This window comes from Amblyraja radiata, chromosome 6 (genome assembly GCF_010909765.2).
Source record: "Amblyraja radiata isolate CabotCenter1 chromosome 6, sAmbRad1.1.pri, whole genome shotgun sequence".
NCBI lineage: Eukaryota > Metazoa > Chordata > Chondrichthyes > Rajiformes > Rajidae > Amblyraja > Amblyraja radiata.
In genome coordinates, this window is record NC_045961.1 from 9,585,133 (window position 1) to 9,642,465 (window position 57,333).

Below are 57,333 nucleotides of genomic sequence, written 5' to 3' on the forward strand. Positions count from 1 at the left end.
CGGCGCTGTGAGGCAGCAACTGTACTGCTGCGCCACCGTGGTGTTTATGATGTCCATACCAGTGGGAGCAGGTTCTGCATCCCAACCCTATTTATGCCTCTCCTAATCACCTCCATCTCTATCATGTCACCCCTTGGGAGATGTCAGACACAGCGGCAGCACTTAGCGTTCTGCACCAGCGCACGTGCCTGCATCGAGAGAGGAAGCAGCTCGTTAGGTCAATTGGAGGCAATAATTTACCAACCCTCGCTCGTGTACTGGGGGCTGCAGCTTGGATATCTGTTTTGGGAATATCACTGGCTAACCTGCTTTTAGAAATTCCTCTCCTCCCTGCCTGTAATGTCAGTCATAGAGCTGTACAGTCCCTTCGGCCCACTTTATCCATGCTGACCATTAACTGGCCTAGTCCCATTTGCCTGCATTGGCCCATGTCCATGTAAACTTATGTGAACTGTTTCTGCCGTGTAATAAGTAGTCTGCTGTCATAGAGTGATACAGTGTAGAAACAGGCCCTTTGGCCCATCCTGCCCAACCTAGCCAACATGCCCCATCTACACCAGTCATAGAGTGATACAGTGTGGAAACAGGCCCTTCGGCCCATCCTGCCCAACCTAGCCAACATGCCCCATCTACACTATTCATAGAGTGATAGTGTAGAAACAGGCCCTTCGGCCCAACTAGCCCACACCGGCCAACATGCCCCATCTACACTAGTCATAGAGTGATACAGTGTGGAAACAGGCCCTTCGGCCCAACATGCCCCATCTACACCAGTCATAGAGTGATACAGTGTAGAAACAGGCCATTTGGCCCATCCTGCCCACCCTAGCCAACATGCCCCATCTGCATTAGTCCCACCTGCCTGCGCCTGGTCCATATCCCTCCAAATCTGTCCTATCCATCTACCTGTCTAACTGTTTCGTAAACGTCGGGATAGTTCCAGCCTCAACTACTTCCTCCGACAGCTCGTTCCATACACCCACCGCCCTTTGTGTAAAAAAGTTACCCCTCGGGTTCCTATTAAATCTTTTCCCCCCTCACCTTAAACCCGTGTCCTCTGGTCCTCGGGGCACAGGCTTCACTCTGTGACTCTCCCACATTCCCATTCCCAACGCCCCGAGTCGCACTGGGATGTGAAAGCCCCACCTGGCACCCTCTCCCTGTCCTCATCCGTCTCCCTCCCCCATTCTCTTCCTGACCTCTCTCCCATTCTCTCATCGTTTTTCTGTCACCGCCCCAGAAACCCTTTTTCCCCCCCAAGATAGAGGATTCTAAAACTAGAGACCACAGGCTTGAGGTGAGAGGGGGGAGATTTAAGAGGGAGCTCAGGGACAACGTTCTCCCTGAGAGGGTGGTCCGTATCTGGAACAAGCTGCCAGAGGAAGGTGTACAAGCGGGTGTGACTATTAAAAGATATCCTGACTTTAAAAAGTCATTTGGACACAGAGGGATATGGGTCAAATGCAAGCAAGTGGGACGCGCGCAGAATGCTAATTTGGTCGCCGTGGTTGAAGGTCATGTGATAGGAGCAGAATTAGGCCATTCGGCCCATCACGTCTACTCCACCATTCAATCATGGCTGATCTATGTGTTTAAGATGGAACTGCAGATGCTGGAAAATCGAAGGTACACACAAATGCTGGAGAAACTCAGCGGGTGCAGCAGCATCTATGGAGCGAAGGAAATAGGCAACGTTTCAGGCCGAAACCCTTCTTCAGACTGATGGGGGGTGGGGGGGAGGCGGGGAGAAGAAAGGAAAAAGGAGGAGGAGGAGCCCGAGGGCTGAGGGATGGGAGGAGACAGCAAGGGCTAACACAATTGGGAGAATTCAATGTTCATGCCCGCAGGATGCAGACTCCCCAGAATTCCACAGATTCACCACCCTCTGACTAAAGAAATCCCTCCTCATCCCCTTCCTAAACAAACATCCTTTAATTCTGAGGCTGTGCCCTCTAGTCCTAGACTCTCCCACTAGTGGAAACATCCTCTCTGGGTGGCGTGGGCGGGGTCTGGGCAACGCAGGGCATGGGTGGAGTGGGGGGGGGGGGGGGGGGGGGGTAGCACGTTTTGGCGTGGGACTGGGGGGTGGGGGGGGCTAGTACGTGTCGGCACAGTGCTGTACGATGGGGGCACAGGCTCAGGATCCAGTTAAACGTTGGCTCCTCAGAGAGCAGCGATGAATTAGAGGCTGCTCAACCCCCCCCCCCCACACCTCCCCACCCTACATTAACCCCCTCCACCACTCCCTACCCCACTCGTCTCCACCCCACCCCACCCCCACTCCTCCCGACCCACACCCCTCCATTCCATCCACTCTCCAGCCCATCCCAGCTTAACTCCAGCACACTCCATCTGCACATCTCTGCAACCTACTGTCCTCCAATTTCAGGTAACTAACCTATGAACAACACGTAACTAACCCTCCCCCCCACCCTTTCCCTCTGCCCCATCTGGATTGAAACCCATCTCCTCTTCCGCCTCAACACCCCCCCCCCCCCAACTATATTCCTTCCTCTGGCTTCACAATTCACACCTCTTCTCACACTTTTTCTCTTTCCATCTGTCCTTTATCCAACCGTCTACCTAGCAACCCCCCCCCCCCTCATCTGTATCCACCTATCACTTCCCAGGCTTTGTCCTGCCCCAATCAATCTGAAGAAGGTTCCCGATCCAAAACGTCACCTATCCATGTTCTCCACAGATGCTGCCTGACCCACTGAGTTACTCCAGCACTCTGTGAAACGTCACCTATCCATGTTCTCCACAGATGCTGCCTGACCCGCTGAGTTACTCCAGCACTCTGTGAAACTTCACCTATCCATGTTCTCCACAGATGCTGCCTGACCCGCTGAGTTACTCCAGCACTCTGTGAAACATCACCTATCCATGTTCTCCACAGATGCTGCCTGACCCGCTGAGTTACTCCAGCACTCATAAAAACATAGAAAATAGATGCAGGAGTAGGCCATTCGGCCCTTCGAGCCTGCACTGCCATTCAATATGATCATGGCTGATCATCCAACTCAGTATCCCATCCCTGCCTTCTCTCCATACCCCCTGATCCCTTTAGCCCCAAGGGCCACATCTAACTCCCTCTTAAATATAGCCAATGAACTGACCTCAACTACCTTCTGTGGCAGAGAATTCCAGAGATTCACCACTCTCTGTGTGAAAAATGTTTTTCTCATCTCGGTCCTACACTCTGTGAAACGTCACCTATCCATGTTCTCCACAGATGCTGCTGCCTGACCTACTTTTCTGTGTCTAGTTTTGTAATGCAGCTCCTGCAGTTCCCTGTGCCACCTCACCTTCTGTCTCTCCTCTTACACTTTCTCCGTCGAGCTGTCCCTGCTTCTCTGCCCGTGATTGCACCACTCGCCGAGACAGAACCCTCTCCCAACGTCCCTCCTTCACTAGTGAATGCCTGAAATGCACCTGGAGCCACAGACACAGACAGCACGGAAAAACTCAGAACCAGTGCTCACTGGTGTTCAGCAGCGTGAGGGGGGACCTCATTGAAACATCCACTCTATCCAGGCCTTTCACTATTCTGTGTAGAAAGGCATAATTCTTCACCTATCACCCATGAAGCTGCTCCTGAACCTGGATGTCACAGTTTTGAGGCGTTTGTACCTTCTTCCTGATGGCAGGGGTGAAATGAGAGCGTGGCCAGGGTGGTGTGGGTCTCTGATGATGCCGGCTGCCTTTTTCAGGCAGTACCTCCTGTAGATCCCTGCGATGGTGGGGAGGTCAGTACCTGTGATGGGGCGGGCAGTGTCCACCACTCTCTGTGAATTAAGTCTCCTTCGTTGCTGGGTCTTAGTGATACATGGTGGAAACAAGCCCTTTGGCCCACCCCAGCCAACATGTCCCAGCTACACTAGTCCCACCTGCCCGCGTTTGGCCCACCCCAGCCAACATGTCCCAGCTACACTAGTCCCACCTGCCCGCGTTTGGCCCATGTCCCTCCAGTTGCCCAACCAGGCTGTGATAAACCTGGGAGAGTCTATAATAAATCTGTCGGCAATCGGAAGGGGAGGGAGAGGGAGAGAGGAGGAGGGAGAGGGTGTGGGAGGGGGGAGGGGGTGGGAGGGGGGAGTGGAGGGAGGGAGATGGAGGGGGGAAGGGGAGGGAGGAGGAGGGGGAGTGGAGGGAGGGAGAGGGAGGGGGGAGTGGAGGAGGGGAGGAGGGAGAGCAAGGGGGAGTGGAGGGAGGGAGGGGGTGGAGGGAGGGGGGAGTGGAGGGAGGGGAAGGAAAGGGGGGGGAGTGGAGGGAGAGGGAGGGAGGGAGGGGGGAGCGCAGGGAGGGAGAGGGAGGGGGAATGGACGGAGGGAGGGAGAGGGAGGGGGAATGGAGGGAGGGAGGGGTGGAGTGGGGCAATGGCAACTGTCAGCTTAGCTTCAGCTCCACACTAGCACCTCTCCCACTAACTGGTGCAGGGAACGAGCTGGATAACTGGCCCCATCTTCCCACACTCCTCTGTTCAAGAATTCCTGCCACGGAACGTATGATTTACGCAAACAGCCATCACTGTAAATGTGTGAGTGAGTGGGAAGAATCAGAGAGGAATGACTGTATGTCACACATCAACACACACCCTGGATTCATTCTCCCACTGGAGTTGACGCGTACATGAAGGCGTATGTCGCTTTGTGATAAAACAATGATCTTCAGGAAATGCTGCCGCTGTGCGGGAGTGATTTATTTAGAGTCAGGGTTTGAGGAAAGAGGTTATCTGATTGCTGTGGACAGTGTGGGTTGGGTTAGGATGAGCAGAGATCCCCAGAGGTGCTGGCTGGGACCAGGAATGGGTTAAATGGTGCTCGGGGAGCTAGATGTTGGTTGTGGAGGGAGGGAGCGGGGAGGAGAGGGAATGCGAGCAGTTGTAGCTCTGGCAAAGGATGACGTGTGTGCTGAATAATACAATTGCTGCTCGCTCTGGCAGTGAGGGTGCTGGTGTGTGTGTGTGTGCTGGGCTGCCCTCCACGCTGGCTGCTCGCTCGTAGCTGGCCAGCAGGAGGAGGGAGGGAGGTAGCCGCTCTCACTGCCTGCCGTGAGCTGGCCCTGCTCCCGGCACCGTCACACCGTGCAGTTGTCAGTGCGAGCTGGCCTTCCTGAAGCAGCAGCTCAGCCCTGCCTCAGCTCAGCTCAGCTCGGCTCAGCTCCGTCAGCTGTGAGTTCTTCACACATGGGTGTGTCACTGTGTATGTGGCAATTACTCTATGTGTGTGTGTGTGTGTGTGTGCTCGGCTCTCAGTGTTCTGTGCTAATGTGTGAGGCAAATGACTTCTGTGCTTCATTGTGGGTGTGTCGCGGTGCAAGGTGACATCTCTGTGAGTTACTGTGCTTTTGTAGATGTGTGTGTGTGTTTGCAGGTGTGTGTGTTGGTGTTACTGTGTGTGTTTGTGCTACTGTGTGTGTGTTTATAGGCGTGTGTTTGTAGATGTGTTATTGTGTGTGTTTGCATTACCATGTGTGTGTCGGTGTTACTGTGTGTGTGTGTGTGTGTCAGTGTTGTGTGTGTGTGCGTTACTGTGTTGTGTGTTACTGTGTGTGTGTGTGTGTGTTACTGTGTGTGTGTGTTATTGTGTGTGTCGGTGTTGTGTGCGTGTGTTACTGTGTGTGTCGGTGTTGTGTGTGTGTGTGTGTTACTGTGTGTGTTACTGTGTGTGTGTGTGTGTGTTACTGTGTGTGTGTGTGTTACTGTGTGTGTGTCAGTGTTGTGTGTGTGTGTTACTGTGTGTGTGTGTTACTGTGTGTGTTACTGTGTGTGTCAGTGTTGTGTGTGTGTGCGTTACTGTGTGTGTGTCAGTGTTGTGTGTTACTGTGTGTGTGTGTTACTGTGTGTGTGTCAGTGTGTGTGTGTGTTACTGTGTGTGTGTGTTATTGTGTGTGTCAGTGTTGTGTGCGTGTGTTACTGTGTGTGTGTCAGTGTTGTGTGTGTGTGTTACTGTGTGTGTGTGTTACTGTGTGTGTTACTGTGTGTGTCGGTGTGTGTGTGTTACTGTATGTGTACCCACAAACACACAGTAATGCACACAAACAATAAAACACAAACACATAACACCAGCACACATAAACACACACATTGTGGGTGTGGTTTGTGTGTATATTTGCATGTGAGGAGCAAGGATATTATTTTACATGTATGTGTGTGTGTGTGGATAATTTTCTGCACATGTGTACGTGTTCATGTGCACATAAGGAGCAAGGGATTGTGTGTGTATGTGGGGGGATGTGTTTGTGTGAATATGCACGGGTGGTAGATATGTGTACCCGTGTGTATGTGCCGAGCAAGGGATTGTGTGATTTATTTGTGTATGCAAGTGTGTGCGCAGGTGAGTGTGTGTATGTGTGCATGCATGTGTGTGTGCGCGCGGGTGAGTGTGTGTGTGAGTATGTGCATGCATGCACGTGTGTGTGCATGTATGTGCATGAGTGCATGCATGTGCGTGTGCAGATGAGTGCATGCATGTGTGTGCAGATGAGTGCACGCGTGTGTGCGCAGGTGAGTGTGTGTATGTGTGCGTGCATGCATGTGTGTGCATGTGCATGCGTGTGTGTGCATGTGAGTGTGCGTGTGTGCATGTATGTGCGTGTGAGCCATGGCGATGCCAGAATTGCCCCGTACTGCTGAAGCTTACAACTGCTGGGCCCCTAATCTGGGGGTGAGGAATTTCAGGCTTTTGCTGGAATTCCTTCCTTCCATTTATTAAACTCTGGCCTGTCAAATAGGTTGCGGCTTCCTGGGAACTGGGACGCCTCCACTGTTTCCTGGGCTTTCCCAGATATTTGCCAAGTCATTGGTATTTTCGAGGGGGAGATCGACGGATTCTTCATCAGTACAGTCAAGGTTACGGGGAGAAGGCAGGAGAATGGGGTTGAGAGAGAAAGATAGATCAGCTATGATTGAATCTTCTTCTTCAGCCCTTTGCTCTTCAAGGGAGCATCTAGTCCATTGGCAAATGTCCTCCACCTCACTCGGTTGTTGGCAGTTCTTTCAAGATCTCCCCAGTTGAGCCCACTCTCACACTTCTGCCTGGACTTCTCTTCTCCAGCTGTTCCTGGGGCCACCTCTTTTCCTTTTTCCTTGGGGGTTCCATTTCCGGGCTTGCCAGGTGATGTTTGTGGCAGGTTTCCTGAGGGTGTGTCCAATCCAACTCCATTTTCTCCTTTGAATTTGTAAGCTCCTGGCTTGTTCTTTTCCACAGGTCCACATTGCTCACTTTGTCTCTCCACCACATGTATCCTCCTAAGGCAGGTGTTAATGAATGAATGGCAGAGTAAAAATGATGGGCTGAATGGCCTAATATTGCCTCTGTGACTTACGAACGTATGTATGATTGTTGGGAAACTCCGTGTGTGTGTATGTCTGTGTCTGTGTCTGTGTGTGTGTGGCTGTGTGCGTGCGTGTGCGTGTGCGTGTGTGTGTGTGTCTGTGTCTGTGTGTGTGTGGCTGTGTGCGTCTGTGTGTGTGCGTGTGTGTCTGTGTGCGTGCGTGTGTGTGGCTGTGTCTGTGTGTGTGTGTGTGTGTGTGTGTGTGCGTGCGTGCGTGCGTGTGTGTGCGTGCGTGTGTGTGGCTGTGTGTGTCTGTGTGTGTGTGTGTGCGTGCGTGTGTGTGTCTGTGTGCGTGCATGTGTGTGGGGGTCTGTGTGTGTCTGTGTGTGTCTGTCTGTGTGTGTGTGTGTGTGTGTGTGTGTGTGTGTGTGTGTGTGTGTGTGTGTGTGTGTGTGTGTGTCTCTGTGTGTGTGTGTGTGAGTCAGTTTTATGGTCAATCCTAGATGTGTCACTATTTACAGGGGATCTCGGGGAGAGTGTGTCAGTTACAGGGGGTCTCGGGGGAGTGTGTCACTGTGTACAGGAGTTTAGGACTGGCAAGTGGAGTGATTGTATTACGGTTTAGAGCGGACATTAACAGCCGTGTGCTGCTGTGAGTTTGTGAAGGGTTTGCGGGTCGATGTGGGAGGTCCGCGTTAAATCTAGGGAGGACCATAGCACCACGGTGACCTGTGATGACTTGCACATCTCACGCACTCTGCCCTGCTCCTGTTAACTCTTTCCTCTCCGTTGCTTCCAGCAGAGCAGCGAGACTGAGCAACATGGAGCCCAGGCACCGACAGACGGGATGATACCCGCTGCCGGGAGGAAGCTCGCCGGATAGAAGGAGTCACACCCCACCCCCCCCCCCTTCCCTGCTCCCACTGTTCCTCCCCTCCTCTCCCCCAACCCCCCCCCCCCCTCTCCACCCCCTCTGCCTCCCCCCACACCACACCCACTCGCCCCTTCCCTGCTCACAACCCCCCCCCCTCTCCCCAAACCCCCCCCTCCCCCCCCCACTCCCTCTGCCTCCCCCCACACTTCACTCCTACCCTCCCCCTCCCCCTCCCCTGCTCCCATTGTTCCCCCCTCCTCTCCCTCCCCCCCCCCCCCCTCCACCCCCTCTGCCTCCCCCCCACACTTCACGCCTGCCCTCCCCCGAGCCTGGCCAGTGCCTGCTGCGTGAGGTGAGAATGAGCTGGCTGAGCAAGCTGAATCCGAGACACACGGGGAGCAAGGCAAGCCGTGCCACAGGGCAGCCCACCCCAGTCACCGCTGACCCAGAGACCTGCCTCATGGTGTTCAAGAACCACTGGGCACAGGTAAGGCAGCTTCACGTATCACCGGGCTGGGCACAGTGCAGAGATTTACCAGGATGCCACAGTCAAGTCAAGTCACTTTTATTTCTATAGCACATTTAAAAAACACCTCTCGTTGGCCAAAGTGCTTTACATTGGTGGAGGCACTAACATTATACAACATTGGTTCATAGATTAAGTACATACATAAATACATACATATAGCCCTCCCTCAGAGGACGTCAAGAAAGGCTTGAGAGTAAAAATGAGTTTTAAGTCTGGGGTTTTAAGTCCCCCCCCCCTCCGGACACTCCTTCCCCCAGAAAAATTGCACTATTGTCACTGTATGTACATATATATATTTTACTGTTCCATTATTCTGTGGTTGCTCTTCTGGGTGAGATGCTAACTGCATTTTGTTGCCTCTGTAGTGTACACTGCACAATGACAATAAAGATTGAATCTGAATCTGAATCTGAATCTGATCCAGTCAAATCCTACCAATCAAGCCGCACACCAATACGGCAGGTAGAGCGAGGAGGAAAATATCAGAGTGCAGAATATAGAGTTTGAGTTAGTTTATTGGTACAGTCAAAAGCTTTTGTTGCGTGCTAACCAGTCAGTGGAAAAACAATACATGATTACAATCATGCAATCCATAGTGTACAGATACATGATAAAGGGAATAATGTCAATTATGTTTTGTGCAAGGAAAAGTCCGATCAAAGATAAATCAAAGGTCTCCAATGAGGTAGACAGTCCGGAGTTGCCTCCCGCTAGAAGGCGACTCCGGACTGTCAAAGCTGCCACAACCAGACATAAAAAAGCTTTTTTTCCACGAGTAGTAGCACTACTCAATAACTGAAGTCTGTAGCCTCCTTTTGCTCTGGTATTTTACTTAATTCACATGTTTAATCGATAATGTTTTATTATTAACGTTTATCGACTCATGTGTCATTCCTAAATGTCACTGTCACTTGCGGGGTGAGCATCAAGGCAAATTCCTTGTATGTGAATACTTGGCAAATAAACTTATTCATTCATTCATAGAAACATAGAAAATAGGTGCAGGAGTAGGCCATTCGGCCCTTCGAGCCTGCACCACCATTCAATATGATCATGGCTGATCATCCAACTCAGTATCCTGTACCTGCCTTCTCTCCATACCCCCTGATCCATTTAGCCACAAGGGCCACTTCTAACTCCCTCTTAAATATAGCCAATGAACTGGCCTCACCTACCTTCTGTGGTAGAGAATTCCAGAGATTCATTCATTCATAATAAGTCAGGACTGCTCTGTAGATGTTGGTAGGATGGTTCAGTTGCCTGATAACAGCTGTGAAGAAAGTGTTATAGCGTTATATTGCAGGAAGGAACTGCAAATGCTGGTGTAACTCAGCGGGATAGGCAGCATCTTGGAAGAGAAAGGACTAGGTGAGGTTTCTGGTCTGAAGAAGTGTCTCGACCTGAAACGTCACCCATTCCTTCTCTCCAGAGATGTTGTGGCGTTATATAATTCCACAATGAGGGAGGTTGAGAGATCGGGACTATCCCCATAGCTTAGGGGAGGATGTTCAGTGGTCTGATAACACATCGACACATAGAAACATAGAGATAAGGTGCAGGATTAGGTCATTCGGCCCTTCGAGCCAACACCACCATTCAATATGATCATGGCTGATCATCCACAATCAGTACCCCTTTCCTGTTTTTTCCACATATCCCTTGATTCCGTTAGCCCTAAGAGCTCTATCTAATTCTCTATTGAAAACATCCAGTGAATTGGCATCCACTGCCTTCTGTGGCAGAGAATTCCCCAGATTCACAAATCTCTGTGAAAAGGTTTTTCCTCATCTCAGTCCTCAATGGCCGACCCCTTATTCTTAAACTGTGACCCCTGGTTCTGTGATTCCCCCAACATCAGGAACATTTTTTCTGCATCTAGTCTGTCCAATCCCTTAAGAATTTCATTTGTTTTTTTAAGATCCCCTCTCACTTTTCTAAATTCCAGTGAATACAAGCCCGATCGACCCATTCTTTCATCATATGTCAGTCTCGCCATCCCGGGAATTAACCTGGGTGAACCTACGTTGCACTCCCTCAATAGCAAGAACATCCTTCCTCAAATTAGGAGACCAAAATTGCACACAATACTCCAGGTGCGGTCTCACCAGGGCCCTGTACAACTGCAGTAAGACCTCCTTCCTCCTGTCAAATCCTCTCCTTATGAAGGCCAACAGCTTTCTTCAATGCCTGCTGTACCTGCATGCTTACCTTGGGCTGACACGATGGGCCGAAGGGCCTGTTTCCATGCGGGATGACAATGCATCTCTATGCATGATCGTGTTGATTGGTGGAGCAGGCTCAGTGGGCCGAAGGACCTCTTCCCGCATCTACTGATGTTGCTGGTGTGGTGAGGCAGAGCGCTGGAATGTTGGCCTTGAACACAGCTGGATCACACACTGGACATGGGGTTATGTTGGGCCCAGGGAGGCTGGAGACAGGCCGGTTGCTGGGAAAAACATTCCATTCTGGGCTTGGCACTTCAGGAAGCTGAGTAACCACAGAGGAAGTGAGCAGCACACTCTCCAGGGTGACATCAGGGCTAATAGAGCCGCTAGTTTAGTTTGTGTAAGGAAGGACTGCAGACGCTGGTTTAAATCGAAGGTAGACACAAAATGCTGGAGTAAGTCAGCGGGTGAGGCAGCATCTCTGGAGAGAAGGAATAGGCGACGTTTTGTGTCTGCCTGTTAGTTTAGTTTACTTGTCCCTTTACCTCCCCCCTCGACTCGAATGGACCCAAGCAGTCGTTCCAGGTGCGACAGAGGTTTACCTGCATCTCCTCCAACCTCATCTATTGCATCCGCTGCTCTAGATGTCAGCAGATCTATATCGGTGAGACCAAGCGGAGGTTGGGCGATCGTTTCGCCGAACACCTCCGCTCGGTCCGCAAGAACCCACCTGACCTCCCGGTGGCTCAGCACTTCAACTCCCCCTCCCATTCCGAATCCGACCTCTCTGTCCGGGGTCTCCTCCATGGCCACAGCGAGCAACACCGGAAATTGGAGGAACAGCACCTCATATTCCGCTTGGGGAGTCTGCATCCTGGGGGCATGAACATTGAATTCTCCCAATTTTGTAAGTCCTTGCTGTCTCCTCCCCTTCCTCAGCCCTCCTGCTGTCTCCTCCCATCCCCCAGCCTTCGGGCTCCTCCTCCTTTTTCCTTTCTTCTCCCCGCCCCCAATCAGTCTGAAGAAGGGTTTCGGCCCAAAACAATGCCTTTTTCCTTCGCTCCATAGATGCTGCTGCACCTGCTGAGTTTCTCCAGCTTTTTTGTGTACCTTCGATTTTCCAGCATCTGCAGTTCCTTCTTAAACAACATGTCAGTTTAGTTTGTTTAGTTTAGAGATACAGCATAGCAACAGGCCCTTCGGCCCACTGGGTCCATGCCGACCATCAACAACCCGTTCACACCTGTCCTGGAGTGTGTGGGTGCGATGAGTGCTCTAAAGTGCTTCAGCAATTGAAAACCATCGCCATTCACGTTGGCTCTGCTGATTCAAGCGGAGAACCTGGTCAGGGGATTGGTGACGGCATTAAAGCTGGTGTTCCATGCCTGTTCACTCGTGTAGTTTAGATATACAGCATTGAAACAGACTCTTCGGCCCACAGAGTCCACGCCCACCACCCATCACCCATTCACACTCGCTCACTTTCACATCCACTCCCTGCACACTCAGGGTAATTTACAGAGGGCCGAATAACGTACAAATGAGAGGGGATCTTATTGAAACGTACAAGATTATTAAGGGATTGGACACGCTAGAGGCAGGAAACATGTTCCCGATGTTGGGCGAGTCCAGAACCAGGGGCCACAGTTTAAGAATAAGGGGTAAGCCATTTAGAACGGAGACGAGGAAACACTTACTCACACAGAGAGTGGTGAGTCTGTGGAATTCTCTGCCTCAGAGGGCGATGGAGGCCGGTTCTCTGGATACTTTCAAGAGAGAGCTAGATAGGGCTCTTAAAGATAGCGGAGTCAGGGGGTATGGGGAGAAGGCAGGAACGGGGTACTGATTGTGGATGACCAGCCATGATCACATTGAATGGCAGTGCTGGCTCGAAGGGCCGAATGGCCTACTCCTGCACCTATTGTCTATTGTCATCCTACCATAAAAAGAGAGCAATCCTGAGCTACTATCTACCTCATTGGAGACCATCTGACTATCTTTGATCGGACTTTACCGACTTTATCTCACACTAAACTTTATTCATGTTATTCCCTTTATCATGTATATCTATACTGTGGATAACTCAGTTATTCTCATGTATAATCTTTCTGCTGACTGGTTAGCACGCAACAAAAGCTTTTCACTGTACCTCGGTACACGTGACAATAAACTAAACTGTAACTGTAAAGAAACTGTCCCTGAATCTGGTTTTCACACCTTTTGTCTGATGGGAGAGGGGAGAAGAGGGAGTGACCGGGGTGAGACTGGTCCTTGATTACGCTGCTGGCCTTGCCGAGGCAGCGTGAGGTATAAATGGAGTCAATGGAAGGGAAGGTAGACACAAAATGCTGGAGTAACTCAGCAGGACAGGCAGCATCCATCTCTGGAGAGAAGGAATGGGTGACGTTTCGGGTCGAGACCCTTCTTCAGACTGGTTAGGGATAAGGGAAACAAGAAATATAGACGTTGATGCAGAGTGATAAAGAACAATGAATGAAAGATATGCAAAAAAGTCACGATGAAAAAGGAAACAGTGGTTGGTGTGCGTGATGTTTAAGAAAGAACTGCAGATGCTGGAAAAATCCAAGGTGGACAAAATTGCTGGAGAAACTCAGCAGGTGAGGCAGCATCCATGGAGCGAAGGAATAGGTGACGTTTCGGGTCGAGACCTGGAAGCATCTATGGAGCGAAGGAATAGGTGACGTTTCGGGTCGAGACCTGGAAGCATCTATGGAGCGAAGGAATAGGTGACGTTTTCGGGTCGAGACCTGGAAGCATCTATGGAGCGAAGGAATAGGTGACGTTTTCGGGTCGAGACCGCTCACATACACGACTCGTACAAGTGTGGGGAACCATTCACCACGGGAAATCCACCACTTGGACTTCAGTTCTGCAATTCTCCAGTGACATAGAAACATAGAAAATAGGTGCAGGAGTAGGCCATTCGGCCTTTCGAGCCTGCACCGCCATTCAATATGATCATGGCTGATCATCCAACTCAGTATCCTGTACCTGCCTTCTCTCCATACCCCCTGATCCCCTTAGCCACAAGGGCCACATCTAACTCCCTCTTAAATATAGCCAATGAACTGGCCTCAACTACCTTCTGTGGCAGAGAATTCCAGAGATTCGCCACTCACTGTGTGAAAAATGTTTTCCTCATCTCGGTCCTAAAAGATTACCCCCTTATCCTTAAACTGTGACCCCTTGTTCTGGACTTCCCCAACATCAGGAACAATCTTCCTGCATCTAGCCTGTCCAACCCCCTAAGAATTTTGTAAGTTTCTATAAGATCCCCCCTCAATCTTCTAAATTCTAGCGAGTACAAGCCGAGTCTATCCAGTCTTTCGTCATATGAAAGTCCTGACATCCCAGGAATCAGTCTGGTGAACCTTCTCTGTACTCCCTCTATGGCAAGAATGTCTTTCCTTCCCCTTCCGGGTCTCGACCCGAAACGTCACCTATTCCTTCGCTCCATAGATGCTGCTGCAACCGTTGAGTTTCTCCAGCACTTTTGTCTACCATTGGTTTGCGTGATGGTCTGGGCTGCGTCCACAATTCGCTGCGGTTTCTTGCGGCCTTGCTGCATGTGATGCATGTGTGATGCTTTACGCTGCAGGTGAGCCGCATCCTGGAGCGGCGCGACCCGCGGACGGCGGACGATGGCAGCGCCGTGCGCAACTACGCCGACCAGATGATGTACCTGCTGGTGGAGGAGCGGCCGCGGGAGGACACTGGCATCGGGCCCATCCTGGAGATGGTGATGCTGGAGGACGTGCTGGACCGGCTGCTGTGCTGGCACCTCCGCGGGCAGCTGGACGACGACAGGAAGATCGAGCAGCTGAAGCTCTTCGACCTGCTGGTCAGCCAGTCGCAGCAGCCCCTGCTGAGGCACAAGCCCGTGCTCAACCCCCTGATGCGGCTGCTGGCCGTGTGCGTGGAGCCACGCTCGCCGGCCCTGGAGGGCAGCCTGGTGCTGCTCCTCAACCAGGTGTGCGTGTCCCTCTCCGCCGAGCCCTCCATCCTGGAGCTCTTCTTCCACACCCAGACCGACCAGGGCCCCGCCAACCTCCTCGTCTTCTCCATCCTCATCCCCTTCATCCACCGCGAAGGCCCCATCGGCCAGCAGGCTCGCGACGCCCTGCTCCTCATCATGGCCATCTCGGCCGAGAACACCATTGTGGGACGTTACATCGCCAACAACTCCTACTTCTGCCCCGTGAGTACCGGAGGGGGGGAGAGGGAGGGGGGGGAGGAGGGGAAGGCAGGGTGAGGGGAGGGGGGGAGTGGGGGGGAAGGGGGTCACACATTCACAAGTGTTTAAGAAGGGAACTGCAGATGCTGGAAAATCGTAGGTGGACAAAAGTGCTGGAGAAACCCAGCGGGTGCAGCAGCATCTATGGAGCGAAGGACATAGGCAACCTTTTAGGTCCGAAACCCTTCTGGAAATAGGCAACGTTTCGGGCCGAAACCCGGAAGGGTTTCGGCCCGAAACGTCGCCTATTTCCTTCGCTCCATAGATGCTGCTGCACCCGCTGAGTTTCTCCAGCACTTTTGTCTACGCAGGTTCACAACTTATAGGAGTAGAATTAGGTCATTCGGCCCATCGAGTCTACTCCGCCATTCAATCATTGGATGTTTAGTTTAGAGATACAGTGCAGAAACAGGCCCTTCAGCCCATCAAGACCGTGCCGACCAGCGATCACGCCGTACACACTATACGTTGCACCAGGGACAATTTACAATTTTTACCTAAGCCAATTAACCTGTACGTCCTGTACGTCTTTAGAATGTGGGACGAAACCAGAGCACCTGATGAAAACCCACATGGTCACGGGGAGAACGTACAGACTCCGTATAGACAGCGCACATAGTTAGGATCGAACCCAGTGCTCGAAGGCAGCAGATCTACCCGCTGCACCACGCTGCACAGACTGTGCATCTGTGCAGCACAGATATTCTGACCCCCATCACTGACTGTGTAACGAGCACAGCACTGAGCTGGAGAGATGACTGGGATTGCAATGTGTGGAAAAGCATAGAGTGCTGGAGTAACTCAGCGGGTCAGGCAGCATCTCTGGAGAACACGGATAGGTGACGTTTCACAGAGTGCTGGAGTAACTCAGCGGGTCAGGCAGCATCTCTGGAGAACATGGATAGGTGACGTTTCACAGAGTGCTGGAGTAACTCAGCGGGTCAGGCAGCATCTGTGGAGAACGTGGATAGGTGACGTTTCAGATCGAGACATGGGTCTTCAGAAGGGTCTCTGACCAAAACGTCACCTATCCATGTTCTTCACAGATGCAGCCTGACCTGCTAAATTACTCCAGCACTTTGTGTTTTTCCTTGGTATGCCAGCGCCTGCAGATCGTTGTCTCTGCATTGTGAGTGCAATGTGTCGAATGTGCTGGGTAGTACTTCACAAACTACCAGCGTGTGTTTCATAGAAAAATAGAAAATAAGTGCAGGAGTAGGCCATTCGGCCCTTTGAGCTAGCACCACTATACAAGGCAGACAAAAATGCCAGAGAAACTCAGTGGGTGAGGCAGCATCTATGGAGCGAAGGAATGGGTGATGTTTTGGGTCGAGACCCTTCTTCAGACTGGTGGGGGTGGGGGGGGGCGGGAAGAAGAAAGGAAGAGGCGGAGACAGTGGGCTGTGGGAGAGCTGGGAAGGGGAGGGGAAGAAGGGAGAAAGCAGGGACTACCTGAAATTGGAGAAGTCAATGTTCATACCGCTGGGGTGTAAATTACCCAACCGAAATATGAGGTGCTGCTCCTCCAATTTGCGGTGAGACTCACTCTGGCCATGGAGGAGGCCCAGGACAGAAAGGTCGGATTCGGAATAGGAGGGGGAGTTGAAGTGCTGAGCCACCGGTAGATCAGGTTGGTTATTGCGAACTGAGCGGAGGTGTTGGGCGAAGCGATTGCCAAGCCTGCGCTTGGTCTCACCAATGTCGAGCAGCTGACACCTAGAGCAGTGGATGCAATAGATGAGGATGGAGGAGATGCAGGTGAACATCTGCCTCACCTGGAAAGACTGCCTGGGTCCTTGGATGGAGTCAAGGGGGGAGGTAAAGCGACAAGTGTAGCATTTCCTGTGGTTGCAAGGGGAAGTACCAGGGGAGGGGATGGTTTGGGTGGGAAGGGAAGAATTGACCAGGGAGTTACGGAGGGAGTGGTCTCTGCGGAAAACAGAAAGGGGAGGAGATGGGAAGATGTGGCCAGTGGTGGGATCCCGTTGGAGGTGGCGAAAATGATGGAGGATTATTTGTTGTATGTGACGGCTGGTGGGGTGGAAGGTGAGGAGAAGGGGGACTCTGCCCTTGACGGCTGGTGGGGTGGGAAGTGAGAGCTACGGGATATAGAGGAGATCCTGGTGAGAGCCTCATCTATAATGGAAGAGGGGAACCCCCGTTCCCTGAAAAATGAGGACTTCTCCGATGGCCTGGTTTGGAACAGCTGATCCTGGGCGCAGATGCGGCGTAGAGGAATTGGGAGTAGGGGATGGAGTCCTTACAGGACGCAGGGTGGGAAGAAGTGTAGTCTAGATAGCCATGGGAGTTAGTAGGTTTATAGTGGATGTCGGTCAGAAGTCTGTTACCTGCGATGGAGATAGTGAGGTCTAGAAACGGTAGGGAAGTGTCGGAAATGGTCCAGGTGTATTTGAGTGCCGGATGGAAGTTAGTGGTGAAGTCAGTGAGTTGTGTGTGGGTGCAGGAGGTAGCACCAATGCAATTGTCGATGTAGCGGAGGTAGAGGTCGGGGATGGGGCCACGGAACGCCTCGAACAAGGATTGTAGGAGCAGGCAGGTTCTACTGCAGTTCTACAGGGTCTTGGTGAGACCACACCTGGAGTATCGCGTACAGTTTTGGTCTCCTAATCTGAGGAAAGACATTCTTGCCATAGAGGGAGTACAGAGAAGGTTCACCAGACTGATTACTGGGATGTCAGGACTTTCATATGAAGAAAGACTGGATAGACTCGGCTTGTACTCGCTAGAATTTAGAAGATTGAGGAGGGATCTTATAGAAACTTACAAAATTCTTAAGGGGTTGGACAGGCTAGATGCAGGAAGATTGTTCCCGATGTTGGGGAAGTCCAGAACAAGGGGTCACAGTTTAAGGATAAGGGGGAAATCTTTTAGGACCGAGATGAGAAAAATATTTTTCACAGAGAGTGGCGAATCTCTGGAATTCTCTGCCACAGAAGATAGTTGAGGCCAGTTCATTGGCTATATTTAAGAGGGAGTTAGATGTGACCCTTGTGGCTAAAGGGATAAGGGGGTATGGAGAGAAGGCAGGTACAGGATACTGAGTTGGATGATCAGCCATGATCATATTGAATGGCGGTGCAGGCACGAAGGGCCAAATGGCCTACTCCTGCACCTATTTTCTATGTTTCTATGTTTGACGTACCCTACAAAGAGGCAGACATAGCTGGGGCCCAAGCGTGTGCCCATAGCTACGCCTTGGATATGGAGGAAATGGGAGGAGTCAAAGGAAAAGTTGTTGAGGGTAAGGACCAGCTCCGCTAGGCGGAGGAGAGTATCTGTAGACGGGGATTGGTTGGTTCTCCGGTCGAGGAAGAAACGGAAGGCTTTGAGATCCTCCTGGTGGGGGATGGAGGTGTAGAGTGACTGGACATCCATGGTGAAGATGAGGGAATGGGGGCCTAGAGAACGGAATTTCCGGAAACAATGGAGAGTGTCTGAGGTGTCTTGAACATAGGTCGGATGGGATTTAACCAGGGGGGATAGGATGGAGTCGAGGTATGTGGAAATAAGTTCGGTAGGGCACGAACAGGCAGAGACAATGGGTCTACCAGGACAGTCAGGTTTGTGGATTTTGAGGAGAAGGTAAAATCGGGCCGTGTGGGGCTGGGGAACGATGAGGTTGGAGGCTTGGGGGGGCAGGGAGCCAGAGTGGATGAAGTCAGTGATGGTGCTAGAGATAGTGGCCTGGTGCTCGTCTGTGGGGTCATGGTCCAGGGGTAAGTAGGAGGAGGTGTCCGAGAGTTGGCGCGTGGCCTCAGCTTGGCAGAGATCGACGCGCCAGACTACCACGGCACCTCCCTTGTCGGCGGGTTTGATCACCCAGTCTGGGTTGTTGCGGAGTGAGTGGAGGGCTGTACGTTCAGGGGGGGAGAGGTTAGAGAGAGACAGGCGAGTGGAGAAGTTGACGTCCAGCCGGCAGTTTAAAATAAAAAGGTCTAACGCCAGAAGATGGCCATGAGGGGGAGTTCAAGAGGAGACGGGAGATGGGGTCATCACTGGGGGGGGCGAGGACTCCTTCCCATGGAAAAACGCTTGGATGCGTAGGCACTGGAAGAAGAGCACCGCATCGTGGTGGACACGGAACTCATTGAGGTGGGGACGGAGGGGAACAAAGGTGAGGCCTCAGCTGAGGACAGACCGTTCGGTATCAGAGAGGGGAGGTCAGGGGGGATGGTGATCAGAGAGGGGGAGGTCAACTGTACAATATGATCATGGCTAATCATCCAAAATCAGTACCTCGTTCCTGCTTTCGCCCCATACACCTTGAATCCGTTAGCCCAACTCTCTTGAATGCAATTAGTTTACAGGCGCGCTGATACATTCTGATTGTAACACGCTGGTTGGAAGCTGCACCCTGACTCGGCTGCTCAGGTTCAGCAATTCAAGAGGCAGGAGCGTTTATCTTCACATGGACTGCAGCAATCAAATTGCAACTTGCTGCCACTTTACAGGCCCATTAGACGCAACAACAAATAAATCAGCCCTAGCTTATCACTTACTCCAAGTATACTCGACCATACCAAAGTACATAAGCAAACATACTGGTGTAAAGTCCAGTGGTTCGGCACTGAGTAAGGCTGTGGTTAGTGTTGTGCAACAGCCAGATGGTTCATAAGGTTATATGATTCACCACCCTCTGACTAAAGACATTTCTCCTCATCTCCTTCCTGAAAGAATGCCCTATAATTCTGTGCCCACTGGTCCTCGTGGAAACATCCTCTCCACATCCACTCTATCCAGGCCTTTCACTATTCTGTATGTTTCAATGAGGCCCCCCCCTCATCCTAATCTCGGCTGGGAAGAAGCTGTTCTTGAACCTGGAGCTCACGGGTTTCAGGCTCCTGTACCTTCTTCCCCGATGGTAGCAGTGAGATGAGAGCGTGGCCAGGGTGGTGTGGGTCTCTGACGATGGTGGCTGCCTTTTTGAACCTGTAGATCCTTTCAAAGGTGGGGAGGTCAGTACCCGCGATAGACCGGGCATTGTCCACCGCTCTCTAGATCCCCTCAATACCTATTTATTTATTTACTTTGACAATCAAAGATATTTAGTCAAATATTAAATAATATATACAGTACAGTAACATACAAAACAGGATCCACCACCGACAAATGATAAACTATTATACAGGTGCACAACCTTTTATCCGAAGATCTAAATAACGAAAACCTCCGAATAGCGGACATTTTTTCGGTCCTTGAAGAAAGGTCCTTGAAAACGTTCACCGAGGGCGGCCTGCAGAGGTGACAGCGGAACCTCCGGTCGGTCCTCCAACAAAGGGGAACTAAATCCCCATTCGTAAAAGAGAAGGTGAGAGTATATTGGGTGAGTGTATATTGCGCGGAAGGGTAGGAATCATTGTAAATCATTGCTTAAATGTTAGTCAGTTAGTTTGGTGGGCTTTTGGGGGGAACTTTAATTCTTAGTCCCCTACCTGGTCGGAGAAGCGGGGAGCGGGCAATGCCTTACCGGGTCGCCGTGCAGTAAGCTCCGGACCGCTGTGCCGCGGCTCCCAACATCGTGGAGCTGGGGCTGTGGCCGGCTGCGCTGGATTTGGATTTGTAGCGCCGCGCAGCCACGGGTAGAGTTCGCCGTGGTCGGAGCTACAACCGGCGCCGCCCGTGGCCGGACCACCGCAGCTCCACGATGTTGGGAGTCGGCGGCCCACAGCTGTCCGGGCTGCGGTGGTCCAGCCACGGGCGGCGCCGGTTGTAGCTCCGACCACGGCGAACTCTACCCCTGGCTGCGCGGCGCTACAAATCCAAATCCAGCGCGGCCGGACACCCGCAGCCCCAGCTCTGTGATGTGGGAGCCGCGGCACAGTACTGCACGGCGACCCGGAAAGGCATTGCCCGCTCCCCGCCTCTCTGACCAGCCAGGGGACTAAGAATTAAAGTTCCCCCCTTCACCCCCACCACATAAAATCCCTCCAAACTAACTGACTAACATTTAAGCAATGATTTACAATGATTCCGCGGTCTCCGGGGAGGAGGCAGCCGCTCCAGACTTTCCAAGCCGCCAGCGCTACCTACCTAATCTACGCTAAAAATCTTCCATTCCGAAACCCGAAAATGTCCGATATCCGAAATGTGTCTGGTCCCAAGGCTTTCGGATAAAAGGTTGTGCACCTGTACAACTATCTTACACTCCTTGTCAAGGATCCATTCCCCTCCCCCACGGTGCCCAGCGGTCCCGGAAATCCCCCAGGGTGCCCGTGGACAGCCCCTCTCTAACACCACCGTAACCCCGGAATAGGGGCAGGCAGCCGGCTCGGGCAGAGCCCTCTTCCGTCTGGCGCCGTGACTCGCGGATGGCCAGCTTGGCCAGTAGCAACCCAACCGGGACATCTTCAGCCCTACCCCTTCCCCTACGCACACGGTGTCCAGAGATGAGGATGGTGGGTGTGAAGTGCAGCCAGATGGCAAGGACGCAGCCCCATTAGATAATGGAACAAAGGGCTGCAACCTCACACACTCCACACACACGTGGTACACAGACTCTTCCAGCCAGCAGTAGTGGCAGGCACCTGGCGAGTCTGTGAACCACGAGAGAAACAGGTTGCAGGGAACACCCCGGTGCAGTACCCTCCACCCCAGGTCCCCAATGTAGAGGGGGGGGATCCCTGCGTAGAGGGACCCCCACTGGGGGCCGCCCTCGCGACCGGAAGGCAACACTGACCGCCATATGGTGTCCGGACGGTGGACCAGGGCGAGGAAGTGCAGGGTGTGGAGGAGGAGCCCGTACAGGACACGCCTCCCTGCGTCTCGGAGGGAGATGAAGGGTGTAGTGGAAAGGCGGCTCAAGTTGTGTGGGACCGGCTCCCGGGAAGGATTACGGCGCCTGGGTCCGACGAATACTTCCGGCTGAGCGGGGCTTTGCTCAGTCGCAAGTACTCCACATGCTCGAACCCTCCCTCCCCACACCCAATGGGGTGGGACAAGGGCCGGCTGCTTAGATCCCTTCAATAATAATAATAATAATGGATGGGATTTATATAGCGCCTTTCTAATACTCAAGGCGCTTTACATCGCATTATTCATTCACTCCTCATTCACACTCGGTGGTGGTAAGCTACTTCTGTAGCCACAGCTGCCCTGGGGCAGACTGATGGAAGCGTGGCTGCCAATCTGCGCCTACGGCCCCTCCGACCACCACCAATCACTCACACACATTCACACACATTCACACACAGGCAAAGGTGGATGAAGTGTCTTGCCCAAGGACACAACGACAGTATGCACTCCAAGAGGGATTCGAACCGGCTACCTTCCGATTGCCAGCCGAACACTTAGCCCATTGTGCCATCTGTCGTCCCTAATTTGATTCAATGGTGGGGAGATGAGTATCTGTGATGGACCGGGCAGTGTCCATCACGAGATTTAATAGCAACCGGAGGGGCAACCTCTTCACACAGAGGGGGGTGTGTGTATGGAACGTGCTGACAGAGGAGGTAGTTGAATGAATGAATAAGTTTATTGGCCAAGTATTCACATACAAGGAATTTGCCTTGGTGCTCCGCCCACAAGTGACAACATGACATACGGTGACAGTTAGGAATGATACATAAAACATTAAACATTAATAATAAAACATTATTGATCAAACATGTGAATTAAACAAAATACCAGAGCCAAATGTGAGGTTATCCACTTTGGTGGCAAAAACAGGAAAGTAGACTATTATCTAAATGGTGGCCGACTAGGAAAAGGGGAGATGCAGCGAGACCTGGGTGTCATGGTACACCAGTCATTGAAAGTGGGCATGCAGGTGCAGCAGGCAGTGAAGAAAGCGAATGGTATGTTAGCTTTCATAGCAAAAGGATTTGAGTATAGGAGCAGGGAGGTTCTACTGCAGTTGTACAGGGTCTTGGTGAGACCACACCTGGAGTATTGCGTACAGTTTTGGTCTCCAAATCTGAGGAAGGACATTATTGCCATAGAGGGAGTGCAGAGAAGGTTCACCAGACTGATTCCTGGGATGTCAGGACTGTCTTATGAAGAAAGACTGGATAGACTTGGTTTATACTCTCTAGAATTTAGGAGATTGAGAGGGGATCTTATAGAAACTTACAAAATTCTTAAGGGGTTGGACAGGCTAGATGCAGGAAGATTGCTCCCGATGTTGGGGAAGTCCAGGACAAGGGGTCACAGCTTAAGGATAAGGGGGAAATCCTTTAAAACCGAGATGAGAAGAACTTTTTTCACACAGAGAGTGGTGAATCTCTGGAACTCTCTGCCACAGAGGGTAGTCGAGGCTAGTTCATTGGCTATATTTAAGAGGGAGTTAGATGTGGCCCTTGTGGCTAAGGGGATTAGAGGGTATGGAGAGAAGGCAGGTACGGGATACTGAGTTGGATGATCAGCCATGATCATATTGAATGGCGGTGCAGGCTCGAAGGGCTGAATGGCCTACTCCTGCACCTAATTTCTATGTTTCTAAAAGGAGGCTACAGATTTTTGGTTATTGTTTAGAGCTACTACTCGTGGGAAAAAGCTGCTTTTATGTCTGGCTGTGGCAGCTTTGACAGTCCGGAGTCACCTTCCAGAGGGAAGTGATTCAAAGAGTTTGTGGCCAGGGTGAGAGGGGTCAGAGATGATCTTACCCGCTCGCTTCCTGGCCCTTGCAGTGTACAGTTCGTCAATGGAGGGAAGGTTGCAGCCAATAACCTTCTCAGCTGATCGGACGATTCGCTGCAGCCCCCAGGTGTCGTGCTTGGTGGCCGAGCCAAACCAGACCATGATGGAGAAGGTGAGCATGGCCGTATAGAATTGGACCATCGTTGCCTGTGGCAGATTGTGCTTCCTCACCTGCCGCAGGAAGTACATCCTCTGTTGTGCCTTTTTGATTGGAGTCAATGGTAGCCCCCCACTTAAGGTCCTTGGAGATGATGGTTCCAAGGAACTTAAAAGACTCCACAGATGTGACTGTGATGCTGTTGATGGTGAGTGGGGTGAGGGGAGGGGGAGCTCTCCTAAAGTCTACAATCAATTCCACTCTTAAAAGCATTGAGCTCCAGGTTGTTGTGACGGCACCAGGACGCCAGCTGTGACACTTCCTGTCTGTGGGCAGATTCCTCCCCATCCTGGATCAGTCCAATCAGGGTTGTGTCATCCGCAAACTTGAGAAGCTTGACAGAGGAGTTAGTGGAGGTGCAGTCGTTGGTGTAGAGAGAGTAAAGGAGAGGGGAGAGTAGGCATCTTGCGGTGCTCCTATGCTGAGCGTTTGCGGGTCCGAGATGTGCTTTCCCGGCCTCACATGCTGCTTCCTGTCTGTCAGGAAGCTGGTGATCCACGACAGAGGGGTTCAGGCACAGTTAACTCGGAAAGTTTGGAGCGTAGTAGCTCTGGCACAATGGTGTTGAATGCAGAGCTAAAATCAACAAACAAAATCCTTGCATAGGTCCCCTGGTGGTCTAGGTGCTGTAGGATGAAGTGCAGGCCCAGGTTGACTGCGTCATCCACAGATCTATTGGCCCGATATGCAAACTGCAGAGGGTCCATCATGAGGGTGGGTGGGAAAGGGTCCAGTCTTTTCCGACTGGAGTCTTGCTTTAAGTAGGTGTGAAGTGGTGAATAGGGAGGAGTGGGTGCAGGGGGGTCCAGTCTTTGCAGACTTGGGTCTGGCTGTGTTGGTTGGGGAGGGGGTACCAGGGTTACGTTTCTGCTTGTCAAACCTGCAGTAGAACTCATTCAGGTCGTTGGTCAGCTGACGATTGTCCAAAGAGCGGGGGGGCTTTCTTCTTGTAGCTGGTGAATTCTTGCAAGCCCTTCCAAACTGAAGAAGAGCCACTGGCTGAAAAATGCTGGAGAAACTCAGCGGGTGAGGCAGCCAGCATCTGTGGAGAGAAGGATCTTGCCCTTAAACATCACCTATTCCTTCTCTCCATAGATACTACCTCTCCCGCTGAGTTTCTCCAGCATTTTTGTCTACTCAGCAGATCTGGCATCATGAATAGATAGGTGACGTTTCGGGTCGGGACCCTTCTTGAGACCACTTGTTCTCCAAAGATGCTGCCTGACCCGCTGAGTTATTGCAGCATTTAGTGTCTTTTTCTGTAAACCAGCATCAACAGTTCCTTGTGTCTACTAAAGCTCGGAGTGATATGGACCAAACACAGGCAACTGGGACTAGCATGGACAAGTTGGGCCAAAGGGTCTTTTTCTGTGCTGTATGACTGACATATCAGTATTGGGCGATAGAGTTGCTGCCTTACAGCACTTGCAGCGCTGGTGACCTGGGTTCCATCCTGACTACGGGTGCTGTCTGTACAGAGTTTGTACCTTCTCCCCGTGACCTGCGTGGGTTTACTCCGAGATCTTCAGTTTCCTCCCACACTCCAAAAACGCACAGGTTTGTAGGTTAATTAGCTTGGTATAAGTGTAAATTATCCCTAGTGTGTGTATGATATGGTTAGTGTGCGGGGATTGCTGGTCGGTGCGGACTCGATGGGCCGAAGGGCCTGTTTCGGCGCTATATCTCTAAACTAAACAGTGGCCAGACAGATAACCTGTCATCCTTGTCGACTTGGAGACATGTGGGTTTGGTGACCGTTGGCAACCTGCCGGGGCACAGGTATTGGGTAGAAGAGAGGTGGGGTGAAGCAGTGGGGGGGGGGGGGGGGGCGGCAGCAAGGCCTGTTTCTGTGGCGTATGACTTGGACTGTCAGCTAAGCCACGTCCTGTGATCTTGTTAGCTGTCAACCACTGGTGTTTGAGGTGGGAGAGGGGGAATGGGAGGCAGCGAGGTTGTTGAGGAGATTAGGGGAAGGAAACGGAAGGGCCGGGGAGAGGGAGGAAGGAGTACTAGGTTGGACTAGTGTAGATGGGGCGTGTTGCTCGGTGTGGGCAAGTTTCCACACCATCTCTCTGTGTCTCTATGTCTCTGTGTCTCCCTATCTCTGTGTCTCTGTATCTCTGTCTCTCTGTGACTGTGATTCTGTGTCTCTGTGTCTCTGTGTGTCACTGTGTCTCTGTGTCTCTGTGTGTCACTGTGTCTCTGTGTCTCTGTGTGTCTCTGTGTCTCTGTGTGTCTCTGTGTCTCTGTGTGTCTCTGTGTCTCTGTGTCTCTGTGTCTCAGTGTCTCAGTGTCTCAGTGTCACTGTGTCTCTGTGTGTCTCTGTGTCTCAGTGTCACTGTGTCTCTGTGTCTCTGTGTGTCTCTGTGTCTCTGTGTCTCTGTGTCTCAGTGTCACTGTGTCTCTGTGTCTCTTGTGTCTCTGTGTCTCAGTGTCTCTGTGTCTCAGTGTCTCTGTGTCTGTGTCTCTCTGTGTCTCTCTGTGTCTCTGTGTGTCTCTGTGTCTCTGTGTCACTGTGTCTCTGTGTGTCTCTGTGTCTCTGTGTCACTGTGTCTCTGTGTCACTGTGTCTCTGTGTGTCTCTGTGTGTCTCTGTGTCCCTGTGACTGTGTCTCTGTGTCTCTGTGTCCCTGTGACTGTGTCTCTGTGTCTCTGTGTCTCTGTGTCCCTGTGACTGTGACTCTGTGTCTGTGACTGTGTCTCTGTGTCTCCGTGTCTCTGTGTCCCCGTGTCTCCGTGTCTCTGTGCCTCCGTGTCTCCGTGTCTCCCTGTCTCTGTGTCTCTGTGTCTCCGTGTCTCTGTGACTCCGTATCTCTGTGTCTCCGTGTCTCTGTGACTCTGTATCCCTGTGTGTCAGTGTCTCTGTGACTGTGTGTGTTTGTCTCTCTGTGACTCCGTATCCCTGTGTCTCTGTGTCACTGTGACTCCGTATCTCCGTGTCCCTGTGTCAGTGACTCTGTGACTGTGTGTGTTTGTCTCTCTGTGTCTCTGTGACTCCGTGTCTCTGTGTCTCTGTGTCTCCGTGTCCCTGTGTCAGTGACTCTGTGACTGTGTGTGTTTGTCTCTCTGTGTCTCTGTATCTCCGTGTCCCTGTGTCAGTGACTCTGTGACTGTGTGTGTTTGCCCCACCAGGTGCTGGCCACGGGGCTGAGTGCACTTTACTCCTCCCTGCCTCGCAAGATCGAGGTGCGGGGAGACGACTGGCATGCCCTGCGGCGCGAGGACTGGATGGGGGTCTCCTCCATCACCATGTTCATGAACTCGCTGGAATTCTGCAACGCAGTCATCCAGGTAGGAGCCGCTCCCGTCTCACCCACCAGGGCCCCCAGCAAACGGGGGGGGGGGGGGGGGGGTCCAGCAATGCAGGGGGTCTAATCCAGCGATCAGAGGGGGCATCATATATAGAGTAGCAAATCCATGGGAGCGGTTCAGGGGGTTTATATATAGAATAACAGATCCCTGGGAGTGGGTTACAGCCTAGGGTTTTAATCACAGAAACATAGACAATAGGTACAGGAGTAGGACATTCGGCCCTTCCAGCCAGCACCGCCATTCAATGTGATCATGGCTGATCATCCACAATCAGTACCCCGTTCCTGCCTTCTCCCCATATTCCTTGATTCCGTTAGCCCTAAGAGCTAAATCTAACTCTCTCTTGAAAACATCCAGTGAATTGGCCTCCACTGCCTCCTGTGGCAGAGAATTCCACAGATTCACAACTCTCTGGGTGAAAAGGTTTTTCTTCATCTCAGTCCTAAATGGCCGACCCCTTATTCTTAAACTGTGACCCCTGGTTCTGGACTCCCCCAACATGGGGAACATTTTTTCCTGCATCTATCCCTTAATATGTTTCTATAAGATATCCTCTCATCCTTCTAAAATCCAGTGAACACAAGCTCAGTCGACCCATTCTTTCCTCATATGTCAGTCCCGCCATCCCGGGAATTAACCTGGTGAACCTACGCTGCACTCCCTCAATAGCAAGAATGTCCTTCCTCAATTTGGGAGACCAAAACTGCACGCAATACTCCAGGTGTGGTCTCACCAGGGTCCTGTACAACTGCAGTAGAACTTGCTCCTATACACAAATCCTCTCCCTATGAAGGCCAACAGGCTTTCTTCACTGCCTGCTGTACCTGCATGCTTACTTTCAGTGACTGGTGTACAAGCACACCCAGGTCTCGTTGCACCTCCCCTTTTCCTAATCTGACACCATTCAGATAATAATCTGCCTTTCCTGTTCTTGCCACAAAAGTGGATAACCTCACATTTATCCACATTATACTGCATCTGCCATGCATCTGATCACTCACCCAACCTATCCAAGTCACCTTGCAGCCTCCTAGCATCTTCCTCACAGCTCACACTGCCAGCCAGCTTTGTGTCATCCGCAAACGTTACATTTAATTCCCTCGTCTAAATTGTTTATATATATTGTAAACAACTGGGATCCCAGCACCGAGCCTTGCGGCTCCCCACTAGTCACTGCCTGCCATTCTGAAAAGGACCTGTTAAATCCTACTGTTTGCTTCCTATCTGCCAACCAGTTCTCTATCCATGTCAATACCCTACCCCCAATACCATGTGCTCTAATTTTGCACACTAATCTCTTGTGTGGGATCTTGTCAAAGGCTTTTTGAAAGTCCAGATACACCACATCCACTGACTCTCCCTTATCCATTCTAGTTTTACTTTAGTTTAGTTTAGTTTAGAGATACAGCGCGGAAACAGGCCCTTCGGCCCACCGGGTCCGTGCCGACCAGCGATCCCCGCACACTAACACTATCTCCACACACTATGGTCAATTTTTACATTTACCAAGCTAATTAACCTACAAACCTGTAATTCTTTGGAGTGTGGGAGGAAACCAAAGATCTCGGAGAAAACCCACGCTGGTCACGGGGAGAACGTGCAAACTCCGTACAGACAGCACCCGTAGTCGGGATCGAACCCGGGTCTCCGGTGCTGCATTCGCTGTAAGGCAGCAACTCTACCGCTGCCCCACCGTGACCGCCCTACTCCGCCACCGTGACGGCACTTGTAACTTGTTACATCCTCAAAAAAATTCCAGAAGATTAGCCAAGCATGATTTCTCCTTCATAAATCCATGCTGACTTTGACCGATCCTGTCACTGCTTTCCAAATGCGCTGCTATTTCATCTTTAATATTCGACTCGAACATCTTCCCCACTGCCGATGTCAGGCTAACTGGTCTATAATTCCCCATTTTCTCTCTCCCTCCTTTCTTAAAAAGTGGAGTTACATTGGCTACCCTCCAGTCCACAGGAACTGATCCAGAGTCGAGAGAACATTGGCAAATGATCACCAATGCATCCATGATTTCTAGGGCCACCTCCTTGACTATTCTGGGATGCAGACCATCAGGCCCTGGGGATTTATCTGCCTTCAATCCCAATAGTTTACCTAACACCATTTCCTTCAGTTCCTCCCTCCCACTAGATCCTCGGCCCCCTAGTATTTCTGGGAGATTGTTCGTGACTTCCTTAGTGAAGACAGAACCAAAGTACTTGTTTAACTGTTCTGCCATTTCCTTGTTTCCCATTATAAATTCACCTGTCTCTGATTGTAAGGGACCTACATTTGTCTTCAGTAATGTTTTCCTCTTCACATATCTAAAGAAACTTTAACAGTCAGTTTTTATATTCCCCGCAAGCTTTCTTTCATGCTCTATTTTCCCCCTCTTAATTAACCCCTTTGTCCTCCTCTGTTGAGTTCTAAATTTCTCCCAGTCCTCTGGTTTGCTGCTTCCTCTGGCCAATTTATATGCCACTTCCTTGGATTTAACACTATCCTTGATTTCCCTCGTTAGCCACGGTTGAGCCGCCTTCCCCGTTTTATTTTTTCGCCAGACAGGGATGAACAATTGTTGTAAGTCATCCATGCGGTCTTTAAGTCTTTGCCATTGCCTCTCCACCGTCAACCCTTTAAGCATCATTTGCCAGTCTATCCTAGCCAATTCCCGTCTCATACCTTCAAAGTCTCCTTTCTTTAAGTTCAGGCCCCTAGTCTCTGAACCAACCGTGTCACTCTCCATCCTAATGCAGAATTCCACCATATTATGGTCACTGCTGCCCAAGGGGCTTTGTACAACAAGATCACTAACTAATCCTTCCTCATTACACAATACCCAGTCTAGGATGACCTGCCCTCTAGTCGGTTCCTCTACATATTGGTTTTTAAACCCATCCCGTATACATTCCAGGAAATCCTCCCCCTCAGCGCCATTACTAATTTTGTTGGCCCAATCTATATGTAGATTAAAGTCACCCATGATAACTGCTGTACCTTTGCTACACACATCCCTCATTTCCTGCTTGATGCTATCCCCAACCTCCCTACTGCTGCTTGGTGGTCTGTATACAACTCCAACAAGCGGTTTCTGCCCTTGGTTATTTCACAGTTCTACCCATACTGAATCTACAACATCCAAGCTAATGTCTCTCCTTGCCATTGCATTAATCTCCTCTTTAACCAGCAATGCCACCCCACCTCCTCTTCCTTTATGTCTATCCTTCCTGAATATTGAATACCCCTGCATGTTTAGATCCCAGCCTTGGTCACCCTGGAGCCATGTCTCCGTAATCCCAACTATATTATATTCCTTAACAACTAACTGCACGTTCAATTCATCCACCTTATTACGAATGCTCCTCGCATTAAGGCACAAAGCTTTCAGGTTTGTTTTTCTTTTCTCCCTTCTACCTGCTGCTTCTGTCCCCCTTTTATATCCCTCTGTCTCCTTGCATTGGTTCCCATTCCCCTGCCCTGTTAGTCATAGAGTGATACAGCGTGGAAACAGGCCCTCCGGCCCAACTTGCCCACACCAGCCAACATGTCCCATCTGCACTAGTCCCACCTGCCCGCGTTTGGTCCATATCCCTTCAAACCTCTCCTATACATGTCTAACTGTTTCTTAAACGTTGGAATAGTCCCAGCCTCAACTACCTCCTCTGGCAGCTTGTTCCATACACCCACCTGTGTGAAAAGGTTACCCCTCAGATTCCTATTAAATCTTTTTCCCCTCACCTTAAACCTATGTCCTCTGGTCCTCGATTCCCCTACTCTGGGCATGAGACTCTGTGCATCTACCCGATCTATTCCTCTCATGATTTTGTACACTGACCTTTGACATGGGTGGGAGATTGCAACCTTCACGTGGTCCGCCCTGTTTCGACTAATGCAATCAACCTGGCGTGCACAAACAAATAAGATGAAATAGAACAAGTTGTCCTACAACTTTAGGCTGTGCACGCCATACGCAAGAAGAAGAAGACCTTTGAAGTGACCTTTTCTGCACTCTCTTTCCCATTAACCGCTCCAAGGGCCAAATGGCCGCCTCCTGCACCTATTTTCTATGTTTCTACATTTTCTATGTTAACTGCACACATACGCTTCCACGTTGTTGACCCCCCCCCCCCCCCCCCCCCCCAACCTGGGGGGTCCGTGGAGTTTGTATATAGAATAACAGAGTTTAGAAGGATGAGAGGGCATCTCATTGAAACATATAAGATTGTTAAGGGCTTGGGACACGCTAGAGGCCGGAAACATGTTCCCGATGTTGGGGGAGTCCAGAACCAGGGGCCACAGTTTAAGAATAAGGAGTAAGCCATTTAGAACGGAGACGAGGAAACACTTTTTCTCACAGAGAGTGATGAGTCTGTGGATACTCTGGTTCCGAGGTTCTCTGGATACTTTCAAGAGAGAGCTAGATAGGGCTCTTAATGATAGCGGAGTCAGGGGATATGGGGAGAAGGCAGGAACGGGGTACTGATTGGTGATGATCAGCCATGATCACATTGAATGGCGGTGCTGGCTCAAAGGGCCAAATGGCCTACTCCTGCACCTATTGTGTATTGTCTATTGTCTAACAGATCCCTGGGAGTTACAAGGTGGATCTAATCCAGGGGTTTGGGGAGTTTAGCATAGGCTATGCTCCAGCACTGTGTTCTGTTTGAAGTGCCGTTAGCTGTTGGTGGGAGGAGGGAGGGCTGGTGTATGGGAGCAGGTTGGGCTGATGCTGACCGGGGCTCTCTGCTCTGCACAGGTTGCTCATCCTCTGGTCCGTAACCAGCTGGTGGAGTACGTGCACAATGGATTCCTGGTGCCAGTCATGGGCCCTGCACTCCATAAGGTAAGGCAGCGAGCGCCCTCCCCCACCTGACTCTGTGACTGTGAGGAGGTACACCTCACCATTCCCCCTGCCAGGCTCGGACTCCCCGCCCCCCTTGGGTCACTGGCTGAGGCCCACATCCCACACAGTCCCTCACCGCCTCCCCTCTCCGCAGGTTGGGGGTCACGGAGGTTGGGGTCAGGGGTTACGGAGGTTGGGGATCAGGGGTTCATAAATGATAGGTGGAAGATTAGGCCATTCGGCCCATCAAGTCTACTCCGTCATTCAATCATGGGTGATCTATCTCTCCTTCCTAGCCCCATTCTCCTGCCTTCCCTGACACCCGTACTAATGAAGAATCCACCTGTCTCTGCCTTAAAGAATACCCATTGACAGCCTCCACAGCCGTCTATAGACACAAAATGCTGGAGTAACTCAGGGGATCGGGCAGGATCTCTGGGGGAACAGGATAGGCGACGTGTTGGCTTTGAACCCTTCTTCAGACTGCGGTTGGGCGAATGATAGTTTCAAAGGTCTTTTATTGTCACACGTACCAAATAAGGTACAGTGATATTCGTGTTACCATAAAACCGTACAAAAAAAAAGCACCAAGGCACATAACTTTATAAAAGTTGACATAAACATCCACCACAGTGGATTCCCCACATTCCCCACTGTGATGGAAGCCAATAAAGTCTAATCTTCTTCCCTCTTTAATCTCCCGCGGTCGGGGCAGTCGGGGTGATCGAAGCTCCCGTGTTGGGGCGCACAAAGCTCCCGTGTCGGGGTGATCGAAGCTCCCGTGTTGGGGCGCACAAAGCTCCCGTGTCGGGGTGATCGAAGCTCCCGTGTTGGGGCGCACAAAGCTCCCGTGTCGGAGTGGTCGAAGCTCCTGCGGCTTGGAGCTCCCGAAGTCATCTCAAACCAGGGACTGCGAGCTCCACAGTGTTAAAGTCCGCCGTTGGAGCTCCCGAAGTCGGTCTCCAGCAAAGGCCCACAACTCCGCGATGTTATGCGCAGTGCGGACGGAGATACGATACGGGAAAAGTCGCATCTCCGTCGAGGTAAGAGATAAAAAATAAAGTTTCCCCCAAACCCCCTTCCCACCCCTCCTCCCCATATAAACAAGCTGAAGAACACTAAAACATACATTTGACACATACTGAAAAAACAACAAAGAAAGAAGGGACAGACAGACTGTTGGCGAGGCAGCCATTGCTGGCGCCAGGGTTACAGAGGTTGTTGACCAAGGATAGGGTTATGGAGGTTGGGGGGGCGAGCGCTGGGGGGAGCGTTACAGAGGTTGGGGGGGGGTTGTGGAGGTTGTGGAGGTTGGGTGACCATGGGTTTGATACAGAGGTGCGGTGTGGTGACTACGCTGCTGTGACCTCCACATACCTCCATCGCCAGCACGGCCTACCTGGACCTCCTGGGGATCTAGGGTTGAGTTACGGAGGTTGGGGGTCATGGAGGTTTGGATCGCGGGTTGAGGGGTCACGGAGGTTGGGGTCGAGGGCTGGGGGTTACAGAGGTTGTGGGTGGAGGGTGGTGGGGGTTACTGAGGCTGGGTGTTGCGTGCATGGGTTGAGTCTGGCGGTGCGGTGTGGTGAGCGTACACCTCTAACCTCCACAGACCTCCATCGAGGAGATGATTGCCAGCACGGCGTACCTGGACCTCTTCCTGCGCACGGTCACAGAGGTGGCTCTGCTGAAAACCTTCCTGCGGTTCATCGTGCTACACCGGCACGAGAACATCACCATCCTCGACACGCTCATCAGCCGCATCAGCAGCAACTCCAGGGTGAGACCCCCCCCTCGCCGAGACCCCCCCCTCGCTGAGACCCCCCTCACCGAGACCTCCCCCCTCGCCGAGACCCCTCCCCTCACCGAGACCCCCCCTCACCGAGACCCCCCCTCACCGAGACCCCCCCTCACCGAGACCCCCCCTCACCGAGACCCCCCCCTCGCCGAGACCCCCCCCTCGCCGAGACCCCCACTCACCGAGACCCCCCCTCACCGAGACCCCCCTCACCGAGATCCCCCCTCACCGAGACCCCCCCCTCGCCGAGACCCCCCCTCACCGAGACCTCCCCCCTCGCCGAGACCCCCCCCTCACCGAGACCCCCCTCACCGAGACCCCCCCTCACCGAGACCCCCCTCGCCGAGACCCCCCCTCACCAAGACCCACCCTCACCGAGACCCCCCTCGCCGAGACCCCCCCTCACCGAGACCCCCCCTCGCCGAGACCCCCCCTCGCCGAGACCCCCCCTCACCGTGACCCCCCCCCCCTCGCCGCGACCCCTCCCCACCTCCACCCCCTCACTGCTCACCCCATCTCTGACCGGCAGCTTTGACCAGAGTGCTTCTGCTCCAAGGCTCAGCTCACTGCTGACCCACGAGTATGGTCATAAACTGATGGTGCTGGCTTCTCACTGAGCTGTCACTGTGTGGGTGTGTGGTGCCTGGATGTGTGCGTGGGATTGTGGTAGATGTGAGTGTGTTACGATGGGTGTGAGCAAGGCTGGGTGTGAGCAAAGTCAGGAGTGAGTGAGACTCAGCTGCGCGGCTGCAGATTGCTGCCTTGTCCCCTGAGGCCTGCTTGCTGCGTGGCTACATGCAAGGGCTGCCTTGGTGCATGGCTGCAGATCACTGCTGCAGCATGTTTGCTGCACGGCTGCATATTGGCGCCTGTTCCCTGCGGCCGCTTGGATGCGGCCACAGACACGGCTGACTTGCTGCGTGCGTGCGTGCGTGCGTGCGTCTGCCTGTGCGGACACTAACTGTGTTCTCTCCTCTCCCCAGCTCTGCATGGTCTCCCTCAGTCTGTTCCGGACCCTGCTCACACTCAACTGTGAGGACATCATGCTGCAACTCGTTCTCAGGTAGGGCGGGGGGCAAGACCCAGAGATGAGTGGGGGTCTCTCTCTCACAGAGGGATCAGTGTAGGGTGGGATGCGGGTGTGGTGTTGTCGGGGTGGGGTGGGGAGGGGGTGATGTGGAGGGGGCATTGCCGTGCTGTGGGGGTCCGCTCACACTGACCCCTCCCACCTGTGGCCAGGTACCTGATCCCCTGCAGCCACGTGATGCTGAGCCAGCGCAGTGCGGTGAAGGAGCAGGACCTGTACGGGAAGACGGCCGACAAGTTCCTGTCCCTCATCCCCGACTGCTGCAAACCCCACAACCTGGCCTGTCCCGAGCGTGAGGAGGAGCACGCCGTCTGGTCCAAAGGTCAGTGTCTGGCGGGGGGTCAGTCCCTAACGGGGGTGGGGGAGTCAGTCCCTGAAGGGGGGGTGGGGTGAGGAGGGGTGAGTCCCTGATGGGGGGGGGTCAGTCCCTGCCCGTGGGGGGGGTGGAGGTCTGTACACAGTGGGAGTGGGACAGTGTAGGAGGTGCACTCTGTGGGTGAGGGTTAGGGTGCAGGGGTGGGGGCAGTGCTCTGTGTGGGTGAGGGGGGGGGTGGAAGGACAGGTCGGGGGTGGGCAATGTGGGGCAGGCAGGGTGTTGGGATCGGGGCTGCTGGGGGTGGGGTAGTAGGGGGAGGGGTGGACAGGGTGTGGGGTAGCTGGGGTGGGGGAAGGGTAACGGGGGTGGGGAGAGTGAGTATGAGATGTTGCCAAGAATAGACCAGGCAGACGCACAGAGTCTCTTGTCCAGAGTTGGGGAATCGAGAACATGGGTTTAAGGTGAGTGGGGGGGGGGGGGGGGGGGGATTTAATAGGAACCTGAGGGGTAACATTTTCTACACAGTGTATGGAACGAGCTGCCAGAGGAGGTAGTTGAGGCTGGGACTATCGCAACGTTTAGGAAACAGTTAGACAGGTACATGGATAGGACAGGTTTGGAGGGATATGGGCCAAACGCAGGCAGGTGGGACTAGTGTAGATGGGACATGTTGGCCGGTGTGGGCAAGTTGGGCCAAAGGGCCTGTTACCACACTGTATCACTCTGCCTCAGTACTGTCCCTCATTACTGCCAGTATTTGAGTGGAGGGGTGGGTGTGGGGTGGGGGGGGGGGGGGTGCTGGATGTGAGGTCCAGTCCCAGGACACTGGTCAGCTGTTTCAGCTGTTTCACTGTCCACGCCACAGGGAAGTGCCCGCTGTGGACTGGTGGGCAGCTGCTCCACCTTGTGGCTGATATGCTTTACTGCAAAGATAGACACAGAATGCTGGAGTAACTCAGCGGGACAGGCAGCATCTCTGGAGAGAAGGAATGGGTGACGTTTCGGGTCGACACCATTCTTCAGGCTAATTGCTAATCTTGTGTACTCCTATTTTCCTGCATTTGTCCCATAGTCCTCTAAACCCATCCCATGTGGCATGGTGGTGCAGCGGGTAGAGCTGCTGCCTCACAGCGCCAGAGACCCAGGTTCGATCCCGACTACGGGCGCTGTCTGTACGGAGTTTGTACGTTCTCCCCGTGACCTGCGTGGGTTTTCTCCGGGTGCTCTGGTTTCCTCCCACATTCCAAAGACGTGCAGGTTTGCAGGTTAATTGGCTTCTGTAAATTGTCGCCAATGTGTGGGATAGAACGTGATCGCTGGTGGACCCGGCGGACCGAAGGGCCTGTTTCCACGCTGTATCTCTAGAACCATCCATATATCTGTCAAAAGTGCTTGTCAATGTCATAATTGTACCGGCTTGTACAGCTTCCTCTGGCAGCTGGTGCCAGATACAGACCACCCTCTGAGTGTAGAAGTTGCCCCTGAGGTCCCTCTTAAATCTCTCCCCTCTCACCTTAACCCTGTGCCCTCTAGTTGTAGAATCCTCTACCCTGGGAAACAGACTGTGAGCGTTCACTTTATCTGTGCCTCTCATGATCTTGTCCACCTCAATAAGGTCACCCCTCAGCCCCCTACGCTCCAAAGGACAAAGTCCCAGCCTAACCAACCTCTCCCTGTAACTCAAGCCCGCAAGCCCAGGAAACATCCAGGTGAATCTCCCACTTACCCTTGCTCACAGGTTGCAGCATTCTAAACCTTTCCTTCATCCTCAATTGGTTGCTGTATTCTTGTTCTAGTCTATGAAAGTAAGTATGCAGGTACAGCAGGCAATGAAGAAAGCGAATGGCATATTGGCCTTCATAACAAGAGGAGTTGAGTATAGGAGCAAAGAGGCCCTTCTACAGTTGTACAGGGTCCTAGTGAGACCACACCTGGAGTATTGTGTGCAGTTTTGGTCCCCTAATTTGAGGAAGGACATTCTTGCTATTGAGGGAGTGCAGCGTAGGTTTACAAGGTTAATTCCCGGGATGGCGGGACTGTCATATGCTGAGAGAATGGAGCAGCTGGGCTTGTATATTCTGGACTTTAGAAGGATGAGAGAGGGCCGAATAACGTACAAATGAGAGGGGATCTTATTGAAACATAAGATTATTAAGGGTTTGGACGCGCTAGAGGCAGGAAACATGTTCCCGATGTTGGGGGAGTCCAGAACCAGGGGCCACAGTTTAAGAATAAGGGGTAAGCCATTTAGAACTGAGACGAGGAAACACTTTTTAACACAGAGAGTTGTGAGTCTGTGGAATTCTCTGCCTCAGAGGGCGGTGGAGGCCGGTTCTCTAGATACTTTCAAGAGAGAGCTAGATAGGGCTCTTAAAAATAGCGGAGTCAGGGGATATGGGGAGAAGGCAGGAACGGGGTACTGATTGTGGATGATCAGCCATGATCACATTGAATGGTGGTGCTGGCTCGAAGGGCCGAATTGCCTACTCCTGCACCTATTGTCTATTGTATTGCGTTCTGTGCGGAGGAGGTAGGGGGAGGGGACAGAGAGGTAGGGGGATGGGTGGGGAAGAGGTAGGGTGGAGGGGACGGAGAGATAGGGGTGAGGGGGGAGGTAGGGGAGGGGTGTGGGGGGAGAAGAGTTGGGGGGGAGAGGTAGGGGAGGGGTGTGGGGGGAGAAGAGTTGGGGGAGGGGGAGAGGTAGGGGAGGGGTGTGGGGGGGAGAAGAGTTGGGGGGGGAGGGGGAGAGGTAGGGGAGGGGTGTGGAAGGACGGAGAGGTAGGGCGGAGTTGTGTGTAGCCGCACTAACTGCTGCCCCTTGCCCGCAGCTCATGGCAGCCCCAGCATCGACAGCTCGACAGTGACGGCAGCGGTGCCCAAGCCGGCCACGCCCAGCCGCATCGCGCTGTTTGCGCGGCAACAGATTTCGGGCCCGGAGGGGCCAACGTGCGCGGTCCCGGGGGGGGCCCCGGGAGAGCCGGCCCCCTGCAGCCCCCTCCCACGGGCGCTGGGAGGAGGTGGGCGAGCTGGACTGCAACTACCTGCAGTACCTGCGGGATGCCCGGATGCACATTGACCGCTGTGTGTGGGCCTGCAGCCAGTGGTCAGCCCCCTACGATGGCTGCCAGCCCACACCTGGCTCGGCGCTGCCCCCCCCCGCCGACGTCGACACCGTCCACCTGCGCATGGACCACTTTGGCCCCGAGCGGCCGCACTCCGGACCGGAACTGCCCACCACGGACAGCGGGCAGCGGCTGGAGAACGGGCAGTGTGACGGGCCACCGGAGGTGACTGCCACCAACCCACACAGCAAGAAGAGGGGCCTGCGGAGAGGGAGGGAGGGCCGGGGGGCCGGGGGCCGGGAGCGGGGGCCGGTGGATGACCCCCTCTCCGGCCGCGGCGAACACGCGGCCCTGCTGAACGGGGTGGGCGAGGAGGAGAGGGACTCCCTGCCCGCCGCTGCCCGGGAACACCCAGACACCTGCCTGCTGGTCAAGAAGGTGCGGAGGAACGGCCCCGAGAGGAGCGGCCCCCGCAGGGAGGGTCCCGGGTCCCGGGGAGGGGCCGGAGAAGCCCCCGACGGACTGGCCGCTGGTCCCGGCAACCCGGCGGGCAGCGAGTCCGTGGACAGACTGATCGACGAGCTGCTGGACAGAGCTCCGGCCGAAGGGAACGGCAGGAGTCTGAATGTGGAGAGGTTCTCGCAGGAGCTGCTGGAGATGGAGGCACGCATTGGCAGCTGGACGCGGGCAGACCAGGGCGTCGCGGGCACCGAGGAGGTGGCAGAGGAGGAGGCAGAGGAGGAGGAGGAGGAGCGCGAGGACGACAGGGCCACCCAACACCGGGTTGAGGAGTGCCAACCTCCCGCCAGCTTGGCCAGGGTGGAACCCAGGGTGCCCATCAGTGGGCAGCTGATCGAGCAACAGGGGCAACCCTACACAGGTGAGTCACACCCCAGGTACAGGTATACCTTACACAGGTGTGTCACTTCCCCAAATACATGTACAGTTACAGGTGTGTCGCTGCCCCAGGTACAGGTACAGTTACAGGTGTGTCACTGCCCCAGGTACAGGTACAGTTACAGGTGTGTCGCTGCCCCAGGTACACGTACAGTTACAGGTGTGTCACTGCCCCAGGTACACGTACAGTTACAGGTGTGTCCTTACACAGGTGTGTCACTGCCCCAGGTACATGTACAGTTACAGGTGTGTCACTGCCCCAGGTACAGTTACAGGTGTGTCACTGCCCCAGGTACATGTACAGTTACAGGTGTGTCCTTACACAGGTGTGTCACTGCCCCAGGTACAGGTACAGTTACAGGTGTGTCACTGCCCCAGTTACAGGTGTGTCACTGCCCCAGGTACATGTACAGTTACAGGTGTGTCACTGCCCCAGGTACATGTACAGTTACAGGTGTGTCCTTACACAGGTGTGTCACTGCCCCAGGTACAGGTACAGTTACAGGTGTGTCACTGCCCCAGTTACAGGTGTGTCACTGCCCCAGGTACATGTACAGTTACAGGTGTGTCCTTACACAGGTGTGTCACTGCCCCAGGTACAGGTACAGTTACAGGTGTGTCACTGCCCCAGGTACAGGTAAATCACACTCCAGGTACACGTACAGTTACATGTATACCCTACACAGGCCTGCTCAACCTCTCCCTAGAGCTGAAGCCCTCGACTCCTGGCAACATGCTTGGAATTTTATTCCTGCGCCCTTTCCAGCTTAACAACATCCTTCATACAGTAAGAAATAGACAATAGGTGCAGGGGTAGGCCATTCGGCCCCTTCGAGCTAGCACCGCCATTCAATGTGATCATGGCTGATCGTCCCTTGATTCCGTTAGCCCTAAGAGCTCAATCTAACTCTCTTGAATACATCCCAGAAGGGACATCTCGTTAGTAAGCAGCGCTCTGCGATACTCTATTAGGTTAAAACCTGTAGCTCCCTCATGCCAGGCCCCACAGCAGGCAGTGCACCTTCCGATGTTATAGACCTGAAGGTGGACAAAATTGCTGGAGAAACTCAGCGGGTGCGGCAGCATCAATTGCCTATTTCCTTCGCTCCATAGATGCTGCCGCACCCGCTGAGTTTCTCCAGCAATTTTGTCTACCTTCGATTCGCCAGCATCTGCAGTTCCTTCTTCAAGATGTTATAGCCCTGCTGGTGTGAGACCACAGCATATGTAGCCACAGGTTCAGCCACGCACTTCATTCCAAACACCCTTTCTCATCTCACTCACCCTCACTCTCCACCTGACTTCCTCTGCATTTTATTCTGGGACTTAAGGTCATAAGGGATAGCAGTGGAATTAGGCCATTCGGCCCATCTATCATGGCTGATCTATCTCTCCCTCCTAACCCCATTCTCCTGCCTTCTCCCCGTAACCCCTGACACCTCCGACTTGATCTCATCCATTATTTTTTCCCCTGTATCTTACCCTCTTCTCTCCTCTTTCTCTGCTTTTTTCTCTTTCCCTCTCTTTCTCCCCCTGTTTCTTTACGGCATCCCCTCTCAATGTCACATGTGATCATTCTTAGAAACACAGACAATAGGTGCAGGAGTAGGCCATTCGGCCCTTCGAGCCTGCACCGCCATTCAATATGATCATGGCTGATCATCCAACTCAGTATCCCGTACCTGCCTTCTCCCCATACCCCCTGATCCCTTTAGCCACAAGGGCCACATCTAACTACCTCTTAAATATAGCCAATGAACTGTGGCCTCAACTACCTTCTGTGGCAGAGAGTTCCAGAGATTCACCACTCTCTGTGTGAAAAAACTTTTTCTCATCTCGGTTTTAAAGGATTTCCCCCTTATCCTTAAGCTGTGACCCCTTGTCCTGGACTTCCCCAACATCGGGAACAATCTTCCTGCATCTAGCCTGTCCAACCCCTTAAGAATTTTGTAAGTTTCTATAAGATCCCCTCTCAATCGCCTAAATTCTAGAGAGTATAAGCCAAGTCTATCCAGTCTTTCTTCATAAGACAGTCCTGACATCCCAGGAATCAGTCTGGTGAACCTTCTCTGCACTCCCTCTATGGCAATAATGTCCTTCCTCAGATTTGGAGACCAAAACTGTATGCAATACTCCAGGTGTGGTCTCACCAAGACCCTGTACAACTGCAGTAGAACCTCCCTGCTCCTATACTCAAATCCTTTTGCTATGAAAGCTAACATACCATTCGCTTTCTTCACTGCCTGCTGCACCTGCATGCCTACTTTCAATGACTGGTGTACCATGACACCCAGGTCTCGTTGCATCTCCCCTTTTCCTAATCGGCCACCATTTAGATAAAAGTCTGCTTTCCTGTTTTTGCCACCAAAATGGATAACCTCACATTTATCCACATTATACTGCATCTGCCAAACATTTGCCCACTCACCCAGCCTATCCAAGTCACCTTGCAGTCTCCTAGCATCCTCCTCACAGTTAACACTGCCCCCCAGCTTAGTCATCCGCAAACTTGGAGATATTGCATTCAATTCCCTCATCTTTCATTCATTCCTGTCTCCCTCCCTCCATCATAACACCAACACCTTCTCTCCTTCCTTCCTTCTCTCTCTCTCTCTCCCCCCCCTCTCTCTCTCTCTCTCTCTCTCTCTGTCTCCCTCTCCCCCCTCTCCCCTGCACCCTCCCCTTCAGTCACAGTGAAGTGTTTGTGTGACTCTCTAACTCTGACATTCTTTCCCTCTCTCTCTCCTCCCCTTCTCAGCTCTCCCTCAGCCATCGAGCTCCTCCTCTTCCTTTCTCCTTTCTTCTCCCCCCTCCCCCCACCCCCACATCAGTCTGAAGAAGGGTTTCGGGCCGAAACGTTGCCTATTTCCTTCGCTCCATAGACGCTGCTGAGTTTCTCCAGCACTTTTGTCTACCTTCTCTCTGTCTCTCTCTCTGTCTCTCTCTCTCTGCCTCTCTCTCTCTCTCCATCTCCCCTGCACCCTCCCATCAGTCACAGTGCCGCCTTGGTGTGAGTCCCTAGCTCTGACAGTCTCTCTCTCCATCTCTCTCCAGGGTCGTTCATTGCTGTGTTGTTCACCAAGCTGGAGAACATGTTACAGAACTCGCTGTATGTCAACTTCCTGCTGACGGGGATCATTGCCCAGCTGGCCTGCCACCCCCAGCCCCTCCTGCGTTCCTTCTTGCTCAACACCAACATGGTCTTCCAGCCCAGCGTCAAGTCTCTCATCCAGGTGGGTGTCAGCCCCCTCCCCCCCAGCATCAGCAACAGTGTTTATTGCCATGTGTACCGAGGTACAGTGAAAAGTTTTCTTGTTGCGTGCTAACCAGTCAGCGGAAAGACAATACATGATCACAATCGAGCCGTCCACAGTGTACAGATACAGGATACGGGGAATAACATTTAGCACAAGCTAAAGTCCGATTAAAGATAGCCCGAGGGTCTCCAACGAGGTCGATGGGAGGTCAGGGCCGCTAGTCGGTCACTAGTTGGTGAGAGGATGATAATAACTGAGAAAAAACTATCCCTGGATCTGGAGGTGTGTGATTTCATAGGTTCTTCTTGCCTGATGGGAGATGGGAGAGGAGGGAGTGGCCGGGGTGAGAGTCATAGAGTGATACAGTGTAGAAACAGGCCCTTCGGCCCAACTTGCCCACACCGGCCAACATGCCCCAGCTATACTAGTCATAGAGTGATACAGTGTAGAAACAGGCCCTTCAGCCCAACTTGCCCACACCGGCCAACATGCCCCAGCTATACTAGTCATAGAGTGATACAGTGTAGAAACAGGCCCTTCAGCCCAACTTGCCCACACCGGCCAACATGCCCCAGCTATACTAGTCATAGAGTGATACAGTGTAGAAACAGGCCCTTCAGCCCAACTTGCCCACACCGGCCAACATGCACCATCTACACTAGTCCCTCATATCCTTCCAAACCTGTCCTATCCATGTACCTGTCTAACTGTTTCTTAAACGTTGGGATAGTCCCAGTCACAACTACCTCTGGCAGCTTGCTCCATACACCCACCACCCTTTGTGTGAAAAAGTTACCCCTCAGATTACTATTAAATCTTTTCCCCTTCACCTTGGACCTATGTCCACTGGTCCTCGATTCCCCTACTCTGGGCAAGAGACTCTGTGCATCTACCCGATCTATTCCTCTCATGATTTTATACACCTCTATAAGATCCCCCTCATCCTCCTACGCTCCAGGGAATAGAGACCCAGCCTGCTCAACCTCTCCCTGTAGCTCACACCCTCTAGTCCTGGCAACATCCTCGTAAATCTTCTCTGTATCCTTTCCAGCTTGACAATATCTTTCCTATAACATGGTGCCCAGAACTGAACACAATATTCTAAATGCGGTCTCACCAACATCTTATACAACTGCAACAAGACCTCCCAACTTCTATACTCAATACTCTGACTGATGAAGGCCAAAGTGCCAAAAGCCTTTTTGACCACCTTATCTACCTGCGACTCGACCTTCAAGGAACCATGCACCTGTACTCCTAGATCCCTCTGCTCTACAACACTACCCAGAGGCCTACCATCCAGTGTAGGTCCTGCCCTTGTTCGACGTCCCAAAATGCAACACCTCACACTTCTCTGTATTAAATTCCATCAACCATTCCTCCGCCCGCCCGGCCAATCGATCCAGATCCTGCTGCAATCGTTGGTTCACAACCATCTTCACTATCTGACTGATCTAAATAGAGACTGGTCCTTGATGATGCTGCTGGCCTTGCCAAGGCAGCGTGTAGATGGAGTCAATGGAAGGGAGGTTGGTCTGTGTGATGGTCTGAGCTTCGTCCACAACTCTGCGATTTCCTGCGGGTCCTGGATGGAGCTGTTCCCAAGCCGTGCTGTGGTGCATCCGATAAAATGCTCTCCATGGAGGTGGACAAGATCACGAGGGGCACGGGTAAAGTGAACGCTCACAGGCTGTTTCCCAGGGTAGAGGTTTCTACAACTAGAGGGCGCAGGGATAAGGTGAGAGGGGAGAAATTTAAGAGGGACCTCAGGGGCAACTTCGACACTCAGAGGGTGGTCTGTATCTGGCACCAGCTGCCAGAGGAAGCTGTAATAGTGGATACAATACTGTGGGGGAGGGGGGGGGGGGAGGCTTAAGGGGGTGACGCACTCGGTGGGGGGGCGGTAAGGAGGGGGTGCTGCCCTGTGGGGGGGAGGGCGGTTAGGAGGGGGTGCTGCACTGTGTGGGGGAGGGGGAGTACAAAGGAGCATTATAAGGGTGTTGCAATGCAATGCGACAGACTCTCCCACAACTAGGGGTGAGGTCACGTTGCGGCTCTCCCTGACGCTGCCTCTCTCCACCCAGGTGCTCGGGACGGTGAAGAACAAGATCGAGGTGTTTGCTGCCTCTCAGCCCGACTTCCCCACCATGCTGTACAAAGCCCGCAAATACCTCATCGCCCGGGGCAAGCTGGACTGGTCCGAGTCGCCCAACTCTGTACCTCCACTACGTCGGTCCGAGAGCCTCGGTAACTCCCCCCTCAACCCCACGCACCCTCCCCTCCTCCCCTCCGCTCCTCTGCCGTGTGGTGCAGTGAGGAGCTGTGTGTGACGGTTCATATGTGTGTGACTGTTCATGTGTGTGTGACTGTTCATGTGTGTGTGTGACTGTTCATCTGACTTGGATAGGCTGGGTGAGTGGGAAAATGCATGGCAGATGCAGTATAATGTGGGTAAATGTGAGGTTATCCACTTTGGTGGCAAAAACAGGAAAGGAGACTATTATCTGAATGGTGGCCGATTAGGAAAAAGGGAGATGCAACGAGACCTGGGTGTCATGGTACACCAGTCATTGAAAGTAGGCATGCAGGTGCAGCAGGCAATGAAGAAAGCGAATGGTATGTTAGCATTCATAGCAAAAGGATTTGAGTATAGGAGCAGGGAGGTTCTACTGCAGTTGTACATGGTCTTGGTGAGACCACACCTGGAGTATTGCGTACAGTTTTGGTCTCCAAATCTGAGGAAAGACATTCTTGCCATAGAGGGAGCACAGAGAAGGTTCACCAGACTGATTCCTGGGATGGCAGGACTTTCATATGAAGAAAGACTGGATAGACTCGGCATGTACTCGCTAGAATTTAGAAGATTGAGGGGGGATCTTATAGAAACTTACAAAATTCTTAAAGGGTTGGACAGGCTAGATGCAGGAAGAGTGTTCCCGATGTTGGGGAAGTCCAGAACAAGGGGTCACAGTTTAAGGATAAGGGGGAAATCTTTTAGGACCGAGATGAGAAAAATATTGAATCTCTGGAATTATCTGCCACAGAAGGTAGTTGAGGCCACAGTTCATTGGCTATATTTAAGAGGGAGTTAGATGTGGCCCTTGTGGCTAAAGGGATCAGGGGGTATGGAGAGAAGGCAGGTACAGGATACTGAGTTGGATGATCAGCCATGATCATATTGAATGGCGGTGCAGGCTCGAAGGGCCGAATGGCCTACTCCTGCACCTATTTTCTATGTTTCTATGTGTGTGACTGTTCATATGTGTGTGACGGTTCATGTGTGTGTGTGCCTGTGTTCGTGTGTGTGTGACATTGTTCATGAATGACACTGCCGTGTCCCGTGTGGTGCAGTGAGGAGCTGTGTGTGACGGTTCATGTGTGTGTGAGGGTTCATATGTGTGTGTGACATTGTTCATGAGTGACACTGCCGTGTCCCGTGTGTTACAGTGCGGAGCCGCAAGCCATCACTGGGCGAGCTGATCTTGCGCCACACCAACAGCCCGACGCGGGCGCGCCAGGCGGCACAGTTGGCGTTACAACATGTCCGGGAGGGGCAGCTCCTCCACTCGCTCACCGGCAGCTCCATCTTCAAGGGCTCGGCCGAGAAACAGAACGAGGCGCTGCGGGTGAAGAACGCCATCTACTGCTCGCTCATCTTCTCCGAGTTCCTGAAGGAGCTGGCTGCCATTGCCCAGGAGCACGCCGTCACCTCCCCCTTCCTGCTGATCGACCGCGAGCACTGAGGGAGTGAGCGCGGGGTTGACAGACGCCCAACTCCTCCCACAGTGAGGGAGCGCGGGGTTGACAGATGCCCTCCCTATCCCACAGCGAGGGAGCGTGGGATACACAGACATCTCTCCCCTGGTGGCTGCACGACCCCGAGAGTGACCACCCCACGGCGGGTAGACAGACATCTCCCCCTCCAGCGGTGGTTGCCCCGGGCAGACCCGCCGCTCCGTGCAGCCCCGCTCCCTCGCAGGTAACCGCGCAGCCAAGTCTGCTCCAGCTCCAGTGCAGGGAGCACACACTCCACCACAAACACCTCCTCAACGGCAGCTGCCATCTGAATGTACAACTACCCACTCACGCCCTGTGGACACACACACACACACACACACATGTACACACACACACACACACACACACACACACACATGTACACACACACACACACACACACACACACACACTCTGGTCTCTGCCCCTGCAGTCCTAGCCCACCCCACAGGGAGCAGACTCCCCGGAGAGTGAGGGAGGGGCACTCGGGAACCATGTACCCGTCCCGTCCCCCCGTCCACCCCCCCCCAGCTGTCCAGTCACACCACCGATCAATGGATGTAAAGCAGAGATTTCTGCCTTGTAAATATTGCAATATTTTTTTAAGAAACACAGCTTGTCGGTGTTGGTTCCTGCCTCTCGTCCTCACTACTTGAATGGTGAATGTTTGCCGCACTAGATTGTTGCTCAGGCTTCTACACGGTGGCGCAGCAGGTAGTGCTACCGGAAACCCGGGTTCCATCCCGACTACGGGCGCCGTCTGTGCGGAGTCTGTACGTTCTCCCCGTGACCTGCGTGGGCTTTCCCCCGAGATCTCCGGTTTCCTCCCACACTCCAAAGACGTACAGGATTGTAGGTTAATTGGCTTCTGTAAATTCTCCTTGTAAGTTATCACTAGTGTGTGAAGGATAGTGTTAGTGTGCGGTGATCGCTGGTCGGCGTGGACCCGGTGGGCCGAAGGGTCTGTTTCTGCGCTGTATCTCTAAAACTAAAACTACATAGAAACATAGGTGCAGGAGGAGGCCATTCGGCCCTTCGAGCCAGCACCGCCATTCATTGTGATCATGGCTGATCGTCCCTTATCAATAACCCGTGCATGCCTTCTCCCCATATCCCTCGACTCCACTAGCCCCTAGAGCTCTATCTAAGTCTCTCTTAAATCCATCCAGTGATTTGGCCTCCACTGCCCTCTGTGGCAGGGAATTCCACAAATTCACAACTCTCTGCGTGAAAACGTTTTTTCTCACCTCAATCTTAAATGGCCTCCCCTTTATTCTAAGACTGTGGCCCCTGGTTCTGGACTCGCCCAACATTGGGAACATTTTTCCTGCGTCTAGCTTGTCCAGTCCTTTTATAATTTTGTATGTTTCTATAAGATCCCCCTCCTCAACCTTCTAAACTCCAGTGAATACAAGCCTAGTCTTTTCAATCTTTCCTCATATGACAGTCCCGCCATCCCAGGGATCAATCTCGTGAACCTACGCTGCACTGCCTCAATCACAAGGATGTCCTTCCTCAAATTAGGAGACCAAAACTGTACACAATACACCAGATGTGGTCTCACCAGAGCCCTATAGAACTGCAGAAGAACCTCTTTACTCCTATACTGAAATCCTCTTGTTATGAAGGCCAACATTCCATTAGCTTTCTTCACTGCCAACCTTCAGTGAAAGGACACCCAGGTCTCTCTGTACCTCCCCCTTACCTAACCTAACCCCATTGAGATAATAATCTGCCCCCTTGTTTTTGCCACCAAAGTGGATAACCTCACATTTATCTATATTACACTGCATCTGCCACGTATCTGCCCACTCACTCAACCTGTCCAGGTCACCCTGCAACCTCCTAACATCCTCTTCACAGTTCACACTGCCACCCAGCTTTGTGTCATCCGCAAACTTACTAGTGTTGCTCCTAATTCCATCTTCCAAATCATTAATATATACGGTAAACAGTTGCAGCCCCAACACCGAGCCTTGCGGCACTCCACTCGCCACTGCCTGCCATTCTGAAAAATCACTTATGCACTTGTGAAGGTAGACAAAAAAGCTGGAGGAACTCAGCGGGTGAAGCTGCATCTATGGAGCGAAGGAATAGGTGACGTTTCGGGTCGAGACCCTTCTTCAGACTGGGGTGTGGGTGGGGGTCTCCGCGGACTGAGAGACTGTGCCCAGCGCTGGGGCAACATCAGCAAGAATGAGTTGTAGAAGTTCCCTCAATGTGGAGTCACAGGTAGACAGGCTGATGAAGAAGATTTAGGAAAACAAGGAACTGCAAGTGGTGGTTTACCAAAATAAAAGACACAGAGTGCTGGAGTAACTCAGCGTGTCAGGCAGCATCTGTGGAGAACATGGATAGGTGACGTTTCACAGAGTGCTGGAGTAACTCAGCGGGTCAGGCAGCATCTGTGGAGAACATGGATAGGTGACGTTTCACAGAGTGCTGGAGTAACTCAGCGGGTCAGGCAGCATCTGTGGAGAACATGGATAGGTGACGTTTCACAGAGTGCTGGAGTAACTCAGCGGGTCAGGCAGCATCTGTGGAGAACATGGATAGGTGACGTTTCACAGAGTGCTGGAGTAACTCAGCGGGTCAGGCAGCAGCATCTGTGGAGAACATGGATAGGTGACGTTTCACAGAGTGCTGGAGTAACTCAGCGGGCCAGGCAGCATCTGTGGAGAACATGGATAGGTGACATTTCACAGAGTGCTGGAGTAACTCAGAGGGTCAGGCAGTGATGTTTTGGGTCGGTGTCATAAGTGATAGGAGTAGAATTAGGCCATTCGGCCCATCAGGTCTACGCCATTCAATCATGGCTGATCTATCTCTCCCTCCTAACCCCATTCTCCTGCCATCTCCCCATAACCTCTGACACCCGTACTGATCAAGAATCTATCTATCTCTGCCTTTAAAATATGCACTGACTTGTGGCCTCCACAGCCGTCTGTGGCAAAGAATTCCACAGAGGTGACATCATTCATTCATCATTGGTGAAAACATTAGCGACGCAGTGGCGCTGGTTTCCGACGGGAACGGTGACGGACGCAAGTCAAGTCAAGTCACATTTATTTATATAGCACATTTAAAAAACAACTCTCGTTGGCCAAAGTGCTTTACATTTGTTATAAGAAAAGTATAAACAAACGAACTACATACATATATACATATAGCCCTCGCGCAGAGGACGTCAAGAAAGGCTTGGGAGTAGAGATGAGTTTTGTCTTGACATAAAAGTCGATGGAGGGGGCAGTTCTGATGGGAAGGGGGATGCTGTTCCACAGTCTAGGAGCTGCAACCGCAAAGGCGCGGTCGCCCCTAAGCTTATGCCTAGACCGCTCAGTAACCCCAAGTCGGCCGATCTGAGGGGCCTGGAGGTGGTGTGGTGGATGAGAAGACTTTTAATGTAGGTGGGGGCAAGCCCATTGAGGGCTTTGTAGACATGGAGGAGGGTCTTGAAATATATTAGGGAGCCAGTGGAGAGAGGCCAGGATGTGGTCCCTTTTTGGGGGCCCGTCAGGAGTCTCGCTGCGGCGTTTTGGACCAGTTGCAGGCGGGACAGGGAAGATTGGCTGATGCCAGTGTAAAGGGAGTTGCAGTAATCTAGGCGGGAGGAGATGAATGTGTGGATGATCTTTTCCAGGTCATCAAACTGGAGGAATTGTTTTATTTTAGCTATCGTCCGAAGCTGGAAGAAGCTAGCTTTTACCACGGCATTGACCTGTTTGTCAAATTTCAGTGCTGAATCAAATATCACGCCGAGGTTTTTGACGTGAGGTTTGAGTAATGGGGTAAGGCTTCCAAGGTTGCCTGCTATCATTTTGATTGAGTCCGAGGGGCCGAGGAGGATGACCTCAGACTTACTCTCGTTTAGTTGGAAGAAGTTTTGGGCCATCCAACACTTTATATCCTCGAGGCAGTGGGTACGGTTAAGTAGATTTGATCGTTTTTTGGGCTTCAGGGGGAGATAGAGTTGTGTATCGTCTGCATAGCAATGGAAGGAAATGCCGTGCCTTTGAATGACTTGGCCAAAGGGGAGCATATACAGGGAGAAGAGAATGGGGCCAAGGATGGAACCTTGTGGAACCCCACAGCAGAGGCTAGCTGGGGAGGAGAAAGAGTTGCCTATGTTTGTAGAGAAACTCCTACCTTTGAGGACGCACCACACATCTCCATCCACCAGTTCCTGCGGACTTCCGCCGCTGGAAGTATAGGATTTTAGTGTGTGTGCTTTTTCATCATTCCTTTACATTGCCATGTACGATAGTGATCGCAACTTCGACTGAAGTGTGGATGGCCGTTGGCTCGCTAGGAGCTCATCCGCCCTTTGCCAGGTCTTGTATTTGGTCCTGCTCGGGGACCACAGCCCCCTCCTCACCTGGCAAACCAGGTCGGGGAGACAGTTTAGTCGCCGACTATCCGACCTTGGAGCAAGAAGTACGGGATTACATGGTACCTGTGGCGGGGGGATCTCCCCCCGAACTGACCTGAAAGGTGGCGTCCCAACTCAAAATGTCACCTATTCATTCCAGAGGTGCTGCCTGACCCGCTCAGTTACTCCAGCACCTTGTGTACTAACCCTTGACATATCCTGAAGATCTTGACCAGTTCAGGTGTCAGGGGTTATGGGGAGAAGGCAGGAGAATGGGGTTGAGAAGGAAAGATAGATCAGTCATGGTTGAATGGCAGAGTAGACTTGATGGGCCAAATGGCCTCATTCTGCTTCTATTGGGCCTTTGGCCTTCATCAGACAGATTATTAAGTATAGAAGTTGGGAGGTCATGTTGCAATTGGTGAGACCGCATTTAGAATATTGTAGGTACACAAAATTGCTGGGGAAACTCAGCGGGTGCAGCAGCATCTATGGAGCGAAGGAAATAGGCGACGTTTCGGGCCGAAACCCTTCTTCAGACTGGGTCAGTTCTGGGCACCATGTTATAGGAAAGATATTGTCAAGCTTGATTTAAGTCAAGTCAAGGGAGTTTATTGTCATGTGTCCCAGATAGGACAATGACATTCTTGCTTGCTGCAGCCCAACAGAGTATTGTAAGCATAAATACAGAACAGTTCAGTGTGTCCATATACCATAGACTATATCTATACACACACACATAAATAAATAGAAAAAGTGCAACAGGCTGTTATAGTTCAGAGTTTGTTTGAAGTTCTGTTTAATAGTCTGATGGCTGTGGGGAAGGAGCTGTTCCTGAACCTGGATGTTGCAGATTTCAGGCTCCTGTACCTTCTACCTGATGGCAGCGGAGAGATGAGTGTGTGGCCAGGATGGTGTGGGTCCTTGATGATGTTGGCAGCCTTTTTGAGGCAGCGACTGCGATAGATCCCTTCGATGGTGGGGAGGTCAGAGCCGATGATGGACTGGGCAGTGTTTACTACTTTTTGTAATCTTTTCTGCTCCTGGACGCACAGGTTGCCGAACCAAGCCACGATGCAACCAGTCAGCATGCTCTCTATCGTGCACCTGTAGAAGTTCGAGAGAGTCCTCTTTGACATACCGACTATCCGTAATCTTCTCAGGAAGTAGATGTGCTTTCTTTATAATTGCATCAGTGTTCTTGGACCAGGAAAGATCTTTGGAAATGTGCACGCCCAGGAATTTGAAGCTCTTGACCCTTTTCACCATCGACCCATTGATATAAACGGGACTGAGGGTCCCCATCCTACCCCTTCCAAAGTCCACAATCAGTTCCTTGGTTTTGCTGGTGTTGTCCAGGTTATTGGCCAGGTTATTGTGCTGGCACCATATGGACAATTGGTCGATCTCACTTCTATACTCTGACTCGTCCCCATCAGTGATACGTCCCACAATAGTGGTGTCGTCGGCAAACTAGGTGATGGAGTTCGCACAATGTCCGGCTACGCAGTCATGAGTATAGAGTGAGTACAGCAGGGGGCTGAGCACGCAGCCTTGAGGTGCTCCCGTGCTGATTGTTATCGAGACTGACACATTTCCACCAATACAAACAGACTATGGTCTGTGGATGAGGAAGTTGAGGATCCAATTGCAGAGGGATGCGCAGAGACCCAGTTCTGCGAGTTTGGTTACCAGCTTGGAGGGGATGATGGTATTAAATGCCGAGCTGTAATCAATGAATAACAGCCTGACATGAGTTTTTGTTGTCCAAGTGGTCCAGAGAGGAGTGGGGGGCCAGCGATATCGCATCCACCGTTGATCTGTTGTGGCGGTAAGCGAACTACAGTGGGACCAGGCTTTTGTCGAGGTAGGAGTTGATTTGCGCCATGATCAACCTCTCAAAGCACTTCATCACCACAGATGTTAGTGCCACTGGTCGATAGTCATTGAGGCACGTCACCTTGCTCTTCTTGGGCACCGGTATAATTGATGCACTTTTAAAGCAGGTGGGAACCTCAGACCTCAGAAGTGAGAGGTTGAAAATGTCCGTAAAAACTCCAGCCTGTTGGTCCGCACAGGTTTTTAGAACATGGCCGGGCATACCATCAGGACCAGGCATTTTCCGAGGGTTCATCCCCCTGAAGGATCTTCTGACATCGGCCTCTGTGACTGAGACTGAAATGCCATCACAGCAAATGGGGGCTCGGGAAGGCACATCGGTGTTCTACCTATCACAGTGTGCATAAAACGCATTGAGCTCGTCAGGGAGTGATGTTTCGCCGACATTCGAGCTGCCTCCTGATTTCGCCTTGTAGGAGGTGATTGCATTCAGGCCCTGCCACAGATGCCGAACATCTATCTCATCCTCCAGTTTGGAGCAGAATTCCCTTTTGGCCTTTTTGATGGCCTTACCAAGGTCGTATCTGGACTTCTTGTAGACCACTGTATCATCAGACATGAATGCCCGGGATCTGGTCTTCAGAATAGTGCGGATCTCATGGTTCATCCAAGGCTTCTGGTTAGGAAACACTCAGAAGGTTTTTGTTGAGATGCAGTCCTCCACACATTTCTTTATGAAGTCTGTAACGACTGTAGTGTATTTATTCAGGTCCGTTGCCGAGTCCCTGAACATTGCCCAGTCTACAGACTCCAAACAGCCCTGGAGTTGTTCCTCTGCTCCCCCCCCCCCCCCCCCTGAAACTGGAAGAAGCAGCACCGCAGTATGGTCGGATTTGCAGAAGTGAGGGCGAGGGATAGAGCGATAGGCATCCTTGATGGTGGTGTAGCAGTGGTCGAGGGTGTTTGGTCCTCTGGTGCGGCAGGAGACATGTTGGTAGAAGTTAGGGAGCGATTTCTTAAGGTTGGCTTTGTTGAAATCCCTGGCTATGGTGGTAAATGCCTCGGGGTAAGCCGTCTGGTGTTTGTTGACCATGGCGTGCAGCTCCCCCAGTGCCAGATGGACATCTGCCTGGGGAGGGATGTAGACCGCGGTCAGTGATGGAGAAGATTTACGAGGATGTTGCCAGGACTAGAGGGTGTGAGCTATAGGGAGAGGTTGAGTAGGCTGGGTCTCTACTCCTTGGAGCACAGGAGGAAGAGGGATGATCTTATAGAGGTGTATAAAATCATGAGGGAATAGATCGGGTAGATGCACCAGAGTCTCATGCCCAGAGTAGGGGAATCGAGGACCAGAGGACATAGGTTCAAGGTGAAGGGGAAAAGATTTAATAGGAATCTGAGGGGTAACTTTTTCACACAGAGGGTGGTGGGTGTATGGAACAAGCTGCCAGAGAAGGTAGTTGAGGCTGGGACTATCCCAACGTTTAAGAAACATTTAGACAGGTACATGGACAGGTTTGGAAGGATATGGACAAAACATGGGCAGGTGGGACCAGTGTAGCTGGGACATTTGGGCAAGGGAGGGGGGGGGGGGGCGAAGGGCCTATTTCCATATTGAATCATTGTGACTATAATATGAACATCCAGAGATGGGCTGAGGTGTCAGATTACCGACTAACCAGGAGCGGTAGTTAATACCGAGACAGTCATGGTAGTTAGTCATGTAACTAGGAAACATGCGGGTAAACTGGTCCCAAGGTGTCTTCACTTCACAATCACAATCACCATAATACTTTATTAGCCAAGTAAGTTTTGCAACATACGAGCAATTTCATTTGCCAAGTCAGTCATACAATTAAAAAGCAACGAAACACACAAAACCCATTTTAACATAAACATCCACCACAGTGACTCCTCCACATTCCTCACTGTGATGGAAGGCGAAAACAAGTTCAAATCTCTTCCCTTCTTTGTTCTCCCGCGGTTGGGGGTCTTGAGCCCTCCGTTGACGGGACGATCTTGACTCCTGTAGCCGGCAGAGTTTGGGCCCTCCGCATCGGGGCCATCAGCTCCTGCATCGGGGGGGATGTCAGCTCCCCCGCGCCGGCGATCGGACCCCGCGTCGGGGCTGGTCAAACGTTGGAGCTTCCCGACATCCACTGCCTCTCCCAAGACTGCGAGCCCTCGGTATAAAGTCCGCAGGTTGGAGCGATCCCAGGCAAGGGATCGGCTCCGGTGTTAAGTCGAGGCCCAAGATCGGTCCGAGGAGGCCTCCAGCTCCATCGATGGTAGGCCGCAGAGCGATCGGAGATGCGACCCGGGAATAATCGCATCTCCGGCAAGGTAAGAAACTGGAAAAAAAGTTTCCCCCGTTGCCCTTCCTAACCCCCCACATAAAACAAACCGGAGAACATTTATGCAAACTTGGAACACACTAAAAATACATAAAAGGACAAAAGAACAGACAGACTGTTGGCGGGGCTGCCAATCGTGCGGTGCCACCTGGTGGTGGTGAATATAATTCACAACTATATTCAACCGTTAATAACTTGGATGGTAATGTATGATTTGGACACTTGGATGGGTAGATGGATACGTGTAGAGGGATATGGGCCAAACGCGGGCAGGTGGGCACCTTGGTTGGAAGGTGAGAGGGGCAAACTCTGAGGGTGATATGTGAGGTGGATTCTGACTGTGGGATTCATTGCCACCGAAGGTTGTGGAGACATATCAATGTATATATTTTGAGCCAGAGATACCATTGTAGATAAGATTCTTGATTAGTACGGGTGTCAGAGGTTATGGGGAGAAGGCAGGAGAATGGGGTTAGGAGGGAGAGATAGATCAGCCATGATTGAATGGCGGGGTAGACTTGATGGGCCGAATGGCCATGATTCTGCTCCTATCACTTCTGACCGTATGAAGATTATTTCTCCTCGCCTTTCATATCTTATTCCAGCAGCGCCAGAGACCCGGGTTACATCCTAACCTCGGGTGCTGTCTGTACGGAGTTTGTACGTTCTCCCCGTGACCGTGGGGGGTTTCCCCGGGCGCTCAGGTTTCCCCCCACACTCCCAAAAACGTGCAGGTTTGTAGATTAATTGGCTTCTGCAAAATTATAAATTGTCACCAGTGCGTATAGGATAGTGGACTCGGTGGGCCGAAGGCTGTGTCTCTGAAGTCTCTAACGGGTCAGGACCGTTCTTGAGACCGATGGAGCGGGGGGGGTGGGGGGGAGAGGGGAAAGCTGGAAAAGATTGTTCAGTGTATTGTGCACAGTTTCGGTCCCCTTATTTGAGGAAGGACATTCTTGCTATTGAGGGAGTGCAGCGTAGGTTTACAAGGTTAATTCCCGGGATGGCGGGACTGTCATATGCTGAGAGAATGGAGCAGCTGGGCTTGTACACTCTGGATGAGAGGCGATCTCATTGAAACTTATAAGATTATTAAGGGATTGGACAGGCTAGATGCAGGAAACATGTCCCCGATGTTGGGGGAGTCCAGAAGCAGGGGCCACAGTTTAAGAATAAGGGGTAAGCCAATTAAAACGGCTGCCCGTTGGATTGCAATCTTGTTGTGGTCGGGGAAGCTTGTGTGCCCCCTAGAGTTATGCCAGCGGGAGATTCGTCTCCTGTTAGGGTCTACCATGCTGGACAGGTGGAAGGGTAGAGGCGAGACGAAGAGCGATCCACTGGTCCTCCAGGTTGGGGGTTGAGCACAGGGCTAACAACCCTGTCTGGTCAAACAAATATGTTACGGAAACAGCAACTGAAGGAATCAACGCTACTGGGCGTGATGGACTTCCAGGTGCTACCTGACCTGGGGTAGTGTCCAGAAGCTAGCCCAGAACAGAGAGGAGTGGAGGACCTTCGTTTCTGCCCGACATGCCTCATAGGCATCATAGGCAGTAAGTAAGTAAGTATTGAGAACGGAGATGAGGAAACACTTTTTCTCACAGAGAGTTGTGAGTCTGTGGAATTCTCTGCCTCAGAGGGTGGTGGAGGCCGGTTCTCTGGATGCTTTCAAGAGAGAGCTAGACAGGGCTCTTAAAGATAGCGGAGTCAGGGGATATGGGGAGAAGGCAGGAACGGGGTACTGATTGTGGATGATCAGCCATGATCACATTGAATGGCGGTGCTGGCTCGAAGGGCCGAATGGCCTACTCCTGCACCTATTGTCTATTGAGTGGAAGAGGTGGGGGAAGAGATGGCCACCCACAGAGGTGAGAAGTGAGGATAGTGACCGAGGCTGGAGGTGATGGGTGGAGAAGACAAGCGGGTGGAAGCTGATGAGGAAAGGCGGTGGGAGGTGATTGGACTCTGAACCATTGTGTAGAGATGAACTGCAGATGCGGGGTTACACCGAAGTTAGACACAAGCTGCTGGAGTAACTCGACGGGATAGGCAGCATCTGTGGAGAGAAGGAATGGGCGACGCTTTATGTGGAGACCCTTCACCAGACTAGTCTGATGAAAGTGTGGATAAAGGAACTGCAGATGCTGAAAGAAGTGTCTCGGCCAGAAACATCACCCATTCCTTCTCTCCGGAGACGCTGCCGGTCCCCGCTGAGTTACTCCAGCATTTTGTGTCTATCTTCGGTTTAAACCAGCTTTAATCTGCAGTTCCTTCCCTACACGTTTACCAACCGCCCGGACTAGTTACCAGGTTGGGCTCAACCTGGCTATTTACCAAACAGGCTGGTTACCAGCGCGGCGCAGTGGCCCGTGTCTGGGTGTGTAGGAAGGAACCGCAGATGCAGGTTTACACCGAAGATAGACACAAGATGCGAGGAGTAACTCAGCGGGGACAGGCAGCATCTCTGTCTGGATGTGTATCGACTGTCAGGGTGCGGTGTTTATATGTGAAGG

General features: G+C 52.3%; 1 protein-coding gene across 1 annotated transcript; it reads left to right on the forward strand.

The window, feature by feature from the left end:
- Positions 1-8,419: 8,419 nt before the first annotated feature.
- On the forward strand, positions 8,420-46,886 carry fhip1b (FHF complex subunit HOOK interacting protein 1B). The gene is given in 12 exon segments (XM_033022185.1): positions 8,420-8,639; positions 14,466-15,065; positions 27,045-27,203; positions 31,978-32,064; positions 33,677-33,844; positions 34,846-34,925; positions 35,102-35,271; positions 38,094-38,259; positions 38,261-39,207; positions 42,279-42,457; positions 44,566-44,728; positions 45,929-46,886. Coding segments are annotated over 12 exon segments (3,144 nt in total). The 5' UTR covers positions 8,420-8,510; the 3' UTR covers positions 46,225-46,886.
- Positions 46,887-57,333: the final 10,447 nt, after the last annotated feature.